Here is a 72,089-nt window from a genome sequence, read left to right as displayed (position 1 = left end):
TTCAGTTCACAATCCATTGGCTCAGTAGTGGTCTGTGATTGAAACACATAAAGGAATATCGCTCCCACCGCCATTAGTCTGGAAGCAGTTCCAGAGGTGGAAGGCGTAGACATTTGGGTGAGGTACCGATATTTAGTACTGTAAGGCGTCCCTGAGTGAAGGAGTGGAATGTCTGCCAGTTGAACTGAGGTAACAGAATGTGAGGCAACTGGCTGTTGGAACAGAGTTCTTTTCAGGTAGGGAGGATGAGTAGAACTCCTTAGCATCAGAGCGTGTTAATTACTGTATAAGAAATACTAATGATCTGATAGTCATTTCTAAAAATCCTTTCTTAGCGAGCACCTAGAAGCCAAGAGGAACATATATGCCAAATTTCAAGTTTGTAGGCTGTACCGTTCTGGCAATTTCGTGATGATGCCTGAGTGGTACTTGGCTTTTATATGTATGTAGATTAGATAAATTACATTCATAACTTCAGAAGTTTATTGTGGAAACTTTTTTGTTGGCAGATCTGATTCCTCATGACAATAATTAAGCAGTCTTTTTCATCCTTTACAGTCTCTTCATTCACAAAGAAAACTGCATTTGCTAGCTTTCCTAGATATTTGTCAGCACCTCTCCATTAGATAATTAGGAAAGAAAGACCACGAGACTCCATGTGTGGAAATCAAGTGTACTTTTACTAATTATAAATGATTAAAGGCATAGCAAAGCGAAATCTGAATATTTAGGTGCGAAAGCGATTGATATATAGAATAGCCCATTCCCCTCCCCTTGGCATCACAGTTACAGTCCAATCATAATTCTCCCAAGTGTCAGGTGCGAGATAACTTCAAAAGGCATCACGAAGATGGAATGTCAGTGCTGTTAGTCCTGGCGGGAAACTCCCACGCATGCGTAGTCCGATCAGCAGCTGAACTCCAGAACCTTCCTCCAGCACAATGAGTAACCCCTCCCAAATACCATGCCCTCCCTCCCCGTTTCATGGCAGCCGAAGCAACAGCAAAGCAGAGGCTGACAATATTAAGCTAAGCAATAATTTGGGTAAATTTTGTGATATTTAGAGGTTCTATTGGAGCTTTAACTAAACATAAGAACCTAACTAAGATCAACATAATATTTCATGATTACTAATGTTGCTATATATTAAGATCTTAGAGACAAGCACATGAAATTGCACCAGAAGGATTGAAGTACCCAGATATTATGGTACAATTATATTTCCATCTTCTGGCAGGTGATTCAACTGTAAATACAAATTATAAGGCATACATGATCTTTCAAACTCTGCCTGTTATTCCCACATTCAGAATAGTGTGCACCAGTGGTGGGTTCCAATACGGTTGGAACGGCCCCGGCGTCACCCACATGCATGCATGTGGCGTGCCCGCACATGCATGCAATGCGCGCATGCATCGTACCTGTCAGCAAGGCTTCCACAAGGCTTCCAAAAGCCTCCACGATGCCCCGGCTGCTCAGTGGAGCATCGCGCAGGCATTGTACATGCCGTGCGCGGAAGCCCGGAAGCCTTAAAAGACAGGTAAGGAGCTTAGGCGGGCAGGTGAACCCTCCAGAGCACCGTACCGGAAAAGTATCCAGTGCTCCGGGCTGGCTCCTGTACGCCCGTACCAGGGCGTACCCTCTGCAACCCACCACTGGTGTGCACTGTTCTGTGACACATGACAGTAGAGACCAGAATAGGATCTGCACTATTGTGCAACCACAAAACAATAAATGGATATGAGAAAAGGAATACAAGTCACATCTGACGTACAACTGCACGTAAGACAAAAATTTCCATAGCTAAACAAGGCAGTGGTTAAATGAGTTATGCCAAATTTTATAACCTTTTCCCTCCACATGGTTCTTATGCAAATCACTGCAGTTGTGTATTGATTCAAATGGATGTTAAACAAAACTACTTCCCCCGTTGACTTTTTTGTTGGACAACTATTATAAATATATGCTGGTTGTTAAGCACTCAAATTCTGATCATGTGACTGCATAATAGAGCCGAGGTGGTGCAGTGAGTAGAGTGCAGTACTGCAGGCCACTTCAGCTGACTGTTATCTGCAGTTCAGCGGTTCTAATCTCACTGGCTCAAGGTTGACTCAGCCTTCCATCCTTCCGAGGTGGGTGAAATGAGGACCCAGACTGTGGGGGCGATATGCTGACTCTGTTAGAGAGGGCTGAAAGCCCTATGAAGCGGTATATAAGTCTAACTGCTATTGCTATTGCTATTGCATAAGTGTGGGGAATGGTCATTTGTCACTTTTTTCAGTGCTGTTGTAATTTCGGTTACTAAACGAATGGCCGTAAGTGAAGGACTACCTGCATGCATATGCACATGCACTGCACCACCTTTTAAACACATAAAGGCTCCAATGCAGATTCTCCCTTGGTTTCAATGACGGACTACATTGAGAAAATGTATTCAATGGCTAACTCAATGTAAGCAGTGATAGGGCAGGTTTAAGGGCTCTTGAAGGAAATTCCACAGCTGGGATGGAACACCAAGGGCCTGATACAATTTTGCAATGTGGTCATCTGAGTCATCTTTTTGTTCCAGCCAGAGACTTGAGCCTCAGCAGGACAGTTGGCAAATGCTGCGGAATAATTCCACAAGAACTTCAAAGAGCTCTCTGGAATCCATCCATCTATTGAATCAAGTCCTCTGTCCCCAGAGAAGAGAGAAATCTCAGCAGATAATGAGCTATCTCTCACTCAGTCCTATACAAAATATCAGATACAGCTTCTAATATGATATAGTCTAGTAGGAATGTTGCTTCAAGTATCATATTTATAATATGGAAGAGCAGTTGACCCTGAGCGTTATTTACATTTGGATGCACTGGACTAGTATCTATTTGTTCATTCCAGGTGGTTATGTGTCTGCCTTTCATTCTTGCAACCAATAGCAATAGCAATAGCAGTTAGACTTATATACCGCTTCATAGGGCTTTCAGCCCCCTCTAAGCGGTTTACAGAGTCAGCATATTGCCCCCAACAACAATCCGGGTCCTCATTTTACCCACCTCGGAAGGATGGAAGGCTGAGTCAACCTTGAGCCGGTGAGATTAGAACCACTGAACTGCAGATAACAGTCAGCTGTAGTGGCCTTCAGTACTGCACCATAACCACTGTGCCACCTCAGCTCCAGACTAGACAGATGTATCTCAAAGTATTTTTTGAACTCCTTTTTCTCCAAAACAATGATGACGCTAACTCAAAAGGACCTGCCAATTTTTTTCCAATCATTTCGTTATAACTCTAAGGAAATGTCGGAATATATTCTGAAATGTTATCTAAGAAGTCATTCACATCCCTGTTTCCAATAACCATTGTCCTGGAATTTCAGATTTTGTCCGTGAAGTAAATTTGACATCTGTAAGTGACTTCCTAGTGGGTACCCACCAATGAGCAATCACAGTAGTAGCAGTAGCTGTCATCCCAATGAATTAGTAATTTCAAGGCCATGGCATTAATAAGAAAATAGAATTTGCGCCTATGTATCTCAAAATCAAGCTCCCTTAAAAATATGGTGGATTATGCAAAATGTTCTTTAAAAAAGGATAAGGTTTACCCCTCAGTTATTCTTGTTAGGTATAATTACTGATTGTACAGTTATAGAGATTAACTTGATTTTGCACTTAATAACGGCAGCAAGACTGTTGGTGGCGCAATACTGGAAGAAGGAAGATTTGCCTACTATTCAAGAATGGACATTAAAAGTAACAAACCTAGCAGAGATGGCTAAAATATCAGCATATCTCAAGGATCACTCAAATGAGAGATATAAACTGGAGTGGAGAAGATGGATTGACTATACTCAAAATAAATATGGGACTAAGAAATTCCAGATAGTATATGACTAGAAACACGGAATGATATAATCTGTTTAGACTTAGCTTAGCAAAGAGGAGTTAAAGCTCAAATTAAAGATGATACCAACTTTTTTAAAGCTTATTTTAAAACTTTGTTAAAGATTTATACCCTGTATTGGTTCTGGGAAGTCGGGGGGGGGGGGGGTGTGTGGAAGGTTGGGGGGGAGGGCAGCGGGGGAGGTAAACATTTGTAAAAGTTTTTTTTCTAAAATTTTCAGTTAAAAAAATAGTCAAGCTTCCTTTTTGCCAGTTATTTTTGCATACCCACTGAATATTGACCTCAGCCCAAAGTAAATTATAGACACGAATCCGGTTGAACTGCAATTTGCTAAATGCTCATCAATTAAATTGGCATTTTAGGATATGTGAGTTTAATAGACCTAAACTGTGCATTGAAGCAAATACACAGCTTCCATAATTTCAATAACAGATGACGCTATAATGGTAGAACATAGTACCAGATGAATACAAACTAGATAAACAGCATTTTATCTTCATCTCACTTCCGTGGACATTCGCTGACACTCCTAAGTAAATCAATAGAGGCAAAGCTGAAAGTTTATCCCCTATAAATGCTGGCTCCATAAGTGTTTTTCAGCACTATATCAAACTCTCAATTACTTATCTTACTATTTCTGCAAGGAATCCTCTTTGCAGCACAGTCTACGCAAAAGTGGAGCCGCCAAGGGCATCGCATTCTCTATTAAAACCGTTCTAATCTGGCATTTTCACACATTACTAGTCAGTCACAGCTCATACTGACTTCAGCCAACAAGCTCATAATCTTCACGGTATGTTACCATCCCATTCTCCCACTCATCCATTTCTATTCTATCTTATCCTCAACATGTGCAAATATTACCTCATCCACTCCAGTGCAGCTCAAGAGATTAACCCCAAAGTGATATGATTAATGTCTCATTAAAAAGAATCCCCTGATATTTATTTCTACATTTTTCTTTTAAGCCTTCTGGAACAGTATGACATTGCTACTAGATATTGATTTACAGATTTCCCAGGCTTAAGACCAAACAGAACATTAAGTTTATATGCATTTTAGAAACTCAATCTTTGCTTAAGATGGACAACCCGGGATTGACAATTTATTCTAAATTTTCTTCTTACAGTGGGCTATGAAAGTAAATATATCATCATAGACCTCTATCATTGCCCTACATGAAGAGGGGGGAGGGCGCATATATGTGTTTCTTCAATCTTATCTCAGTGGAATGTCCCAAGACTCAGTCTTAAATTGGGCCATTGTTCCTTTAACGTAAAGCATTAGCATGCTAGCATTTTACAATCTGGATGAATGCTATGTTGATATGATACAGCGTCACATGTAAGTGACAAGACAAAACTTTAACCAGACCTTGGCCATGGAGTACCACACAATGGTCATGTTTAAAAAAGGAGAAGTATTTCCTTTTGGAAACCAGTAGCATTTCTTTTTTTCTTTACCTTTTGATATAAAAATAGCTGTTAATAATCATCAATGCGCAGATGGGCCGATAGTCCGTTTCTTTTAATAGAAGAAATTACTTGCATAGCCAACAGCTGGAATTAATTTTTGTTTGTGGCAAATTATTATAAAGATCAAGAACATCTGTTTGACTGTCTGCCACTATCTGAAGAGAGGCCTTTTCCACTTACACCTTTCTAGTGAGTTCCAGTGAGTTCCCTCTAGCTATTTTGTTACTCAATGCAGAAAACACAAGGATGACCTAAATAGATCTTTAGTCTGATCTACTATAGCCGTTCACTGTTTTTTTTTTTAAATAACCAGAATCGTGTATTCTCCAAAATTGCATAGCGAAGTTACAAAATCCAATATAAACCCTCCTGCTCCATACCTGTTTTGTAGAAGTGGAAAGTCCAACTTACACCACCATTTTCAACCTGTTAAAAGAAAGATGATAAGTCCTTGGTATTCTCTGAGTTTGGTTGTCTTCTTGCAGAAGTTTCATTACTCAGACTAAATAACATCACATGTTCTGCACATAAATAAACAAAATAAAGGTGTCCTAATATAACGGAAGGGACATGGTGGCTCAGTGGCTAAGACGCTGAGCTTGTCAATCAGAAAGGTCAGCAGCTCGGTGGTTCAAATCCTTAGTGCCACATAACGGAATGAGGTCCCGTTACTTGTCCCAGCTTCTGCCAACCTAGCAGTTCAAAAGCATGCAAAAATGCAAGTAGAAAAATAGGAACCACCTTTGGTGGTAAAGTAACAGCGTTCCGTGCGCCTTCAGTGTTTAGTCATGCCAGTCACATGATCACGGAGATGTCTTCAGACAGCTTTGAAACGGAGATGAGTACCGCCCCCTAGAGTTGGGAGTGACTAACATATATGTGCGAGGGGAACCTTTACCTTTTTAACATGATGGAGATATCCTACAGATTTTGTGAAAACTGCTTAGAGCTCTTTGGACCGCACAGTGGAATATAAAATGTAATAGAAATTACATGTTATTCACTGAAAAATGAATTGTAAACTATAGTGTCGGATGAAATTGGATTCATATTTTCAATATTCATATTCATATTTTTAAGCAATTGGAATTTTTTTTAACCCCTCTAGTTCTCTTGCCCTATTCAAATCAGTAATCACAGGTCCAAGTTGCTTCAAGCCCTTTTTTAAAAACTCAAATCATTAGGCAAGTAAGAATGAAAAAATGAACAACGATCAGCATCTGTGGAGACTTGAGGTCCCTAGGAGAACACCCACATAGGGCATTTGTCATAAGAATGATGCAGCTGCTGTAGCTTCAGAAAACAGGACTTTTCTGCTGGTCAAAAGGAGCAAGCGGCAAATGGGTTTGGTTTACGTACAACTATTTTTGTTTGTTTTTGTTAAACACCCTTACTGATTTTAGCCATCTGTATTTGTGAACTTGTTTCGTTCTTTCGTACTTCGGAGTACAAACAGTACCATATGTGCATTCGTACTGCTGGCTCAACAAAGTGGCATATTCCTGTAGGTCCACATTTCCATTCAGCCTAGAGGTAGATGAGCTTGGCAGTGAAACTGGAAATATTCAAACTGATGGGAGGGGCTGAGAAAACAGAACAACATTGATAGCATTATTTGCTGATAAAACATTTAAATATGTGTCAGTTTTCAGTTAAGGTACGTATATGAGCTTTCAAAGGAAGAGATAGTTTTCAGTTTTCTAACCCGTTGTTTTTTTTTCACGTCATAAAACTGAGAGAAAATTTGTGTTAGGATAATCCTCAGCAGCCCAGATTTTCTGCCCAAGGACAGTGTGAGACAAGAACAATAACCTCTGGAATTATAAGATACATGGATCAATATGAATAATACTAAAACTGGGAAATGGTTATCATATTTTTCGGAGTATAAGATGCACCAAAATTTTGAAGAGGTAAATTTAAAAAAAAAGATCTCCCAAACCCTCTGCACACCACATTTCTTTATGAAAAACAGGGCATGCAGAGAGTTTGAGAGGCCTTTAAAGGGCTGCTGGGGGCTGCAAAAAATTAGCAAAAACCAGCCAATTTTTCATGAAAACAGGCCTGATTTTTGCTTTAAAAAGGGCATGCATAGCCTTTAGGAGGCTTATAAAGTTTTCCTGCGGATTGGGGGGCAAAATGCGCAAAAAATGGCCCATTTTTCACTAATTTTTGCCTTCCCCAGCGCCCAGGAGCACTTTGCAGGCTTCCCAAAGCCTCTGCATGTCCATTTTTGTGAAGTGGGCGGGGTTTCAGAAGGTCAAAAATGATGTATGTATAATCTTTATTGTCATTGTACTTAAATACAATGAAATTGGTTTTTGTATGTATTCAGTGTATAAGACGCACCCAGATTTTCAGCCTCTTTTGTAGGGGAAAGGTGCGTCTTATACTCCAAAAAATACTGAATGTCAGCTAAATGGGCAGGAACCATTCAAAAGCGATTTCATGTCTTCCAATGTTAATGCTGTAGAGCTGCATATTTTAGAACTATATATTTGTATTATTAGCTGGTTTGATGTTATAGTTAAGGCATATATATATATATATACCAGGAGATAGTGAATTCTAGTCCCACCTTAGGGATGAAGCCATCTGTGCCAGTTATTCTCTCAGCCCTAGGAAGGAGCCAATGGCAGACCACTTATGAAATCTTTCCCAAGAAAACTGCAGAGACTATCCAGGCAATCTTCAGAAATCAACACAAACTCAAACACACACACACACACACAAATGTACTGTTGTTCCTAAGCACTACAGAAATATCATCAAGAATTTATCAGAATAAGAGTTGGAAGGGATTATATACATCATGGAGTCCAACCTTTCTTCAATGCAGGAATCCAGATTAAGAAATTCTCAACAGATTGCTGCAATAGCTTCCACTTGAACTAATCTGGCAATATAGCATCAGTTGTGTCCCTCTGCTGTCAAACTGTTCTAACTATTAGATCTTTTTCCTCAAAGTCACTTAACAACCATTTGCCTGTAACTTAAGCCATAACTCTGTGTCTTGTTTCTGGGATGATGAAGAATGCAACTAGACCCCTTCAGACAATTAAAAAGTACCATAATATCTTCTCTGTCATCTTTTCCCATACCTAAACATGTATATGCAATACTTAACTTCTACTCGTATACTGGAGGAATTAAACTTAAGCAGTTCAATTAAAGGACTGTCTATGCAACTTGAACGATCAAAGTTTTTGTTTAGGACTGCAGGAAATGTTAAGCAAAGTCACTGATTAAACTCTCTGCCTTTCCTGCCCTCTCTTTTTTCCTAAAATTAACAGCTGCCAGGAAACCATCCGCCAATCACAATTAGCAGGCAGCTTTGATAGATGGGTGATCCCATGATTTTAACCATTTGTCAAAAAACTATTATCTCCCCCCACCACCACCAACTGCTGAAAGGCTGAGCTTTGGGATAGGGATGCTGCATGAAAAAGCACCCTCTCCTGCTTTATTGCCCCCCAAAAATGGACCAGATATTCCATCTCTTAGCCAGGGGGGAGAAACTCTTCACCCCTCAGAGAGGGTCCGCAACTTGGGTGTCCTCCTGGATTCTCAGCTGACATTAAAATACCACCTGTCGGCTGTGACCAGGGGGGCTTTTGCCCAGGTTCGCCTGGTGCACCAGTTGCGGCCCTACCTGGACCGGGAGGCACTTCAAATGGTCACTCATGCTCTCGTCACCTCTAGGCTTGATTACTGCAATGCGCTTTACTTGGGGCTGCCCCTGAAGAGGGTTCAGAGATTACAGTTGGTCCAGAATGCGGCCGCGCGAGCGATATCGGGTGTACCTAGGTACACCCATGTTACACCTATCCTCCGCGAGCTGCACTGGCTTCCCATCGGTCTCCGAACGCGCTTCAAGGTGCTGGTCGTTACCTTTAAAGCCCTACATGGCTTGGGACCTGGATATCTGCGGGACCGCTTCCTGTCACATACCTCCCAACGACCCATAAGATCCCACAGGCTGGGCCTCCTCCAGGTACCGTCGACCGAGCAATGCCGGTTGGCGACTACTCAGGGGAGGTCTTTCTCTGTAGCTGCCCCGGCCCTGTGGAATGATCTACCCGCAGAGATCCGGACCCTTCCCACTCTCTCGGCCTTCCGGAAAGCCATTAAAACCTGGCTATTCCAGCAGGCTTGGGGCTGTTGACCCCAAAATATGGTCCAGCCCGATTCAGAATGGAGTGCATGATTTGTTGTATTTTATATCTATCTTTCCTCTCTGTATCTTACTTTTTTATTTTGATTATTTTTGTTGTAAGCCGCTCGGAGTCCCACGGGATTGGGCGGCATATAAATGTTATTAAACTTATAAATTAAACTAAACTTATTGGGAAGCCTCCAGAGCTTAGAACTACTCAAAGTACTGAAAGATCCTTAAAAGTGGAAAAAACCACCAAGACTTAGACATGGCTGGATGGATATCATCATCATCATCACCCAGCCCCCAGATCAAGCACTGAACTTGCAGATAATCTATGTATGAGATACGGGAGGCTATCCAGTAAAACAGAGAAGGTTCAGTGCAAGTCCCAAAGGTGCTTTGAGCTGAAAAAGCTTCTTGGATGAGAAGCAAAAAGTTCTATAATTGCCAGAAAATGGATCCCTTTCTTCTCATGTACATCAAAGGCCTTCTGGTGCAGTTTTCCTATATTAATTTCCCACCATCCCCTCTCCCCACCACTGTCTTTTACTCTCTTTCACTCTCTTCCTTTTAAACAAATTGTGTCCTTCCGCAGTTGCTTTTAACTCATAACGATCAATACAATACAATACAATACAATACAATACAATACAATACAATACAATACAATACAATACAATACAATAGCAGAGTTGGAAGGGACCTTGAAGGTCTTTTAGTCCAACCCTCTGCCTAGGCAGGAAACACTATACCGTTTCAGACTGATGGCTATCCAACATCTTCTTAAAGACTTCCAGTGTTGGAGCATTCACAACTTCTGGAGGCAAGCCGTTCCACTGATTAATTGTTCTAACTGTCAGGAAATTTCTCATCAGTTCTAAGTTGCTTCCCTCCTTGATTAGTTTCCACCCATTGCTTCTTGTTCTACCCTTAGGTACCTTGGAGAATAGTTTGACCCCCTCTTCTTTGTGGCAATCCCTGAGATATTGGAACACTACTATCATGTCTCCCCCAGGTCCTTCTTTCTCTTAAACTAAATATACCAGTTCCTGCAACCGTTCTTCATATGTTTTAGTCTCCAGTCGCCTAATCATCTTTATTGCTCTTCTCTTCACTCTTTTCAGAGTCTCCACATCTTTTCTACATCATGGTGACTCGAACTGAATGCAGTATTCCAAGTGTGACTTTACCAAAGCATTATAAAGTAGTATTAACACTTCATGTGATCTTGATTCTATCCCTCTGTTTATGCAGCCTAGAACTGTGTTCGCTTTTTTGGCAGCTGCTGCACACTGCTGGCTCATATTTAAATGGCTGTCCACTAGGACTCCAAGATCCCTTTCACAGTTACTACTACTGAGCAAAGTACCACCTATACTGTACCTGTGCATTTTGTTTTTGTTGCCTAAATGTAGAACCTAACTCTTTTCACCATTTAATTTCATTTTATTAGATAGTGCCCAATGTTCAAGTTTGTCAAGATCCTTCTGTATCTTGAGCCTATCTTCTGGAGTGTTGGCTATTCCTGCCAGCTTGGTGTCATCTGCAAATTTGATGAGTTCCCCATTTATTCCCTCATCCAAATCATTGATGAAGATGTTGAAGAGTACTGGGCCTAAAACAGAGCCTTGGGGTAATCCACTGCATACTTCCCTCCCTATAGATGCAGTTCCATTGAGGACTACAAGTTGAGTGTGGTTGGTCAGCCAGTTACAAATCCATCTGGTGATGATGCTGTCTAACCCACATTCTTCTACTTTATCTAGTAGTAGGTTATGGTCTACCTTATCAAATGCCTTACTGAAGTCCAAGTAAACTATATTGACGGCATTCCTCTGGTTCACTAATTTTGTCACATTATCAAAGAATGCAATAAGATTAGTCTGGCATGATCTGTTTTTGACAAACCCATGTTGGCTTTTGGCTATTACTTTGTTTGCTTCTAGGTGATCGCTATTTCGTTGATTATATTTTCCAGAATCTTTCCTGGTATTGAGGTCAGGCTGATAGGTCTGTAGTTTCCTGGATCTATTTTTTTTCCTTTTTTGAAGATGGGAACCACATCAGCTCTTTTCCAGTCCTCTGGTAGTTCCCAGGTGTTCCAGGATCTCTGAAAGATATAATTCAGTGGTTCTGGGATCTTGTCTGTCAGTTCCTTCAGAACCCTGGGTATAATCCATCCGGTCCTGATGATTTGAACTCGTCTAGGGTAGACAGGTGCTCACTTACCATTTTCTTCCCTATTTCAATTTGTGTTCCTAATCTGATTTTTGTGGTGCTGTTTTTGATAGGTTGGACTGTTTTATCCCTTTGTATAAAGACAGATGCAAAACATGACTTAAATAGTTCTGCTTTCTCCCTGTTGCTTGTCACCTTCTTGCCACTTTCTCCTAGCAATGGACCAATTGTTTCCTTAACTTTTTTCTTGTTTTTAACATGTTGGAAGAAGCTTTTTTTTGTTAATTTTTACTTTTGTGGCAAGCCTTTCTTCATTGTGAGCCTTAGCTTTCCTCACTTCATCTTTACAGGCTTGGGTTTATTTGCTGATATTCTGCCTTAGTTATGTCCATTTCTTTCCACTTTTTATACTTATCTTTTTCTTTCAATTTGTCAGAGAGTTCTTTATGCAGCCATGCTGGTTTCTTTTGGGAGCTGTTATTTTTCTTCTTCATTGGTATTGTGCTAGACTGGGCTTTTGTAATCTCATTTTTTGAAATTTCCCAAGCTTCTTGAGTTGTTTTCCCCTTGAGGATTCTCATCCATGGAATTTTTCCCAAGCTCTCTCTAAGTTTATTGAAATTAGCTCTCTTAAAGTCCAAGATTCTAGTTTGACTTTGTTCTACTACTTGTATCATACTATTAGGTCCCAGATATTCTATTAAAACCAAGTTGCCTTCCTGCTCTGTAGTAAACAATGAAGCTGGGGGTTTGCAGGGATTCAGGAGAAACTCTAGCTAAGATTCTGTGCAGGTCAGAGAACCTCTAAATCTCACTCCTGGCTGGCCACGCCTGCCCCTCCCCTCCCAGGAGTCCCCATGTGGCTCATTTTGGATGCAGGTAAGTGCAGGATGCATATGGAGGCTTGGGGGGGGGGGCAAAAAAACAGACTAAAAGTTTGGGAAGGCCAGAAATGGTCCGGCCTTCCCGAAGGCCGTTTTCACCCTCCTGGAGTCTCAAGGAAAGCCTCCAGAACATGGGGAAGGCAAAAACGCTCCCCCTGTCATGGTGCAGGAGACTAGGCCACACCCACCATGGCCACATCCACCCAGCAACCAGGCAGAGAACCCCTGGCTAAAATTTTTGAAGCCCACCCCTGCTTCCTATGGACGTAAGCATTATTATATTAGCCACAAAGTCCCTGCACTTTATGCATTAATGTCCTTCCTGATTTTTCATTTAGCAGTTTAATTGGTCCCATTAACTTACTCTTTCACTTATTCCCAAAAAAACCTAAATTCTTATCCATTTTTTTTCATCCCCAGCAAAGGATTCAGTTTGAATCCCTTCTGATGATACAAGGTGTGCTTTGCATTATGCGTGGCTTATGAACTTGTAATGTATATTCCCGGATGTAATTTAGAAGGGGGAAAAATGGATTAGACGTTTGGTCAAAAAACTTAAGTTTTTAAGATTTAGGATTAGGTGTTTGGCCAAACTGTCAGGAGAAATGTCCTGCTAGTTAGAACAATTAATCCAGACGTTGTGGCCGCTCCAACACTGGAAGTTTTAAGAAGAGACTGCCAATATGCTGATCATATTGTCTGAAATAGTATAGGGCCGTGATGGCAAACCTATGGCATGTGTGCCAGAGGTGGCATGCAGAGCCCTCTCTGTGGGCATGCGTGCCGTCACCCCAACTCAGCCAGCTGGTTGTTGGGTTTCTGAGGTGTGCATGCATGCCAGCCAGCTGATTGTCGGGTTTTCAAGGTGCGCATGCGTGCCGACCAACTGGTCGGCGCCAGGTTTCCAATGATTTGGCATACACACGCACCTTCCAGTTTGGGCATTCTGGGCCTAAAAGGTTCGCTATCACTGCTTGAGCAGGGGGTTGGACTAGAAGACCTCCAAGGTCCCTTCCCACTCTGTTATTCTGGTGATCCCACTCTATATAGTATACTAAGACATATACATATACACATATACATGTATATAGACTTTGTGACGTTGTCCCTGATCAAACATTGTCTATATAACCTTACAAACAAATAAAATGGTAATGTAAATATGTGAACATATGTGAAAATGTCTTATGCTAAAACAGGATGAAACCCAGCTGAGATCTTTTGTAGCTCTGCTACATGGGGTCCTTTATCTGAAGATATTTGGAATTAAATCAGGGATATTCAGCACATCCTGGTACCACAGTGATACTGCAACATACATTGGCATTTATGCAATATAGTTGTCCTTTGGGTCAGCAAGTGCTTCAGCAGTGACTTTTAACAAAATTCTAACCATTGATCCATGTGGCCCTGCCAGTACAAGAAGGTGTTCAAAGCTGCTTGTAAAACACCATAGTTAATTGACTAGTCATGCCAATACCATAATGAAACATTACTAAGCTCCATGGTAACCAATGTTGTTTCACAGGATAATTATAGGAAGGAAAATGTGACTCCACTTTGTTGTGTGTCTTATCAGGATAGTTGGATTATGCTTTAAACTGAATTATAATTCATTCACTCTGGGGAACATAGGTATTTCTTTAAGAGTTCTGAGAGTTTGCCTACTGAGAGTAGAGTTTTTCCAGAAATATGATGCTACATTTCCTTTCGAGAAAGATGCAGCCACTAAAATTTTGGAAGTCTGAAATGATAATCTTCTTCTTACTTTATACATTTTCTTTTTTCTTTTAGTAGTTTAGGATGGGAAGATTAAAAGTTGTTTTATTATAATTGTCGTTGGTTACGTCCCCAGGCATTGACCCCTACCATTCCGCCTCCGCTGAAAGGACCGTAGCTGTTCGCCCTGGGCAATGGGACCCAGCCTCTTTAGTCCCAGAACCTTTGTCACGGGTCGTTCAGAGAAATACTGCTTACCCGGCCTTTTGGGCTCAAGAGACAGTTGGCCGCCAGCTAATCGGAGGAAGGGAAGAGAAAATGAGAGAGACAGGGAGGGAGAAAGTGTTCCATGTTGAGTTTCCTCTCTGGGGTTTGTTTCTCCACCCAGTCGCCCCGGTCCAAGCTAGAAAACCATTTGCACACCATCACACACACACACACACACACCCGAAATGTGACAGGGCAACACAAGGGCCACAGGAAAGTTAAACACAACTGGGTTGGGAAAGCCTTTGGATTTCCCCAACAGCTCTGCACCTCCACACCTCAACCCAGTTGGTGACTGGGTAGAGAAACAAACCCCAGACAGGAAACTCGACATGGAACACTTTCTCCCTCCCCCTCTCTCTCATTCTCCCTTCCCTTCCTCCTTGGCTGGCGGCCAACTGTCTCTTGAGTCCAAAAGGCTGGGGTAAGTAGTATTTCTCTGAATGGCCCATGACGAAGATTCTGGGACTAAAGAGGTTGGGTCCCATTGCCCAGGGCAAACAGCTACGGTCCTTTCAGCGGAGGCGGAATGGTAGGGGTCAATGCCTGGGGGTGGAACTCTGGGGGTGAACAAGGGGTGTTGAAGGGTACAAGAAGAACAGTCCCATTCTGCTTCCCAAGGACTGCGATAGGCAGATGTTGTTCTTTGGTAGTGTTAAAGGCATCATCACAGGATGTAAGCTGTGCCCAGTAGAGCTGCCTTTTACAATTGACAAATACTGATCTTGTCAATGTCGATGCTGTTCAAATGGGCTCCATATGTTTTGGGATTGCACCCAAGGTGCCTATTACTATTGGTATTGTCTTTGCTTTCTTTCGCCAGTCGTTCTATTTGCAGGTCTTTATATTTTATTATTTTTTCCAGTTCTTTCTCATCTGTTCCGCAATCCCCAGGTATTGCAATGTCTACTGTTCAGACTTTTTTGTCTTTCTTAAGTCTGTTAAGTCTGGAGTGATATGTGCCAGGTACTTATCTGTTTGAATTCTAGAGCCTTTTAGCTTCTTAATTTTCTACTACTTTGTCTATTTATGGTCCCACCAGTTCTTGCTTGCAGACAAAAGACATTTCTAGCAGATATTCCAATGCACCACTGTTGCTCATTTGTCATGCCATTGCTTGTAGTCAGTCTGGGAAGCTAGGTAGGAGGTACTGTATATTCCTTCTTCCATTTCTTTGCAAAGGTGGCATTGCTTTTGGTTGCTATCTTCTCATTTCTGGCTTTGTTTGCCTTTGTTCTTCAATTATTATTATTTTGTTTGTAACACACACGCATATACGCACACACACCTTATGGTATATTGCAATGTATAAATGAAAGCCAGTGCAAAGTGTTAGAAAGTTAGAGTTAAACTGAAGCTACCAAATTCAAACTTTCAATCAGGTATGTATGTCTATGGAGATTTTCAGTCATCCAAGTCATAGTTGTCCCAAGGAGCTTTTTCTGGAGAGGCAACTGGACTTTCTGGTTTTTCTCTGAATACGTTTTGCTTCTCATCCAAGAAGTTGCAGAACTGAAGCATCTTCTTGGATGAGAAGCAAAACGTCTTCAAAGAAAGATCAGATGTGATAGGATGAAACTGGGATACCTTGTGTATCCCTGTGAAAAAAGGTAGTAATTTAAAAAGTGAAACATTTCCACCCTTTCCTATTTGAGTAGTATTGTGCAGAGAGACCAAACTGTGTTAATAAAACTCAGGTCTAAAACTCTGAACCACATCATACATTAGAACAAGAAGCAACATTAACTTTTCACTGTAAATTGTGCCTGCTATTATAATTTATCTATTCAGATCAAACATCCTCTAGTGTTATTTCCACAAGATCTGGTTGCAGTGATTTGGTTGGCATCAAATAAAATCAAACATGATTTAGCAATGAATAAATCATCCCAGGAAGCTGGGGAGAGAAACAAATCCTCACACATGCCAACGTAATGGCTGCTGCCTTTCCTCCCGCACTTGGTCTGCAGGTTAACATATGTTTTCTCTTATGCAACCATTTGCAATACAGGTGGGCTGCTGCATTTTATTTTATTTTTTGATGGAGTGTTACTATTCTGAAGTGCTCTGTCCAAAACACAATTCCACACATGCCATCCAAACCACCAAAGATGAGTCAGACAATCAATCAGGGCCACAATAATTACTGTGCACATTTTCATACAAAAGTGCAGAATATTTATCATTATCCACCAACTCAGCAAAAGCGGTGCTCCAGAAATCTTCAAAGCTGAAGGGTCTTTAATGGTGAGGAATGAATAATTTTTCAAAGACTTGTCCTAGGAAATCTATATCTGAATGAGATCAAATATCAAAGACCAGAGAACCCAACTTTTAAAAGCATGTGGGTGTTTTTTTTTATGCTTTGGGGTAAATTGCAGAGCCATTTGGGGATATATCTGAAGGAATTTCAATAAAGCAACATATAATCAATGAAGCCTGACATATGTTCTAAGCAATCTGAATTAATGTTGATCATATGTATTGGGACAGATCTTTGAAAAGCATGAAAAAATGAAAGGGAGGAAGCAAGGAAGGAAATTAAATAGCCCAAATAATTCACCATGTTTTATGCTTTTTTCTAGGACTATTGAAAACTACCTCCCATTTCCAGTGATTTATAATACTTACAAATATGTAAGCTCCATAATACTCTACTTTGGGACATATGGAATCTCCACCCATTCCAGAAATAAATTAGATTAGAGTGCTCAATCCTTTATTCAATTCAACGCTGCAAGTTAAACTTACCTGCTGCAATAAAAGCAGGAAATGAATCATCTTAGTGTAAAATGCTTGAATGGCATTATACCGGCATAATGGGCTGCAAAAACATGGACATAAATGATAATGAAAATGATCTTTCCTGCCAACACAGAGTTTTGTACCCCAGTTTTGCTATATGCCTACTATTGCATGTTGATTGTTAATTTTGATTTCTCCCTAAAAATATGACATTTGGTTCCTATTTCAAAAAATAAAAATAATGGCAATCAAGAGTAGTTCAGATAAAACCAGTTAAGAGAGAGAATTAGAATCAACTAGGTCATTTGTTCATAAGCCCCTCAATCAACGCTTGCTTTTTTTTTCTTAAAATACCAAAGCGTATTAATAGAAAATAACTGTAGTACTATTTAAAATAAACCAGATTAGGAAAACTATAAGCAAGTTCCCAAGCATACACTTTCCTGACAAATACATTACTCTTTTGCACTGAAGATGTGTGGAGATAATCAAATAGAACATGGAAAAAAGTATTATATACTCTTCCATTTTGAAGAGCAGATAACACAATGTTTAGGTACACATTTTGTGCAGTGGTGGAATTCAAATTTTTTTACTACCGGTTCTGCAGGCATGGCTTTGTGGGCATGGCAGGGGAAGGTTATTGCAAAATCCCCATTCCCTCCCCACCCCACTAACCTGCTTTCCAGCTCAATTCTCCTGTTCAAGGCAACAAAAGAAGATCAGCTGGGAGGCAGTGAGGGTACGGCCAGCCTATTTGCGGGTTTTCCGAACTACTCAAAATTTCCGCTACGGGTTCTCCAGAACCTGTCACAACTGGCTGAATACCACCTCTGACTTTATGCAACTGTAAACGTGATAGGGGGAGAAGTGTACTTTCAGGTTCGAAAAACTGAATTCAACTACGTATCAACCAGTGGGAAAGAAAAATGTCTACAATTTTGTCTTCTAGATGTTAATGAACTTCACAGCATTCTTCACCATTCCACATGCTGACTGAGGCTTCTGGAACTGGTAATTCAGTGTCACCAGTACCTTCCTCACCATTAATCAACTTCCCCAATATTAAGGAACTATTTATATAGGACTCTAAACTTGTTCTCGGATTAATCAGTTGGCATTAGAGTAAGATTGCCAACCCGGCACTGAAGTGTACAAGATAGGTCTAAGAACTCCGCTATGGCCATGGTGCTCTGTTATTCTGAAAAGGATACAATCTTCTCTTAAAATTTTCATTGACCAAAATGTCTTCAGTTATGATGGTCCTGAAAACCAGATATTTGTCCTATATATTTAAGCAAATATTATACTTTGAATAGTTGGTTCAGTTTACATCAGATGACAACTTGTACATAATCCTGATTCTGGAACTTCAGTTCCAAAAGAGTTCTTGTAAAGGATTTCTTAATTTCCGAAAACATGGATTTCAGGAGACTGGTGAGAAGCTCTTCCTAAAGGTCCTCAGAAGAAACTTCCATTCATCTGCTGTTTATTATACTTTAAAGGTACCAAAACAAAAGTGAGTGAATGAGTGAGAGGAAAGGATTTTTTTTTAGTCTGAAGAGAGAACTCAAGATGTGGGAAAGTTGCCTGTTGCTTATGTTATTTTTACACCCACTTTTGAATGCTTTGAGGCTACATTTCCCTTGAGTTATTACAGATATTGCCACCCACCTCAGTTCTTCCTGCCTCTGCCCTAACAGAACCTCTTTGTTTTTTTTATCTAATCAAATTCAGAGCCTGTGCTATAGTTGACTCTTTTTTCTGTTCAAAGTAGCTATATTTCTGATTTCCCAGGCTTCAGAAGGACTAAAAATAACCAAGCAAGGCTCTGCAAGGGATGGCTGAATCCTCTGCCAGCATTTTGAAGCAAGTTTAGTAGAAGAAATAAAAGATGGGAGCAGACAAGCTTTGATGCTGGCACGGTGAGGAAACAGGCCTGAAAAGATGGCAAGAATGGAGATGATTCTTTTTTTCAGGCAAGCAGTTTTCTATTGAGTGACATTAAACAATTTTCTTTAAAGCACTATGGGAACTCCTTCTCAGTCATAGCTAGTCATCCCTCAAAAAAAAATTGTGTGTAATGGATCATGAATTTCACTTTTTGAGCATTGACCCTTGTTCCCGATGGGCTGGTTTAACATGGGATTTACTCGGCAGTGTAACACAAAGAAACTTTAAAGAACCTCACCATGCTTTGATGAACTAGAGCAAAGAGCTAATATCTCCAGAATGTACAAGTTGGGGATCCAAGAAAATATCATGCTCCACATGTGCTTTCATCCAGGAGTGATGTGGATTAAACCCCCACTGAAGTCTTCAGAGATTTAACTTCTTTCCACTTGTTGTATCTGAGGAGGGTACAAGGAAAGTAGTAAAGAGAATTGTGCACCCTATTTGAATCCCAACAGTATCCTTCCTACTTTGCTGACATCTCCATACCAAATGGTCAGACCTCCCTGAAGTTGAGGAACGATTGCCAGAAAAAATGTTACCTGCTTGTACTAGAAACTGCAGAATTGCTTTCTTTTTGGATAATGGGAGGAATGTATCTCAGCCTATTAGAGAAGGGATCCCCAACCTCTGGGCCATGGAGCAGCAGTGGCCACAGACCACCAGGAATTGGGCTGCACAAGCAAGCAAAGCTTCATCCGTGCATGCACAGGATTCAGGCAGTCTATGGAAAAACTGCCCTCCACGAAGCCAGTCGCAAAGCTGGTGCCCAAAAGGTTGGGGGAGGGGGTGTTGCTGCAGTAGAGGATTACTAGGTTGAAATGCTATAACAATTATCATTTAAATACCCCTTGAAAATTAATAAACAATCTTTGTTCCTTGTAGTGCCTTTCTCTTTTTTAGGTAACTGCAGTTTAAAAAAAATAACTGGTATTCTTCATCTTTTAATTTTGGAATGTTCTGAATATGCCAATAATACTGCTTGGACATAGAGATCTATGTTTAGAAATATTAATAATGCTTTTCTCTGTATATATTTAAAAAGCATATATAAAAGTCTGAAATTTTGACTAAATCCAGAAAGCAATCTTTATACCAGGCTAATCTCAGTACAGGTGGGTCAATGATTGAATAGCCAGCTCTCCTGGAATAGGTGAGAACTTATTATCTTCTTATATAGTAGGGAAGAGATGTGATGTTAGTTTGTTCTAACAGGTCTTACACGGTGTGTTTCAATTTGGGATAAAAGCTCCTTTGACCCTATGTTATTACCTTCAACTATGAAAGTCAGAGTTAAGCTGCATCAATAAAATTGATTGAATTTCCATATTCTTCACTCTGTTTATATTTAAAAAAATGTCTTCCAGAAAACTAATGAAAATTCTGAGCTCTGAACAACTTGACCATGTGTGCTAAGCAATTCTTCTCTTTTTTGCTATGTGTGTGTATATGTGTTGTGTGTGTGTGACCGTGTATGTGTGTGTGTGCATGCAGCTGCTGTGTGTTATTTTTACTGCACAGTCATGTAAGGAAGTTCTAGCATTGGCTATGAATAGAGATTGTCATTTAAGGGAAAATCTCCATTTACTGCTGTTTGTTTGCTTTTAGCTTTGTATAAAGTTTCTAATGTTAAAAAAAAGCCACTTTGAAAATGGCCAACAATTTATTATCATAATCTCTTGTTTCCCATATTGGCAAGTCCAGTCCTGAAATACTGAAATCTAATCAGAAGCCTTAATCTAACACATACTGCTCCTAATCTCCCACAGTTATAAAGTATCCTCATTTAGGCTGAATGCAATTCTGATGATAATTTTTTTAAAAAAAAATAAGGTGTTTTTTATGAAGTACCATGGCATTGCTACCATCTTCAAAAATAAAATGCATTGCTTAATAAATATAAAAGAAAATATGCAAGAATATGAATATTTAAAACATCAGTTCAGAGTATTTCTTTGTCACATTAGCAGCCACATTAGATCATCAGTTTAACAGTTGCTTTTAATTTATTATAGCTATCTTAAACCTATGGAATATGGAAGACTAAATATTTTATTATGACGTACTTTATTATATTTTGTTGGTAGCCTTCTTGTGGTTGATGCTTATGGTTTCTCTACTAACCCAGCCAGTTCGGATAAGCTTCCTACTCTACAACAGACAGAGACTTAGCAATAGCAATAGCAGTTAGACTTATATATCGCTTCATACGGCTTTCAGCCCTCTCTAAGCGGTTTACAGAGTCAGCATATCGCCCCCACAGTCTGGGTCCTCATTTCACCCACCTCGGAAGGATGGAAGGCTGAGTCAACCTTGAGCCGGTGAGATTTGAACCACTGAACTGCAGATAACAGTCAGCTGAAGTGGCCTGCAGTACTGCACCCTAACCACTGTGCCACCTCGGCTCGACTTCCAGGGAGGGCTGGGCAAACTGAAGACATCTCAATGAAGATGGAACCAACAACAGAGGCGAAGACCAAAGAACCAGTGAGTAGATCACTTCTTCAGAACTTCTCTGGATAAGAAGAGGACAGAAGATGCTTCAGATGGCTGCTTTTCACAAGGAGTCATGACAGCAGTCTTCTGCAGGTTTGAGCATCAGGAGACAAAATAATTAGCCACCTTGCTGAAAATTGTAGCCAAGCCTTTTAAAAGACACTAAGTTTGCAAGCTTCACTTTCTAATCACTTTTTGAAATTACCTGTTAACCATCTTAAAGCTATAAGAGATTTTCGGAATCACAAATTTGGAAAATCACTAGGTGAGTTCAGCTTCCACACTAATAAAAAGGAAAACTAATTACAAGCTTAATAACTTAAAGAATTTCAAATAAATAGCAGAAAGCTAAATAAAATTTTGATTTAAGGAAGTTACAAACAAATTAAGGGAGTAGTTAAATTAGGAATATTGACTTTTACTATAAAATTTTGGAATGAACTATAAAATAGAAATAGCTTCTCATGGGAACCAGAGTTACTCTGGCTGTCTTGGCTCATAACAAACATAAGCAGCTTTGGGATTTTAGAAACTGACACTAGAACTAACAATTCTAAATAGTAAGAAAAACAACAACATTGGAACTATTAAAGAGGATCTTTGAAAAGCTGAGCCATAAATTAATAGCTACAATATCAACAGTGTCAATAATGTGTCTGATTCCATGGATAGATTACATAAAAAGATGTCAATGAAGGAATGATGGGAGCAAATTTTGCTGACAAGACAGAAAAAGTGAAACTATAAAGGCTAGACCAGGAGAATGATCTGGAAAAAGATGCTTTATTGGGTATATGAAAGAAACTGGACGAAGTTTTATCAATTAAAGGGAAAATACAAATGACAAACCAAGAGAACAGCCTGAAAAATGTTTTACTGGGTTTACAAAAAGTTGATGTTTTATGGATTTTCTTATAGAGAAATGAAGGTTTGTAATCTCATAGGAGATGAAGAAGTACTAAATTTGGCTACAGTATATACTCGAGTATAGGCCGACCCGAATATAAGCCGAGGCACCTAATTTTACCACAAAAAACTGGAAAAGTTATTGACTCGAGTATAAGCCTAGGGTGGGAAATGCAGCAGCTACCGGTAAATTTCAAAAATAAAAATAGATACCAATAATGTTTTTGAATATTTATTTCAAAGAAAAACAGTAAACTAGCGGTGTATTCAATGAAATACTTCACTCACCTCATGATGCTGATGTCCCGCTGTGATGATGATGTCCCGTGCAGCCGCGGGAGCGATGTCCCGCCTCCTATGACACACGGCACAGTGATTCCTATCATTGGATCACTGTACCAGAGGAGGTGGGACATCGCTATGTGGCTGCTTGCCATAACAAGGAGGAGGTGGGACATTGTTGCAGAGCGGCAGGAGGGGGAGGAAGGGGAATCGTAAGACAGCCCTGCATTACATTAGAACGTGAGGAGGGGGGATGGTGCGGTGCGCGCTGCGCGGCAAACTGACACAGAGGGAGGGGAAACTCACAGGGGCACTGGGCCATTCACGAGTGTCACCCAGCGGCATGGCCCCGCCCCTTTTTCTCCTCCATTTCGGGCAAATTTTTCACTGACTCGAGTATAAGCCGAGGCGGCTTTTTTCAGCCCAAAAAGTGGGCTGAAAAACTAGGCTTATACTCGAGTATATACAGTATTCTTGTAAGGATAGTTTGAAACCACTTCTTTATCTAGGTATTTTCTTTTTATTATATTCGTTTCTTTCTTTTTTCTTGCAATTTTTATTATTTCTTACTACACTTTTTGCTTTAAGTTTAGATTTAGTTTTTATATTGTATGCTGCCCAGTTATTTATCACGAGATGGGAGGTTATTTAAATTTAATTAATCTATCACTCAATCTATCAAAATTGTTTTTTTTTAAATATCCAAATATGTTGATCAGTTAAAAGAATGAGAGACATTTGTATAGCATTCTGGAAAAGGATGATAAGAATTGTTGTCTGAATGAAACAATTTATAATGAGCTCTTGCATTCAAAATCTTTACTATTTAAAAAAAAACAATTTGATAGTTGCTCCATATTTCTTGTATTGAGTATGAATGAATAATATAATAGGCTGCTCCTGAACTTTCTACTCTTTATTTATTCAGCACACTATATAGGCAGAGGACAATAAGGTTGTATAGGCAGATCCCTTGTCACTTTTATGTTATTTATTTGCCCTGGATCAATCATTTTTAATATAGTCAATATGTAGCATATATTAAAAGTATATGAGTTTCTTTCAGTGTAATTTAATTAATGCAAAGACTCATGGAAGTACAGATTCACATCTGGCAATTTGGCTAATGCCTCTTTGAATATGGCTCAAACTTGGACCGTATTATATAAAAATCATATTTTGCCCTTTGATTTTACATATGTTCCTCTTATTTTAAAAAAAAACCTACTAATCTGTATACTTTAATAAGTAAAACTGGGAACTAATGTAAACCTTAATTAGACAAAGAAAATGAAAAAAAAATCTTCAAGACAAAAGTGTAGTTTGATTAGCTTATAAATGTCTTGATATTTTCATACGAGAAAAACCAAGGACTCAGAAACATAAATAAGGACTTGTTTTCTTCAGCAAAATTATTTTACTTAACAGTGAGTAGTGCAGAATTCCTAAAAAAATGATCCTCATATAACGAGTACTTTGCCAGGTAACATGCATACCCTGCTTTTGTTCTGAACATAGTTGAAAGCTGATGTGACCAAGGAAGCTAGGATCTTTATTTTCTTTGCACTGAAATTCTGCAAAAGTGTTAAACATATTCATTAAAAAGTGGAGACCCCTTAAACTTAACTCCTAATGAATATATGGGCATATTGGTATTGGCAACAATATGGAAATGGTTTTTCATTCTCTTCTTGCGGGATGTTTTGTTGACTTCCCAAAGTAGCCTTCAACCTTGAGAGTGTCTGTTGATCTTCCATCCAAATATTAGCCAAATATAATCCTTCTTAATTTTTTTTTAATTACTGTAGTCATATTTGACCAGGTGCTTTCACCACCTGTTCTGCTCAGTAATAAAACATCAAAAGATCAAGAGATTTAGTTAAAAGATTGGAAGTGTACTGGCAATAGATAGTTATTCTCCTTGGGACTCCCCCCACCCCTCTCTCTCACACACACACTTTCATTTTATTATCCACCATAAGTCAGGACAGTACAGGGTAGCCATGAACAAGAAGATTCGGTTATTTTCCATATATCTACGGTAGTTCCCGTAACCTGTTCAGAATATTTTTGATTTTGGCACACCTAATAGTTCAGGTGCTAGAGTCCAACAGGCAAAATATTTATAAGAAGTCCATTTTAAAAGGCATTTCTGAAGCTCCAGAATATAACCAAAGGGGGAAATGTCTACAAAGAAATGGCAAATGCATTAATAGGAATTTTTTTGTAGTAGCCCACATGCGGAGTTCTACATTCTCCTTTACTGAAAAACCCACACCATCTGCATCAGGCTTGGAAACAAATAAGATATCCATACATTAGCTTTAATCTTTTCTTCTCTCTTGCTGCTTAAGTGTATGCTCCCGTTTGTTGCAAGAAACAAATCCCTAATGTACATACTAAGAGCCTTTGCCTGTGGCGAAGCTAGTTTTAACCATCCATCAGCAGAAAATGATAGCAGTATGAAAAATGCTTCTCCGCCGCTGATCCCTATCTTGCCTTTATGGTCTTCTACTTTGAGTGACTGCCAGTCGTGCTGTCCCGATTTTGCTTGTGCAGTGAATGATAAACAGCAGCTAGTTGATTCCTCCAGTATTGCTGACCTTGTTCTGAATATCAAACATGGCACTGCAGGAGGAATGGTTGCAGATCTGGCTATAAGACTTTGCCTATCTTCTCTAGCTTCCTTCCTGTCCTTTTCTTACTGTATCCCATTTTATAGGTGCCCAAATGGAGTACAGTAAGTAAAACAAAAACAAAAGCTCAACAGATTGGAGTTGCAAAGGGAGCTGAATCACAAGAACAATTCTGATTACGACGTCCTTCCCTTTTCTTTATCTTCCTTTATGGAGGCGTGACCACTTCCAGATGCACATGTTCTTTTCATGAAGTAAGGCGAGAGAGTTCTATTATTCAGGCCTGTTCTACTATTTCACACTTTGGCAAGTAAGCCAGCTCTTTAAGGAAACAATAGGAAAATTGCCATAGGTAAGAACATTCAGGAATCAGTCAGAAGAGAGCCTGAAACATTAGCCTGAAACAGTCCATAAGTACCGGTAGCTTTCTGATTTTACCTACCACTAACCACTCCATATGTTGTATGAAATAATACTTTTAACATTGGTAAAACTAAGGATGATTCAATCCTTATTCATGGACTAGATTAAGATAAAAGCAATGTCATAGGAATATGGGAAGGAAAAAATGTTTCCAGAGTAAATTTATACTGTGATTTAAGTGTTTAAGTAGAGAAAGATGGCAAGTTGAGCCTTTCTCTGAGGTCTTTGCCATATCCTCCCATTTTGTTCTGCTCTCCTGAGTCATTTAGGATGCAACAATGTTGATAATTTTAGCAAAGATAGCCAGGTAAATAGCCTAACCTATAAACAGTACTGTCCTGGAAAGTTTTAAGAGATTAAGTCCCAGCAACTTTCTACCTCCAAATGCTTGAGATCAGAATGGCACAATTAAGACAAATGTTTGTGTTACGCTAAGGATAGAGAGAAATATTATGCAGCTCCATTGCTTTTATGTCATGTTTCTATTGATACAGTTTCGGGGCTAAACTACATGTTGTTAAACATTTAGAAAACAGTTTTCCTTATTTCCATATATCATTTCAGGATCTGTAGGGAGAGTTTTATTTTATATTACTTTTTTTAAAGAAGAAAAATCAACCCACTGATTATAAGTTGGTAATTATCAGTTTATCTCTTTTTCCCCTGCTCTTTAAGAGATTAGGGACGGGAAACTGTTCTCTGAATCCACTGTGCTATAGGTAGAGCATTGATACAGCTGCCTCTATCTGCTTAAAATGCAATACAGCAAAAAGTATCTCATTCCTGCATTTACTCATCTATGCCTCTGAATGGTGTAACAGTGGGAAATAGTAAAGACATTTAATAATTATCCACATATCAGTTTCTGGAACACCCAGTGTTTTAAAGAACATGTCTCTTTTATTCACTTCCAATTCATACTCTCTTGCTCTCTCTGACTATACGCTAAAGTCAAAATTCTCTTTTCATGACCAACTGTAGGTTACATCATCTAGCAGACAGCAAGCAAGGAGATACAGGCAACTTCCTTCACTTTACTCGGGAAGTAACCAATACAAATCTTGCAGACAATCTTGAACCACTTTATTCTAGGGTCCAAGACTCGTCTGCCAAAATTGCAAAACATCAGTAGCACAATATGCCTCTGGATTTGGCATTTTGGGAAAAGGGCATCCTTAGCTTTGAAACTAATAGTACATCGAACCATAAATTAGTTACAACGGCAGGATTCATACAATGCACCAAATCGGTAGTTTCCAAACTTTCCTCTTATACAGATCATTTGCATTATTAAAAGCTCCTGTGAAAGGAATGTTTAACTCCATATATGGATAACACTAGTTGTAACACTTCTTCCCAAAACATCAGTCAGGGATGCTTTAGACTGGATTCTGGCCCCGAGAGGGAATCATTTAGAGGTCTACATGATGCCTCTCCAGCTTCGATATCGCCATCTTTTCCACACAAACAAAATACTATACAGAGACGACATATTCAGGACAAGGCACAACTTCACAGGTAGTTAAAAGTCTGTGGAGATTCTCAGTCATCCAGGCCATGGTTGTCCCAAAGGTGCTTTTTCAGGAAGCAACTGGATTTTGTTTTTCTTTTAAGACATTTCGCTTCTCATCCAAGAAGCTTCTTCGGTATCAGAAGCCAGTTTCTTGGATGAGAAGCAAAATGTCTTCAAAGAAAAACAAGAAAATCCAGCTGCCTCCTGAAAAAACACCTTTCGGATTCACAGGTAGCTCTTTTTTTATCACCAAGCAATCTCAGAAGCTTAAAATAAATTCAGTAATCTGAACGGCATCAAGTGGCTGGCCCTAAAGATGGAGAAAGCTGCCCTATCTGGGTCTTGGGCTAGTCCCCAAAATCGGGCTGCCAAAATCCGGATGATCCTAAAAGAAGAGGGGAAATTTCGTCTTGGCCATCCACGCCTTTTAAGATCATATAGATTTTTGCAGTCCAGTTTTGGTAACTAGCCCAGGATCCAGATAGGGAGGCTTTCTCCGTCCTTAGGGGCAGCTTCTCGATAACGAGCTTCCCAGAGGACTAGCAACTTGCCCTGCTTTTTGCAGGATGTATCGCGACTTTTTCTGGGACGCACTGCTGTTGTGCGTCCGAGAGAAGGTAATAAAGGGCCTGCCGCCGAAAAGTCGCCGAAGCTCGGAGCCATTTTTCCCCTTCAATGGAAAACTATCAAGGCGCGAAATCCGCAGACTGAAGCAAAACCCACTTCAATGCCTTCCTTCGCCGCCGCCCAATCAAATCCCTTCCCGCCTTTTTAGATTACGCGTTCTGTTTGCGTCACGTGACCACGGGGAGACGGAAAAGTAGACCTTTTTTTTCCATAAGCCTTCTCCGTATCTACATCACCGTCACGTAACCTATGACGGCACTGAGCGCCGGCTTTTGCGCTACGGCGGCCGCACGGGTTCAGTTGGTTGCCTAGGTAACACTCCCCCCTCCGCCGATGCCCGGAACTTTCTTCAGTCTAACGGATTGTCCTTTCGCCGATTCTTCCTCCTCCGCAGGTGAACTTAGTCGGCGCCCCTGACCTCCTTCCCCTCACTGCCTCCTGAAGGGGGCGGCTGGCGCAGCAACTGCGCGGGGCCGGAGCGGCGTGGCTCTACGTCCCCTCAGCCCTCGGTAGGAAGGCCTGCAGAAGGGTTGATCGAGGGGTAATTAATTCCCTGCTAGTTGCGATTCCCGCTTTCGCGATACTATATTCGGCTTGGCTTCCAGATTCCTCTCCCCCCCCCCCATTGATACTCGCCTAGATGCTCCAAGAAGAAATGGGCGCGCAGGAGGCGTATGCATAGCATAAGCGGGGGGGGGGGGTAGCAGAGAGAGAGGAGACCCTCCAGTTCTTTTTTGTTGTTAGTTGCGAAGTCGTGTCCAACCAATCGCGACCCCATGGACAACGTTCCTCCAGGCCTTCCTGCCCTCTACCACCCCCCGGAGTCCGTTTAAGCTCAGGCGGACTGTTTCAGTGACTCCATCCAGCCACCTCATTCCCTGTCGTCCTCTTCTTCTTTTGCCCTCAGTCTTTCCCAGCATGAGGCTCTTCTCCAGTGAGTCCTTCCTTCTCATTAGGTGGCCAAAGTATTTGAGTTTCATCTTCAGGATCTGGCCTTCTAAAGAGCAGTCAGGATTGATCTCCTCTAGGACTGACCGGTTTGATGGCCTTGCAGTCCAAGGGACTCGCAGGAGTCTTCTCCAGCAACATAGTTCAAAGGCCTCAATTCTTTGGCACTAAGCCTTTCTTATGGTCCAACTTTCACAGCCATACATTGCAACTGGGAAAACCATAGCCTTGACTGTATGCACTTTAGTTTGCAGGGTGAGGTCTCTGATTTTTTAGTATGCTGTCTAGATTTGCCATAGCTTTCCTCCCCAGGAGCAAGCGTCTTTTAATTTCTTGGCTGTTGTCCCCATCTGCGTTGATCTTGGAGCCCAGGAAAATAAAATCTGTCACTACCTCCATTTCTTCGCCATCTACTTGCCAGGAATTCTTTGCTATTCCTTAAAGATCGCCCGTATTTTGCCATCCTGTCTGATCAGAGAGAGCCTTTTATCAGGCTTACCATAAAGTCAACCAAAAAGTGACCTGAAATTGTCTGCTCATCCTTATCTTGCATGTCTTGCCTTGGGTTTTAAGCATTCCCTGTTGAATGGTGATGCTTGGATTTTCTGTGTGGAGGAAACAAAAGGGTTAATTAAAGGGTTAATTAAAGTCTTTTGAAAGGCTTTCTTAAAAGCCTTTGAGGTTTATAGGCTGAAAGACAGTGAATGTTTCAGTACAGGTAGTCTTCGACTCACAATAGTTCATTTAGTGACCGTTCAAAGTGTACAACGGCATTGAAAAGAGTGGCTTGAGACCATTTTTCACACTTAACAAGCATTGTAGCGTCCCATCGTCACGCAATGGATATTCGGAAGCTTGACAACCAAGTCATATTTATGACAGTTTGCAGCGTCCCTTGGTCAGGTTATCTCCTTTTGCAACCTTCTGACAAGCAAAGTCAATGGGGGAGCCCAATTCTCTTAACAGCCGTGTGACTAATTTAACTGCTGTGATTCACTTAACAAATGTGGCAAGGAAAGTCATAAAATCGGAGCAAAACCCACTTAACAAATTTCTCACTTAGCAACATAAATTTTGGGCTGAATTGTGATCATAAGTTGAGGACTACCTATATTACCTATTGAGTTTGGTGACTAGCAGAGTATTTTCATAATGGACCAACAGTCTAATCTCATGGTAGTGGTTTTCACTGAAAATGCTAAAATGCAAGAAAGACACATTGACGAGTTCTGAAAGAATCTGTCTAAACTGGTAGAAAATAGGAAAGACAGATAATGTCATCCAAACTGTGCTTATTTAATACTGCTGGGTTCTATGAGTCTTGCTCCTTGCTGTATTTAAATTGCAATCAGACATAGATAAATTTGAAGTTTGTAAATGTAATGAAGCTGATAGATGTAGTGATTGAAGTATTGGAGACCTTGGGAGATCCAGGCTGTATATCACAGCCATAAGCATACTGGGTGACTTTGAGCCAATTATTCCCTCTTAAATCCAATCTATCTCATAAGGGGATGATAAGTGGGGCAAAATACTAGGAGGAAGCACTGTATATGCTGCCTTGAGCTCCCTTACAGTATAAAAGACAAGAGCTAATGAAATTGATTGAAATGTAGTCTTACTCCATTTGAGTTTGACTCCTGGCATTCAGTCATGTTTTCTTTCCAACAATATGAAACTGTACCATTTTCCTAGTATAGCCTAGTGTTTCCTGATCCAAGTGCTGTACTAATCAGGCCTGATCTTGCTTAACTGTTCCATGCAGAAGATTAAATTAGGTACAGTTGTTGGATACATTATGACATAAAGATCACAGAATTAGTAGATCAGAATATGGGTTAGTTGGGTGTTAGGGATTACTAAGAAAATAATGGAATATAAATAATTTTGAAGTTGGTTGCTATACCTAAAGAGCTTAAAACATTTATTTATATTAGAAATTATTCTGCAAACACTTTCTTTTTCATTAACAATACACATTGATGGATTTTGAATTATTTCAACAAAGTCTTTTGTAATGTGGCTGTCCACTTGTGTTGAATCAAGAATATCGAATTGGATCATTGTCTGGTTAGCATGAGTCAATAATATTTTTATTTAAATTTGGTGTAAAAATATTATTGATGTCTGTATGAACATTGCATATTTAAAAATAAAGAGAGACAAACAGCTTAATATTTTGAAATAATGGTATTTGGAAATCAGCATAACAAATGTTTTTAAAATATGTATTGAATTAATAGTTTTCTGGTTATAATTAGTTTTGAAAGTTTATTTGAGTCCATTAGTATGCTTTAGTGAGTAATATTAATAAAACACATGTCATCATCGCAAGGACTGTATAGTCCATCTCAAAACTAAAGCCTTTGTGAACTGGTATTAATTTAATGGTTGTGTCTCTTGCATAAATGCTTATAAGTAAACAGATGGAATCCAGTGCTTTCTTCATCAGGTGGTGATAGAAAGGATACAGATATCACTTCACCCTACAGCCATATTCCCACCACCATTTTGAAGGTGTCTCAAAATACAGAACAGCTTTGGATGAGAAATGGGGAGGGGCTGCTGCAGAAGGTCTATTCTGTTACTTCAGAATTAGAATGTAGGAATCATTCTATTCATAACTCCCCAAAAACTGATTTGAAGGCTCTTTTCAATTAATACTGAATATATAACGTATTATAAAAAATGGCTATCTACATCTATAGGGCAGTATATGGCTTAGCGGTTAAGATGCTGGGTTTATCAGCTGGAAAACCAACAGCCTTACAAGATAGTCCTTGACTTAACAACAGTTCATTGAGTGACCCTTCAAAGTTACATCAGCCCTGAAAAAAATGATTTATGTTAATTTTTCACACAATCTTTGAAGCATCCCCATGATCATGTGATCAAAATTCAGATGCTTAGTGACTGGTTCATACTTATAACTATTATAACTTATAACCCAGGGTCATATGATCACCTTTTGCAACCTTCTGAAAGGCCTGATTCACTTAACAACCATGTTACTAACTTATCAACTGCAGTGATTCACTTAACAACTGGGGCAAGAAAGGTCGTAAAATGGGGCAAAACTCATTTAACAAACATCGCACTTAAGGACAAAAAATTTGGGCTCAATTGTGATAGTAAGTCAAGGTCTATCTGTATATTGTTGCATAACAATATACAAAATTGCTATCTACAACTACACAGAATACAAAAACAATTGCTAACTATCTACCTACATATGTGGTTATGTGGAAGAAGAAGAAGAGTAAGCAAAGATGAATAGTAAGTATTATTAATAGATGAATTGAGAACTATAGTGGAAGCACCACAGTGCAAAATACCATATCATGCATGTGAACAAAGTACCAATTTAAATTAGGATGTTTCTTTGGAGGTTGTTGAAACAGTTATAGTTTAATCTAAGAGTGTTTTAAACTTATATGGATTTTGCATTCCTTACTGCAGCGTAACAAGAACTTAAATTTGGTGATGCATTTGGAAAAATGTATAGTCCACCCTCATTATAGGCCAAGTGAAGTGTTATAATGTAAGTATAGAAAGTAACAAATTTAAAATCTGCCCACAATAATTATATGCTCCTTTTTCATTTCAGGATCAGTTGATCACTCCAGTGACTTGGGAAGTTGAACTCTATTGCTAACTATGGCTCACCGGTTTTCAATTAAAGATCTAGATGAAAAGTTTGAGCAGTTTTTAAAAGAGGTACAGATATATTTTTATTTGTCTGTTTTCAATGTAACAGTAGAATATTGTGCCCTTTTCTATAATATTGTTAAATGTCTTATCCTGACATCAATTCATATTTATATTAATTTATATTAAAGCAAGGCTATCTGGAACTGGGCTGCACAAGCAAGGAAAGCTTCATCTGCACAAGTGCAAGATATAGGTAGCATGTAAAACCATGCCCCCCCCGCCCCCCGGGTCCCTGGTGCCCAAAAGGTTGGTGCCACTGCTCTAGAGAACCCCAAGCAGTGCTGTATTAGGCATTTGTCAATTTCTAGTATGCCTTTGATTCTCTCTTCAGACAAATCTTGCAGGATAAGCTGAAGGCCTCCATTACATATACCCTTGCTCCTATATATTCATACAGTACATGTGAACAAAAAGTTATTATAAAAGTTCAACCATTGTGCCATATAATCTCCAGTGCTTTTTTATAATCTATTATATAATAGCGTGTGTGTGTGTGTGTGTGTGTGTGTAATATACTGTTATATACTCTATTCTGTTATGTTATTATATTTTATAATATAAATTATCAATTATCAGGATTTATGCAAGCTTTGAAATGGCTTGTTTTGATTAGTAATTGTTTTCATTAGTAAGTGAAAAAATTCACTTACATTAAGGATTAATTTGACCTGGCCATTTGTGTCTTCACTTTGAAAAAAATCTCCCAGGTTCTGCTACAAGCGCTAAACAAAACAGATCAGAGTACAACTTTTAATATCAAAGTGTGTTTCAAATTAGATTGGCTGCTACTTTGGTTCTTCCAGTATTGGCAAAGAAGAACATAATAATTAAACTGCATGGTTTATCAGAAGAATTATTTTCATAATTCGTATGAGTGAATTCACTTTCACTAAAGTAAAAGAATCTACAAATACATTTGTGTTGTTCTGTGGACATTAATCTTCATGACGTAAACATAGAGATCTTTAAGGATTCTATAAGGATATTATGTGCTCTTTAGGAACTCTAGTGATTGGAAAGTCTGAAAATTGGCTTACATAACTCTAAAAGGACAGTGTTAATTTGATGAACATGACAAAATCTAAGCAGAAATTAAAATATGTTGCCCCAAAATGTTGAATTTCCACAGATATAATCCAATAATTTTCAGTTATAATACCCTTTCTACCCTGCAAATTTTATCTCCTGTGCTCCCAGACTGTTATACATGAACTGTATTCTAGAAAATCTGTACAGATGTTTTCTTGCATCTTTTTTTCCAATTTAAAAAAAAAGGCTTGAAGAAGAACCACACATTGCTGGAATTGAAAATGATTGAAAATAGAATCTGGAAAATAATCAGAGATGAATCTGTAGTCTAGTTACTGTTGGACAAATAGCTAGTAGCATCGTATAAATACTACACTTCATCATAAAAATGTGACCTGCTCGTCCAACAATTTATTACAGACATGTTCAGTGCAAAATTTTATTTTAAGAACTGCTATATTTTAAGCACAGAGTTAACCTTCTTTGAAATCAGTAACAGTTTAAACATGCTTAAACATGGCTGGCTCATAAAAATGAAGCAGTAAATAAATAGTAAGTAGCCTCTCTTTTTATTCAGTCTCTTTCAGATGATTCACTTGGAAATGAACAAAATCAAAATGTTATTTCTGAATCGGTTGAGCAGTCTAAAAATAAAAAGCCTCCTGTGCCATGGTGGATAATAGAAGATGATTCAGATGATGGTATGGTACTGAAATTTAGTCTGTGTAACAACTCTGCCACAAGGTGTCAGTGAATCACTTTTGTACTGTTATTTGTGTCTATATATACATGACTGTGTGTAAATTTTGGGCGAGTACTTGTCTCTCTCGCCTAGCCTGGGAATTAGGATACATAACAACTCATACTAAACCTGCATGTAAATTACCTCCAATGAGCATGATTTCAATCTGAAGTGGATTGATTCAAGCTGAATTTTATTCATATGTATAGAGATGGGTTTTTTTATGTGTGTATATGAGAAGGAGACAGAGAAGGAGAGAAAATGAAATAGAAATTGTAGGACTATTTTTTTTTTAAAGAGGTGCTTAACAGTGGTAAGCATAATGTCTTTTTCTGAGTTTGGGTAGCTGTTTCAGGAATTGCTTGAAGCTGTATTGTGCTATATTCTACCTATATTTTTTGCTAATCATTTAATAAACTGATTATATGAGCAACTATAAATAAGTTCATTCTTTTTATAACATTTCAAAGCACTGTGGTATTGTCTCCATATTTACATAAACAAATAAGATTCAGAAGTAGATATTGGAAGTCAAACTTGCATTCTTAATAGAGATCAAGTACCATTCCAAATAAATATTCAAGGGATTGTATTGTTAAGGTTTTTCATATGTTCAGTGAGAAATTAATTATTAAACTGTAACACACATTGTACAGGAACAGAACATTATTTCCAACTAAATACCCAAATATTTGGATCTGGCAAATTTCCTCATCTGTTCATATGACACTGTCGTATAAATAATGTAGTTTGGGATTTTTATATAACATTGTACTTTAATCATAAATCATTTATTCTGTTGCCTGTCCTCTAATGAAACTTAGTTGAAAGAAGCAACGTGAAGATCAATATACTTTCTGAAATGGGTGATAATAAAATAATATGATTACTATTGGATAAAATTTTGTAGATAGTAGTAAAGCTTAATGAACTGTAAAGTATTTCAGTTTTGTGAAGAGTTAAGTTTGCAATGAAAATTCCTAATTCAGTGCCCTGTTTTTAATATAAAACATTTGTAAAGAAAAAAAACTATTATAATATTTATAGCTCTTAAGCTACCATTTCAAAACAGATACTTTGAAGTATTCTTTCTGATGAAAAGTACAAGAAAATTTTTTTAGCAATGAGATGATAAAAGCAAATTCAGTTATTTAGCCTTATTTTTAGTAAGCGGGATCTAGATTTGCAATTCTGCAAATGGAAGGATTCTCCAATCACAATAAGCAGAGAGATTATTTTTTACCAAATGTCCTTTCCCGTATAAGTCCAGACATTTTAGGAGAGCAGGGGGCTAGAGTGGAAAAGATAAATCATTACACTTATGCCAGTGGGAGCAGGAGTTACCTCATCAGTTTTTGGAATCCCATTATGTAAGTTTATACAAGTTTAGATTGTTAATGAGTATGTGATTTGCAAATTTGAGGTTTTCAATGTTACGTTAATTCAATTATAGCTATTAAGGTTTTGGGACTACATAGTCTAAGAATCAGAATGCTTGTTTAATGTTAATGCTTCTGGGATATTTTTGCAGAAGAAATTATTATTATTATTATTATTATTATTATTATTATTATTATTATTATTGAAACATGATTCTTTTCTTGCAATAATTTCAAAAATAGAAAGGCTATATATAAGCTGTGTATAATTCAAAATAGATTGTTTATCTTGAAATGTCTGTTAAGGCATTACCTCAGTTATAAGAAAGAGAAAGTAAACCATCCAGAAATGCAGTCAAATGAAATAATGCTTAGAAGTAGAAATTATTATTTTTGTTATTTTATTGTTACTTGAGAAAAGTTAGATTTCCGACATTTAACTTTAAATGCAACTCTAAATAAAACAAACAAAATCATCTACATACATGCTTGCTAGTGCGTTGCAATTTCTCTCCTTCGATTTAGTAGTGTTTTCTATAGTTTGAGGAAATTATCTCATATATTATTTATTAGAGCAAATGATTAGAGCCCTTGGGTGCTATTATTTTTAAATGAAAATCTTTTCTGTTTCCAAACTTTCATACCTGGCATGTCTAGAAATCAACACTATCTGTACTATGCTTTTTTTATTCTTGGTGGTTTGATTTTACTTTTCACTCACTGTTGCAATCTTTTCTGTTATTTTCTTGAATTTCCAAAGTTCCAAAAAAGAGCAAGTTTATCAAAAGTTTATCAAAAGGGAATGAGAAGAAACTTATGCAAAGAACAGATGCAGTGGCTGAAGATTGTGAAAAGAGGGTATCATTTTCAGATAATGAGCCTGGTACTGGATTTCCTGTTTATAAATGCCAATGTTTGATGTTAGCTATGATGTGTTGTGACTCAAAATTAATTTATTTTTAGTAACTATGCTTTTACTTTGTTACTAATTTTTCTGATCAAGTAAGTGTGAGTTGTTGCCAATTATAATCTCAAGTGGAGTGAACTTGCTAAAATGAGGGTGCAAATTTGCATATATATAAGATTAATTAATATGTCATCTAGAAGCAGAATTGAAAATATTTTTTAATCTGAAACTCTATTGAATTGCTACGAATCAGGGTATTTAATTCTATTTACTCCTGTACTGCCTTTTAGGTGAGTCTCTTCTAAAACTTAAGAACCAGTCAGTAAAGAGCTAGGTGGAAAGTTCCTGTGTTTTTATGAAATATTTAATTCTGTAAATTGGTTTTGAATCAAGCCATGTAATAAGCCATTGTTAAAAGACTTTCCAATATGAATTAAGTTAATGTTTAAATGCACCATTTTGAAAAATTACAAAAATCCTGCTGTGATTCAAATTAAGCTAATGACAAGCATATGAGATATTTGATTTCTTCATGGGCAGTCAGTCAAATAAGAGCTCATATTGTGAAGGCTACATTTGTAAAACTAGTGCTATAAAGTAGCTGTGTGCATTGTATGAAGGTGATGTTGGTTCTTCATCTAAATGATTGACCTTCTGTTGCAAAATGTGTTGAGTTCTGTTGAAATATTTTGGTAAATATTCTGTGTAATTTTTAGCAAAATTATATTCCAATTACATTTATAAAAGTGATTTATTCACTTGTATATTTAGGATTCATGGAGCAGCTAAAGAATTATTCCCTCTGTACTGCAGTTGAATTTGCATTCAGTTCAAAACAATATATATAATGCAACCTTTAAAAATTTTATGTTTTGTAGTAAATCTGTTGTATGGAACTATTTAAATATGAAATATTTTTCAGTAACATAATTTATCTTAAATACATTACATTTATAAGATAAGTAGATCCTAGGTTCTGTAGTGTGAATCTAGTTTTTTGTTTTTTAAATTATCAATGAAACAAATGAGAACTGGATATTTGTTTGTTAACAATAATCTAGAAAATAGGGTCGTCATTTTGTTGTGCTAACAAATTTAATTGCATTAAAATCCAATGTCTTCTGTGGGAAGCATACATTGGTAATATGACTTTTTAGACCAAATGCAATATGCAAACTGTTTTGAAAATGGAGATTTTAAGTAGGCAAAGCACTTGAACCCATCATTCAATGTATTTCTGTGTTTGAGTATAGATTTATCAATATTCATTCCATGCTTCTCCTCTCCCCCTCCTCCCCCCGGCTATGTTTTAAGGTATACGCGAGACCTGCAATAGCTTTCTGAAATCACGGAAGCTTGCTCCTTCTATTGAGGAAGTAGATGAAGATTTTGGAGAAGACCTCCAGCTCCCGCAGCTTCATGGTGTTTCTGTCTCTTTAAGCAAAGATAGTTTGGAATCAAATGGTAAAAGTGCTTCTGACATTAAAAGTCTCTTTTGTTATACTATATTTTAAGAATTTGCTAACAAATACATTGGACGTATAGACTGCTTATTTTTTTTAAGTGGTTTTTATGTTGCATAGTTCTGAAGAAATGAAATGGTCACTTCAAAACAATGTTATATATTTATTTTTACCCTGGTGCCACAATTTAAAACGCACTGTGATTGATTCAAGGAGTGTTTTACAACTCAGCTCTAGAAAATACACGGGCTTTATGTTTCTGTACTAGTTGTATAATTGCCCCAGTCCAATGGTTCATTCAAACCATATGAGCTCACAAATCTATCCTGCTATACAGAGACAAAAGCATGTCTCTTTTTTTCTCTTTTTTTCCCCACTGGGAACCAGTCTGCCCACACATTCCTTTGTAGTCTTGAATTTACTTCCTATGTTTAAACAAATGGGAATTTAGAACCATATGCTAATATTCTTGTTTTCTTATTTAAAATGTCTGAATGTCATTTGGCAATTACAGTACTAAGGTATAAACTCATATGGTTATCTATATTCTGATTCTTTTATCATTTAGATTCAGTTGTTGCTTTGGGACCCAGTGAGAATATTTTGGGAGATGGATTGGATACTTTGGAAGAAGAAGAAGAAAAGGAGAAGTTTTTTGCTGACCTTGAGAAAGGCGCATGCTCTACCATCGACTACTCAAAATTGAATAAGGAACTAGATTCTAATAATTCTGAAATCCTGCCAACATTTTTATGGTAAAGTAAACAAATTTAACAATGGTAGTTATATGTTGAATTGCAGTAGTTTGGAAATATAACAAACGTGAAAACAAATTGTGCTAAATAAATATTCATACTATATGGTAGCATTGAAAAGTAGGGTGGAAGCTATAGAGTAGAAAGTGACACCTTATGCATAACAAAGTGAAAGTGAGATTGGAAATGGGAAACAAGCAGCTATTTATGGATAGACTAGAAAAATGCCTTACTATTTGTGATTCTGTTCATTTATGAAAATGTTCCCCTCACAATGTTAACATAAATAAGACATAAATATATTGAAAAAAATCCAACCCTCCTGACCTTTTGTAAGAGCCTAAAGACCTTGCTCTGCCAGCTACTTTTTATGATTAGAGTTACCCTGTGGTAAGATGGGGGCCAATAAAAGAAATAAATAAATAAATGTTCAGTGGCCATCTGTATTTTTACAGTATTTTTCTTAGGTCCAAACTAGGATTAATGCAGATACAATCTAGGAGTAATTGTAATTGAATACTAGACTAGACTGAGATTTATTAGTAAAGGAATTTTCACTATTAAATACTTCAGGGGCTAAAATATTTTTCAATTGTATATCTATAAATATAATTAAAGCAAAATTGGTGGTTATAGCTTCTTTTTTTTCTTTTAAATACAGATTCTGTATCTTAAAATCTTTTTTTGACATGGATATTCACAGACTACTTCTGCCCATTCTGCTTGCCTTTAGCTGCTTAGGAAAAATTTGGGGGTGGTTGAAAGGAATATTTTTGCTGTTAGAACAGCATAGCATTAGAATGAATAGCCTCAATCAAGTGTGAAGAGAAAAATATTTTGTCATTCCTAATATTTTGCAGCAACCAGCTTCAAGTGAAAGAGACAAAAGAAGAAAATGACAGTGAATGTATGAGTCATGAAAAATTTGGTAATTTCAAACAATTTGCTTAGTAACCTACGTTTAATGACTATTTACTTACATGGTATTAATTTCCAAAGGATGTTGTCAATTTATTATTTCATCGTACAGATCTATGAAAGGCAGTCATGAGATATTACATTAATTTAAAGGGCAGGTTCTTATAAGTCAAAAGTTACTTAAGACAAATAAGAAAATCTTATTGCCATTAGGCCATTGAGTCTGATCCAGAAAATCTGTTACATTGCAACAGAATGTGAAGACTTTATGCAACGAGTGATTGTAGAATAGGTTTGTGTTGGTTTTTTTTCAGTATCTGCATATATACTTTAAGTCAGAACTGGACACAATTTGAATAGAAAGAATGTCTTAATGCTTGCTTGCACCATTACAATTCAGTGAGAAACAGCACATTTCTGTTACTTCTGTAACATTATTCAATTTCTAAGCACAATTACATAGCTGGCTATTCTGCTGGAACAGGGGTGTCAAGCTCACGTCATTATGGCAGTGACATGTGACACTTTTTCAGGACTTTCCCCCACTTCGCTAAACTGGGCGTGGCCAGCATTTGGTGTATCCGGCCCACAGGGAGAGACTTTAACAACCCTGTGCTGGAAGAAGAACATAACTGTTCCAATAAAAGGATGAAATAGATCCGTGATGGCGAATCTATGGCACATAGACCATTCTTCCAGGCATAGCCCATTGCTCTTCTGGGTTCTGGTGTGCACATGCGCCAGACAGCTGGTCTTCATACACACGGGAACGCCAGAAACCGTGGAAGCTCAGCTTCCCAGTGCGCACATGTGCATCAGGGAACTGTTCTTCCGGTTTCCGGCACGTTCACACTGGGGAGCTGTTCTTCCGGTTTCCAGTGGTCTCCCGCACGCACGCTCTCATTTGTTTAAAGTTCGCCAACACTGAAATAGATCCTTGGGAAGGAAAATAGCAGTGTTTCTCTTATTTCTTTTGAAGAACTAAACACAGTCTTTCCTCCGAACATTCAGGTGATTATAGTGAGGATTTTGAGGAAAATTCAGAGTGTAATGAAGACAACAAAGCTGAACAGGTGATCACGTCTGAAGCTACTGTGAGCATTTGTGATAAGTACAATCACTTCCTATTTTAAGGGTTTTAAATTTTGTGGTTTCAATGTTTTATCTGACTCTGGGCTTACCTAGTTATTTACAGTGCTGTCTAAAACTTGCTTTTTGAGATGTAGGGACCACTGAGCTCAGTGGACTATGCATCCAGGTGAGCAGTCATGAGATGTTATGCCCTGAAACCCCAAAGTTCAAAGATAGAAATGTGCCCTATAGTTGATTTTTAGTGCATTTACTGGCTTTCCTCCTGATGATACATATAGCTTGTAACATTTCATAGCTGGCATCTAATTATGTTCAGAGCTCTTCAGGCAATTTATACTTCTGGAGTCGTCAAAAAGATAGATTACCACTACAAAGCAAAACTATCGGAAGGATAAAAGAACAATAAGGGCTCAGCATCAATGCCAAAATCACATGATATGATTAAAGATCTTGATGCCAAACACAACTCTCTTGAGACATACATACTGTTTTTAATATATTTTTAAAACAGATTTGGAAATCACAGGATCCTATAATGGTAGAGCAAGGAATATTATTTCCAAGGGCATATGTTCCTGATTTAATAAAAGCTGAATCAGGATTCTAATATTTAAATTATATAATAATGATATTATCAATCTGTACAACATTAAAAATTATGTATGAAACATCTAAAAAATGAACAAATGGGTGTGTATAGGATTGCAAATAAATAATATATTCCAATTCAATAGTATAAAATAGTACCATCTTAAGTTTTCTTGTATTCCTAGCTATTATCTTCTCTGATTTGTATTTTCATGTGTACTCTGATGTATATCCAGTGTAGATGAAGCATTCTGTTCAGTAAAAGGGCTGGTTTAAAAGTACTGAACGTATTAATCAGTTTTCTTCACCAAAATCATTCAAGGGATAGCAATAGCACTTAAACCTATATACCACTCAATTGTGCTTTGCAGCATTCTCTGATTGGTTTGCAAGTGTCAGCACACTGCCCCCAAACAATCTGGCTCCTCATTTTACCAACCTTGGAAGGATGGAAGACTGAGTCAACCTTGAAACAATACTGCATTCTAACCATTGCACCAACATGACTCTTAATCTTTTGGCTATTGGAAATCAGTACATATTAGAATTCTTATGCCCAGAACAGAATTTTGAGGAGAAAGGCACAATGATTGGAATGATTTGCACATGCATTAAATGTGAATAATACTTAAAAGTATTATTAAGATTTTGAATTATTTTTAACTAGTAGTGTGTATCTTTTGACTTGATGCTACTTAAATTTTATGTAAGTGAAATATTTTATGTAAGTGAAAAACATCAAAACATCAAAATTTTAAGTTGTAAAATGGTAAATTATTTCAAGAAAGTTTCCTATTTCATATTCAAAATATTTTTTTACAAGAGTGAGATTTATATATAAATGTATATTATTTTATTTTCTAGGAGGAAGGGACAGGCATGCTGGCCAAAGGTATCAGATTCATATAATGTGAAATTATATAGTATAAAATGAGTTGGATCTTTCTGAATTTGAGAGATAAATAATCAAACGGGCCCATTACCTTTAATTCTACTTATCATAGTGCTGGCTTTCCCATGAAATAAAACCAATCATTAGTAGTAGTAGTAGTAGTAGTAGTAGTAGTAGTAGTAGTAGTAGTAGTATTCCTGAATTTTATTAGAAAAGATTACAGGAATACTTTGATGTCAACAGTACTCATATCAGTCACCGTAACTAGAAAACGAAAGATTTACAGATTTGTATTATACAACTAACTTTGTCTTCAAAGACTGGTCAAAAATAAAAATGGCAACGAACAATTGACATCAACGTTTATTTTTTTAAATTTTGGAAATAATATAAAGTTTAAAATAATAAAAATGTATGAATATATATTGGAATTGTATACTTTAAAATTAGAGGCAAGATTCAGTACAGCACCCATTAGTCTCACTACAAAAGAAAAACATACTACATACTGGGAAAAAGTGCTTTCCCTTTGTATGTATGCTTACTTAAGAAGTCCCATTGAGTGACACAGCTTTCTACCTAATTAGAATACTTGATATTGCAGTCTTTTCCCCAACCATCTCCTGCAAGCATGAGGAATGATTAGATCCTATTGTTGCATAAGCAAGAACTGTTGTTTGTATTTTAACATTTTGTTGCATATAATTTATGATTGTGAATGATTTATCATTTTATACATAATTTTACATCTTTTTCATTTTCTTATTTAAAGCGTGTTATCTTAAAGTTTCTTATCTAAACGATTTTTAGAATGTCTACACATTTAACTTTACTGCAGGTTGCCCATTCCAGTGTTACAGATTGAGTGTAAGGTTGGCATTACCTTTTCTTCATCTACACTAATGTAGAGAAGATACAATTCTTCTTTCTTTGTAGTTCTTCTGGATTCCCAAGAGTCAGTTTTAGAAACTCCAAAAGCCAATGAACAGCAAGATGCAGCTGTGGTAGAACAACATACAGCTCGAGAAATTACTGCAGAAGAAATGACTGGAACAGGTAAGGCTACTTTTTGTTTGTTAATTATTCCTTCTATTGATCATGCTCTAAACCAGGGGTGTCAAACTCAAAGCCTGCAGGCTGGATCCAGCCCACAGGGTGCTTAAATCTGGCCCGTGGGGCTGGCATGGAAATAATAAAGGACTGGCCCGCGGTGCCTCTGGCAGCCAAAATGGAGTACGGGGACCCATGTGGCCCTCCCACACCCCGTTTTCGACCTGGACATCCTGCTTGCCAAAATGGGACATGGGGGCATGGGCACGTTCCCCCACCCCATTTTGGTTGGCAGGAGGCATCCATTCCATCTCACCACCCCCAGCCAGCCTGCAAAGAACTACAATGCTGATACAGTCTTCGAAGAAATCCAGTTTGACACCCCTGCTCTGAACTGATGTGAGGCAGGAGCAGTCTGTCTCATTCCATTTGGACTTATTAAAATTACTTTACTGTAATTACTGTAAGTATCCATCTAAGCAAAACAAAACTTCCCACTGACTTTCCATTGATTTTAGTGGCAGAAAATCCAGTATTTAAAATCAAAGGGCCTTAAAGTATGCAACCGTAGCTTAAATACTGTGGGGTTTTTTTTCCACATGATCGAACAGACTACCTCTAGCCCTATATTCTGAATCTAGTTTTGAGAAGAAGGAAAATTCAAGAAAAAGCACGGGATGCTATTTTTCTGTTCTTTGTCTTACTAGCTAATGAATTTAAGTTATAGTACTGTCTGTAAAATATAATTTACATTTTTTACATTAGTGCTTACTGGTTGGTTAGAATCTGCTGCCACAATCTGACCTAATTACATTTCAATCCTAAATGTATTTATTGGAAATAATCCTATTGAACGTGATGAAACTCATTACTAAATACGTTTGGATTTGAATCTCAGCAGAAGATGCTTTATAATAAAAATATATATGGGATTGCAGTGAAAGGGTCCAACAGCCTGTTGCCACGGACAAAACTACCTTTGTCAGGAGTTCCTAACAATGGAAAGAATCAGGGATTTCCCTTTCCCTTTGCTCACTCATAAAATCTGCTCTGAGCCTGAAAAATCCTGAGCTGAATTGGGTGCCTGCAATGGGTTAAAAGTCCTGTTGTTGCCTGATCAAGCTTTGGCCCTGTGTGACATTGGAATTTTGCTAGTGTCACACTAGGTTACTAGTGCTGTTATTTTACTGATTTCTTCCTCATAACTACTTTATTTTCATCTGGAAACATTTCATTTTTCTCCTTACAGGTATTTCCAGTGGGAGAACCAACAGTGACCTTGAAGCCTTGCAGCAAGCTTACCGTCATGTTGAACAGTCTTTAGGAGCTACAGATGAGCAGAATGATGAGAAAATGGAAGTGGAAGAGAGTTTAGTCAATGACACTTCACAAAATAAAGAAAGCTGCCCCCAAAATACTTCCATTACTAATTCTGGTAAATTCTGGTACTTCCCAAGATTGTTTGCACTTAAATAAAACATGTTCCGATCGCTGGACTGTGTTCTCAATCATGGTCCCCTCCAAAGAAGATATAAATAGCTCCTTCCATGATAATACTAAAATTTCCATTGCTATTGCTGCTTCTGCTTTATCTCTGATGCCATCACTGTTTGCGTCAGAGAAAGTGCCGAACCCACTTCTGTGAATTGCAATCCCACGTGACTGCATCATGTCGCTGATTTCCAAAATTGTGCTAATGAAGCTAATTACATGACTTTCTTATCAGACTATCATTTTTCTAGGAGGGCAGTCAATTATTTCACGGGAAAGAGATTTGTGTCATTGAGTCTGACTCCTACAATTGTAGTTTTATTATTCATGCCCAAAGCCAATATTGTAGGGTTTCCCCACCCTTTTAAGGTCTCTGTGAATAGGATGACAATTCATGTTCTTATATTGTAGCCATTGTGCAGATTGTTTCTTTCATAGATAATAGACATTTCATGAAATGTCTTTCATGAAGCTTCTCAAAAGAAGAAACATGTTCTATTTGTAGAATGCAAAAGGTTTTACAAATTTGACTATGAAACTGAAAGAGGGAAATGTTTTCCTTTAGTGTTTTTTTTAAATATATCAAAGGAAGTATAACATACTCTGTTGGTAAGAAAATTAAATTTCTGTATAAAGTTCAAGACATTGAAAAAACAGAACTAAACAGTGGCAGTTCATTCATGCCTTCCATCTTTAGTAAGTCACCTTTTGAATTTTGTGATTGTATTAGCACCAATCTAGAAGTCACTTAAAGATAGATGTAATACTGTAATGCAGACCAGCATAATTGTTGATGTAGTTTTCTAGCATATGGAAACGCTTTAGAAGCCCAGTCTAGACATCCGAGGAAATCTATTATATTGAAAGCTACACTTTGTATCTTGATTGCTTATCCTGGTTGACTATCTGATTATTGTAAGTTCTTTCCTCAGTTTTCAGGATATTTATTTGACATCCAAACAAAATGAGTAATTCCTTAGTTAGCCAGCGGATTTATAATCTTAATGGCTGCTCAGTTATTCAGTGTGATCTGATGTTGGCCTAGCATTCCAATAAATTATACATTTGGTTGATCTCTTAAATAGAGCTAACGATATAAAACTAATATGCTATAGTGGTTAAAATATTGAAACCTGCAATGCACAGAAACTCACTATGTGATTTGTGACCAGTCATTGTTTCTCAACTCAACTTATCATGCAAGGTTGTTACTGTAGGAAAAATAGGCTATACCACTTTAAGAGCTGTGTTGGTGCAGTGGTTAGAATGCAGTTTTTCAGACTAAATCATTGCTCACTCCAGGAGTTCGATCCTGACCTGCTCAAGGTTGACTCAGCCTTCCATCCTTCCGAGGTGGGTAAAATGAGGACCCAGGTTGTTGGGGGCAATATGCTAACTCTGTAAACCACTTAGAGAGAGCTGTAAAGCACTGTGAAGCAGTATATAAGTCTAAGTGCTATTGCTATAAGACCCTGAATAAAAGATATTATGATATGATTGTTAACATATGGCATATTATTGTTAATTAAATATATAATTTCAGTCTAATACCATTCAGTAGCATTCTTCACTAACCAAATCAACAATCACTAAAAAGTCATAATTTAGAGAATTACCTCAAATTTGTTATTATTTATTAAGTTTCTATCCTCCCTTTCCTCCAGGAGCACAAAATGACACTTTTGAAAGCTATAATTGTATTCTCACAATTATGAGGAAGCTTGAACGCAGAAGTAACAATTTCCCTAAATCACCCAATATACTGTGTGGCTGAAAATTGATCTCACTGTTTCATGCCTAGTATTTGGGCTTTGCAAAATGGTAAAGAATAGGAAGGCTGCTGTAGAAAATAAATATATGAAAGATTGAAGTAAACTATGGTTATAAAAAAAATTAAGCTTCAGTAGGTTGTAATTGGGAGGTCACAAATTATCTCAAAGAAGAAAAGCTGAAAGTAATGCTTGTTTTTAGTTTAGTTTAGTTTAGTTTAGTATTCCTACTGTGTAGATAGCCAATGTCTCCTAGAAATGTACAATAAAATGTAAAACCAAAGCTATTCAAAACAGTTTAAAATCAATGGCTAATACACTGCATTAATCACTGTAGAATGTAATTAGATGGACAAAACAACCCAATCCCAATATAACCAGATATAGTTTATGCCAATCTTTTAGTAATTTCTGACCAAAAAATGAAATTTCATTCAGATTTTATTTGAAAATACTTTTGCTGCAGAAGTAATAACAAGTGTCTTGTTTTCCTTCTATCTAGATTTGCCCACTATAGAAGAACTGATGAAACCTATCAGAGCAGATTCATCTTTTGTCAGGGGATTTGAACTAGAGCCTATTAGGTATTCATTCTGGAAAATGTGTGACATAGCCAATGACATTTTTCATATATTTTTTCTTTAACCCTTTTTAAAATGAATATATTACTACTGTAGTGTTAGTAGGGTATCATTTGCTCCTTGAGTATATTATTCATAAGATTTAAATATATCTTTGCTGCTAACATCTGTTTAATCAATAATTGGAACGAAGAATTGAAGCTGAAAGCTTTCAACCTTAAAATGGTATCTGTTTGCTCAGTCCTATTGCTGGCAGAATTAAGTTCAAGTAGTCCTTGATTTACGACCACAATTGAGCTCTAAATTTCCATTGCTAAGCAAGATGGTTAATTGAGTTGTGCTCCATTTGCCACAACCTTTCTTGAAACAATTGGGAGATGAATCATTGCTGTTTAGTAGCATGGTTGTTATGTGAATTTGACTTTCCATTGATTTTGCTTATCCAAAGTTGCAAAAGGTGATCACATGATCCTAGAGCACTGCAACCATAAATACAGGCCAGTAGGGTCCTGTGCTGTCCTGCACACACACACACACACACACACACACACACACACACACACACACCACAGGTGTAAGGAATCTCTATTAACGCTTCCGAGCCTGAATTGGTATTCCCCAGTAATTCCCTGTGCTGGCACCAGCTCAAACAAGCTACTCAAATGAAGCCAACACTAGTCCTCGAGATAAAGGTAAATCCAGTGCACTAGGCAAAAGCAAGTGCCCAAGGCAAGTTTCAAGACAAAGGCAAGTCCGCTAGAAAAAGCAAGTCCGCAAGACAAAGGCAAATCCACAAGAGGGATTTCCCCATAGGGAAAGGAAAGGCCACAAAGCAAGTCAGGGCAAGGCCACAGCTGAAGAGGCACGAACCAAAGTTCAGGGCAAGAATACACAGCAAAAAAAGGAAAACGTTGTTCCCAGTATCATTTCACTCCCCTTGCTGAGCTAAAAGCTTCCTGGTGCAGCTCATCAACAGGGGCGAGGCTACCTCCTGGCGAGTAGCCTGGCACCTCCTTTATGCCTGCCTCCTCTCAGCCCTACATGCTCTCAGATCTGGAGGAGGAGGTAGTTCTTTATTTTCACTGACCAGCTACAGCTGTATGCCCTCTCCACCCAAGGCCTCTGGGCTTTCCAGCTGCAGCTTAGCCTCCTGTCCCTAGCTCAGCCAGCTGCTCATCTGGTCGCTCTCCTGTGCTTAACCCCTACATTCCTGCCTCATAGCCCTCAGCTGCCAACTCATCTTCCTCTGAACTAGCATATGGGGATGCATCCAGGGGAGTCATAACAGGTCCAAATTTTGTGACCATGAGATTCTGCAATGGTCATAAGTGTAAAAAACAGTCCTAAATCATTTCTTTCAGTGCCGTTAGAACTACAGATGGACATTAAACAAATGGTTGTAAGTTGAGGACTACCTACAAAATAGAAGAGTTAAGATATATATGGGAAAGAATCCCCCCAAGCAAGATCCCCATATTCAGAAGACAAACCTTGACTGAGTTTCAAAGGGGTGCTTATGGACCCTACAATAACTCTATAACCCTATTATCTAAAACATAACCTATCTTAATAGTGCGTGCCAACAAAATCATAAATCTTGAAATCATAAAGCCACATCTGATTACACTTTATCCCTTCCGCCTTCTAATTTTTTGTGTCCGCTGCAGGAGACAGAGTATTTTTATGAGTGTTGTTTATTTTTCTAGTTTGTTGTATGCTAATATATAAAACTAAAATAAATAAATAGGGTTCATTTTTACTGTATTGGGTATAGTTTTTTTTATAGTCAAGGAGTTTTTGAGTATATGGGAAATAACGTTTCTCCTTTACTCGACCAAATATGAGATACTTCTTTATAACTGCTACAAAGCGATCTGTTGTTAGTGCTGTTATTGCTTAATCCTGTCCCGCAGGATCAGGTAATTGTTTTACTGCAGTTTGTGAACAATTATATAAAACTAGTGTGCAATTCAGTATCAAATGTCCATATATTTTTTACTAAGCTATTATTAACAACAAACCTTTTCATATATGGCTTTCTTTCCCTTCCATCTCATAGTCCTGTGAAAGTCACACAAGATCACGCAGATGCATTAATGAAGCCGTCTAATGAAGCTGTGGAATCCCAAAACATTGGCTGTCTTTTAAACCATCCTGGTGAACAAGAAAATACTTCAGTTTTAGAAGTTGCAAATGAAAGTAGCAAAGATAGTCCTCATCTGGAAGTTATCAAAGAGAAATTAGCTAATAAAATTAAACATAATGTTATAAAATTAACCAGTCTCTCAAATTGTCCAACACTTTATCAGGAGAGGAAATCTGGACAGGTGAGCAGCTTTTCCTTGTCATACTTAAGGCAGAAAGAAGCAGGAAAGTAATAAAAGAGTTTTATTCTTCTACAGCTATTTTGGACTTCTATAGTCCAAAATAAGCCATTAAACAAAAGGTAACCTTTCAAAATAAAGGAACCAATCATCAGCAGGACAAATCTATTTCATAATCCTAAAATTTAAAAACCAAGTCATTGCCTGTCAATAAGAAGCCATCAGTGAAGACTCAAAAACATCTGGCTTAGTAACAGAGTTTAATACTTGGGTGCATATTTTGCTGGTTGAAATCTGATCCTATTCTTCCAACCTATACTCCCTATTTCCTACTTATCTTCCACTTTCCTCATATTTCTTGAAACAGATGATTTCTAGGATTGTGAAATATCTTTCAAGGTACACCTGTTGACCACTATGATTATGTTACTGCTTAGGCAGCTGACTATCAACTGTTTCCATGAGGAGAGGAATGGAATAGAATAGAATCCCTGCTCTGGCAGGAAACCCTAAACTGTTTCAGACAAATAGTTGTCCAATGTCTTCTTAAAAACTTCCAGTGTTGGAGAATTCACAACTTCTGGAAGCAAGTTGTTCCACTGGTTAATATTATATATGATGTTTGAGTTGTTTATTTATGATATAATCAAACTAATATAATTTTGGTAGAATTTATTTGGTAGAATTAGAGTTAAAAATTTATTTTGCTATTCTATAAAATATAGAATATTGCTATTCTATAAAATTTAGTGATTACATAACCTTATTTTAAATATTGAGCCTTTATTTTACATTCTGAAACCAAACTAGTCAATAACATACATGTATGTTTTGTTTACAGGTGCATCAACCCAACACTTGGAATAAAGAAAATCCAAACTTAGTACCAAATAAACAAGTAATGTATAAGAGCAGTAAAAACACAATGACTATTCATAGAAAGAAACATTTGGCTGGATCACATAGTTCTGTTAGAAGCTCTGGATATGGAAAACCCAATTCTTCATTAAAGCACTTTCCTACAGTTAACGAGAAGACATTGAAGGAAAGCAACAAAAATCCACTTCTGAAAGTCAAATCTCCTCCAAAGCAAAAAGGTATATTTATAAAACATTTAATATTGATACGATATGATATGATATAGTATGTTAATATATGTATAAAGAAACTATTAAAAGTCACAATAACTGATCTTTTTGGCAAATAATAATTATTCCAAGAAATATATTTATATAAAAAATTATATGGTCCTTATTGCAATTTTTTTTAAAAAAAGACATACAGGCAGTCTTCAACTTACGACCACAATTTAACCCACATTTTCTGTTCTTAAATGAAACATTTGTTAAATGAGTTTTGGCCCATTTTAAGATTTTTCCTGCCACAGTTGTTAAGTGAATCATTGAAGTTGATAAGTTAGTAACACGGTTGTTAAGTGAACCTGGCTTCCCCATGAACTTTGCTTGTCACCAAAAGAGATCACATGACCCCAGGACACTGCAACAGTCATAAGTATGAACCAGTTGCCAACTATCTGAATTTTGATCTATAAAGGCAGTAAGTGAAAAATGATCATAAGTCACTAGCTGTTGTAACTTTGTACAGTCACTAATGAACTGTTGTAAGTTGAGAACTACCTGTAATTGATTGTTTTCCTTTCAAAGACACATCAATGACTAAAGTAACTCACACAAAACCCCATTCACTCTCACACAAAAGAAATGATTCTGCTGATGTTGGACAACTATCTCCAGGTGGATTTCTACCGGAGCCTAAAGAAAATGACAGTCAGGGTTACAAGGTTAGTGATACAGCCACTGTTCTTTGACAGGTTTTTTTTTTTAAAGGAGAATGTTCAAGAAATGAAAATGCAGAATAAGAGGAAGGTTTTTCATTTGAAGTATTCTTAATGTCACTCACATACAGCATGTCCTCATTGAGCAACTGTTTGCAGTTACCACGGTGATGAAGAAGTAACTTTATTACCAAGCTTCATTTTTACAACCTTCGCTGTAAAGCAGGAGTTTACTTTTTTGTAAAGCAAAAGAAAGCTGAAGTAAGATAATAAGCACCTTTGCCATTTCACTCAGCGACCACTTGACTTATTGACTGAGTTGCTGGTTCCAATTGTAGTTGCTAAATGAGGACTACCTGTATACGCTCCTCAGATGTGTGAAAGGAAAATCAACACCCAGTTTAGCATTATGCTTATATACAGTGAGCCCAAGCCATAGCACAAAAAGTACATTTTTTTGTTTTAAATAATTCTTGTGATACCACAGACAACTACTTCTCATTGGATTTATAATATGTGAATTGGATTCCATTAATGGAACTCATAACTTCAAGGAAAGGCAAAAGGGTAATTTTGACTTTCCTCAATCTGCAGTCCCTCAGTTTACTCAATATCTGTTCTGACCCCCTCCTCCGTCCAGTAATGAAAGCCGAGACAAGCGTAAAATGGAATGTCCTAATAATAACAAGACCAGAATCTCGGTGGCTGAAAGCCAAATAAACAAACAGATAAGGACCTTGGCAGCAAGGCCGACAAACTTTGGCAGCAATTCAGACAAACTCTGGCAGCAATCCAGCCTGCCAAGTTTGTTTCTCTTTAGTCAAAGCGTTGACTTCTGCAAGAAGGGCGTAGCACAAGCAGTCTCTTTTATAGTCTGGAGAGGAGCCTAATGACCATCAGCTGAGCGTAATTACCTCCTGTAATTACGTAGTTTCTCTTGATGCCGAGTAGCCCTTCAACGGCGTGCATCCCGGATCAAATCACAGTTGGTTTCTGGATCACTATCCCTTGTCTCCTCCCCACTGATCCAAGGCTCAGGCGCCACCTGGTGGCCAGGTCTCTCTCCGCCCTGCTCGGAGTCGGAACCCTGTCCAGGGTCTTCCACATCCTCCAGGGCCGACTCATAGGGCCCCTCGCTCTCGGAGTCTGGTGGCAGCTCCAACGGCTCCTGCCGGGCCACAACAATACCTTATTTTTGATGCAGAGACAGGATGTGAGGTGATACAGGAGGAGGAGGGGGACTCTCATTTTGTACATGGTCCTTCTTGCAAACAGGATAGATTGGAATTCCAATATGGGAAGCTTGTCTGAAAAAGATATATAGTATAGTAATATTGCTTGTCTTATTTATAGCCTTATTTTTTATAAAACAACTTTTGGGAAATGTTGAATTACAATTCCCAGCAGCCTAAACCATTATGACTATTACTAAAAATTCTGAGGGTTGTGCAGATAGCTGGAGGAATAATAGATTCCCAATATTTGCTTCGGGGAGCTTAGGCCAGCTCTTGTGTTTTCCCATCTTTCTACTTATTCATTTGAATTAAAATTAATGTCGATGCATTCAAATGTTTCCTTGAGCATAGCACTTATTTGTCTCTATTTTAGGTACTTGAATTAATTTGGATAAAACGATGCATTTTCCTAATGAACAGCAGTGTTTTCATTTCTCTCTACAGTATTGAAATATTTTGCAAACTAGAACAGGCTTGGAAAACGTTAAACATTTCATTTTTACATGTAAAAAAAATGAAAAGAAAATTAGCAATTGAATTTGATTCTGTACTCCATATTGTATGTATTTGTCGTCAGGTAGCCCCAATTTCCTCGTTTCATAGTGAAAGAGAGCTTTATTTACTAAAAAGAGCGCAGGAAGCAGAGGAAAAATTGGCTGTAGCCAATACTGTCATTGAACGTCTGAAAACCTCCTCCCTTCAAAGAGAAAAGGAAATGGAAGCAAAGATTCTGGAAATGAAAGTGCAGCAAGATAAGGAACTGTCTCAATTAAGCCAAGAAAATTATGTCCTTCAAACACAGGTAGCATCTTATGTTTTTTTTAATATTCTTTATATTCTGTTTAATAAATAGCATCTCTTTTGGTATATTCCATTAAAACAACATTTATCTTACATTTGATAAAAATGTCCATGAAACTACCCAGCTTGCTCATATTTTTGGAGGTGCAACTCAACCATGCAAGATTGTCTTCTTATCCAGTTTTATGTATTGAAATGTATATTACTAAACAAGAAAAAAAACTAGTATTCAATTCCTAATAGTGACAGAAATATGGGACATTTTTATAAAAGCAGATAAAGCCATATCCAACACATCAGCTACTTGGTGGAAAAGCAGAATATAGATATGATTCTTCGTGTTAATAACATTTCAATAAATGAATGTTATTTACTTGACTAATGATACCTACATTCCGTTTCTCAATTATATACGTATTCAGCTTAGATGTAAAATTACTTTTTTCTCAGCATTTTTATAAGATGCGCTTAATGCTTAGGCATTTTCTTCATAGCTAAATAATATGAAGGACCTAAAAAAAGGAACAATGTGGTCAAATATTCAGGAGAAAAATCCTAACGATGAAGAAACGTTGAAAGAAATCCAAAAAGAAATGCAAAATCAAGAGATTCTTCTCCAAGGATACCACCAGGTAAAGATCATATTGTGACTCTGAGCAATATTGTGATACTGGGCTTTTTGTCCTGCCTACCAAATGTGTTAGAGGTTCCGATTGTAGCAGTAGTTGTCTTGGCAGAACAAGAAGGTGAAGAAATCTGAAGCAAAATAACTTATTTTTGGAAAATTCAGTTTGAAGCCTTACCAGTATTTATTTGTTTGTCATTTATTAGATTTATTTCCATGCATTTATTTGAACTGAGAAATCACTTTGTCAAAGTATCTGGTATTTTAATATTAAAAATAGATTTCAACCCAGCCGCCTCAATTCTAGTTCAATATCTTAATATCTTACTGCCTTTTTAATGTCTTGTTCCTGAGGGAAAAAAGGACACCTTTTGATGTTTCAAATTAATAACTGATTGCAAATGAACTCAATTCTTAAGAAGTAAATAAATTTGCATACAGAAATCTACATTATTTTTTGTGCGTACTTAGTATGGCAAGTCCAGTACAAATTTCAAATTTCTAAATTTGAAAATTCTTAGTAATTTTTTTCATTTCGTAATATCATATGTGAAGACAATATTTGCATAATTTGTATCAGGAAATAAGTATATCCTCCTGCCAATTTTTTACTGTAACTGGTTCTAGTCATCCTATTCTGTTGATGATCCTCTTGTTGAGCAGAAATGAAACTTCCAGCTGTTTCTCCGGCAATCAGCATATGTTCTTTCATTGAAGCAACTTTTGAAATGAGACTTAAGGACTAGTTTTGCCCCATCCTCCTCCCAAATTTTATCATCTTATGTAATATAATTTAACATACAGACACTTTAAAACTACAAATGATGCACACACCAAAATGTCAATGCAATGTAACACTTTAATCTATCTGTATTTAATTATATGCAGAAGTCCATAGTTTCTGTGCTGCTATCCATGCAACATTATTCATTTAATAGATTCCCATTCAAATTCTGAAACATTTCACTTTTGTCCTATAAAGTAACAAGGAATTGTTAGATTTGAATTGCTTTAAACACAGGGTTTTTTTATTTGCACATTTATTCAGAGATAAGGTTCCTGGGGTTTGATTATTGATTCAGAAAATGAAACCCTGGGAAGCAACCTAATCTGTTTGTTGTGATATAAATGTTCTGAGCCATGGAGAATGTTGGATGAGATCTGTCAACAATACTTTGATTTTATGTAACAAACTACTGTTGATCTGGGAATTAGAAACTACAGATACCGATGCACATTTTTTCACATGAACCCATAGTAACTAATTGTTCTTTTTTTAATTAAGGAGAATGAAAGATTATATAAGCAAGTTAAGGAGCTTCAGCTAAATAACAAAACAAATGAGGAAATTATGTTTAAAGAGAATCAGCGTTTGATGACTCAATTAGCAGCTTTACAGTGAGTTTATTCAAATGTATGGCAAAATCTATAAGGTTGCATAAATTATTATTTCTGAGCTAAAGTAAATAAAGAAATGTGTCGTTTATCTCGATGTAATTCCTTTTGAACATGTAGGACTTCTAAATAAACATGATTATAATTGTGCTGTGTCTAATTGAGTTTTAGCTTACAAATCAGTTGTAACCATTCCCACCAAAATCAATGGTTTTAAGTGGCATTCTAATATTGGGTGGTAGTTAGATAAGAGTTGCCTTCCAAGTATTGCCTCATTTCTAAACTGTACAAAGTGGGTAGAATTCTATTGATAAATGTGCCCTTTTTTAACTTAATACTTTTGAAAAGATTTTGTAGGGGAAAAAAAGATTTTAGAGAAGTACTGTATTTTTGGAGTATAAGACGCACCAAGGTTTTGAAGAGGCAAATTGGTAGGTAGATAGAGGGATTGAGAAGGGGAGAGAGAGAGAGAAATACAGTAGGGAAGGAGGGAGGGAGAGAGAGAGTAGTTAGGTAGATAAAATGATAGAGAGAGAGAAATACAATAGATAGGTAGGGAGAGATAGAGAGTAGGTAGGTTGGTAGGTAGAGGGATAGAGAGAGAGAAATAGAGAGAGAGAGAAGTACAGTAGATAGGTAGGGGGGAGAGAGAGAGAGTAGGTAGGTACGTAGGTAGATAGAGGGGGGAGAGAGAAATACAGTAGATAGGTAGGGAGAGAAAGAGAGTAGGTAGGCAGGTAAGTAGAGGGAGAGAGAGAAAGAGAAAAAAAAAGAGGAGGGAGGAAGGGAGATAGAGTAGGTGGGTAGGTAGGTAGATATTTCCAGGTGTATTTATCCATGTAGTAGAGAAGGAAATCGCTGACAATCTGCAGCACCTAAGACTTTGTTTCTGCTGGCACAGCACTTGATCAATGTAAGTCTCATCAATCAGTTAAAGAGCTTTCCAAAAGGGAAAAAAAAAGGTTTTGCACTCTGCAAACCTCCCCAAAACGTTTGCAAAAATGGGCCCATTTTTTCCAAAAAAGGCATGAATTGCCTTGGAGGGGCTTGCAGAGTGTTCTGTGGGGGTGGGCAAAAACGAGCAAAAAATGGCCCATTTTTCGTGGAAATGGGCCTGTTTTTTGTCAGAAAAATTGCATAGCCTTATGGAGGCTTATAGAGTGCTGCGGGGGGGGGGGGGGGAACGGCCCATTTTTTGCTCATTTCTGTACTTTCCAGCCCCCAGGAGCTCTCTGAAAGCCTCTATAAGGGTATGCACGGCCATTTTGTGAAGGGGTTGGCGCTTCGGGAGGCAAAAAATGCTGTATTCAGTGTATAAGATGCACCCAGATTTTCAGCCTCTTTTTTTTTTTGAGGAAAAAGGGTGCGTCTTATACTCTGAAAATACGGTAGCTTGAGTCAGGACAGATTTCTTATTAAGTTTGTAAATAAGCCACCTAATCTAAAGTTCTGAATCTCATCATCTTGCTAGTCAAATTGAATAGCTTCAAAAAGGAAGTTATTCAAGAAATCACAATATAAAAATAAAAAAACCTTATTCTGCTCAGAAGGAGTACCATCTAAATTATTCTTCAGATATTCTTGTCATTTGCAATAAACAAAGAAGTCAGCAATAGAGTATGCATATACATATAAAAGTTAGATTCATTTGCAGGACATATCCAAAATAGAGATACTTTCTATCTTAAATATAAAGTTGTACAAAAGTGAATTTTTTTAAAATTTATAATAGGCAGAAGCTGGAAAAAAATAATGTTTTATCACTTGGAGTGCAGAATGATAAACCATCTGAGAATCAGAATTTCACAGACTTGATTTCAGAACTTCGAGCAGCCAAGGTAGGCCTTTTTGCAATTTTTGCTTTAATATTTAAAATATTGCCAACAGGTTCATACCATCAATATATAGGCATGTGAATAATGTTGTAATATCTCTATTTTACCTTCTAAATAAACACTATATTGGGCTGATTAAATATACTACTCTGATTTAACAGATCAACACAGAAAAATTTCTGTTCAATACTTTTCTGTTTCTTTGTGACCAGATGATCACCCTTTTCCATTCCAAGTCCGCAATCTAACAATCCACCAAATTTCAGGAGCCTTCTTTATCCAAAGAAAACTTTAGTTTATGGCTAGGGATCAGTTTTTTTCTTGCTGATGGCCTTAACAGCTGGGCAATTTTTGACAGATTTTATTGTTGAGATTCACTTTATTTTCCATGTAACACTTACAAAATAGAGCCACTATGACTTGCCCAATCATGAACTGAAATTGCAAATTAATTTTTTGTTTGCTTTCCTACCATAAGACTAAACTGTGATCTACATTACCTTGAATTGGTGGGAATGGCAGCTGTAAATAAATGGTTAAATGGTAATTCCACCTGGGCACTTGGACAGACTCGGTTTCTTGATAAAGAGAATATGGCGTATGTCGGTGGCATAGATCTTTGGATAGATCTATCATTATTCTACACTGTACAGAAGGCTCAGTTCAATGGTTAATAACGTGTTTTGTCTGTCTCTTTTCTCTGATATCCCTGCGCTGGGATGGGTGGGGAACGAAGGCTGCAGAAGCCAATTTGCTTGAAGAGAGAAAGCAATTAAAGCAAGATAAACAAGCCCTTGAAGTTGATTTGGCACAAATGAAGAAAGAGCGAGATTTGGCAAGAGCCCAGATTGTTTCGGCCTCAGGTAACATCCTGTTTTAAGAAGACTATTTTCCAGTGAATACGATTGCTGTTTTGTTGTGTTCTTAAAAATGGAAAATATTACCTCTGTTTTAATATTCAGTGTGTTTCTGCAAGGGATGCCTTTGAGAAATAGTGCAGCTCCAGCTTAAGTGTCCTCCAGGCATATATATATACACATATATAGACAACAGTCACACTGAGTCTTCAAGAGGAGGCAATGACTTTGGCATTTTAATATGAGGCATTTTGCTAGCCAGAATGCTCCATTTAAAAGCACTAGGGATGAGGTGCTAGCAGTGTTCCAATATATCAGTTGCTGCCACAAAGAAGTGAGGCTCAACCTATTCCCCAAAGCACCTGAAGCCAGGACAAGAAGCAATGGATGGAAATTAATCAGTGGAGTGACTTGCCTCCAGAAATCGTGGGTGCTCCCACATTGGAGGTTTTTAAGAAGAGATTGGACAACCACTTAACTGAAATGGCGTAAGGTTACCTGCCTGAGCAGGGGGTTGGACCTTGGAAGACATCCAAGGTTCCTTCCAACTCTATTATTCTGTTCCTGGGCACGATACTGGTTGTGAACAAAAGATTAAAGCAGCCACTTCTTTAGTAAGGCTTACATGACACCTCAGAAACAGTTTTGCAAGAAATGCAGCTGCTTTAAAGATTAGAGGAAAATGTGCTCTTTTAAGGTCCCATGCATTGCAAAACACCTTTATTGCTTTCTTTTCATTATAAAAAAAGAAACCCAAATAATATCACTATTGCATTTGGAAGTCCTGTCTTAACCATGAAAGCCAGTGGGATGATTTTGAGATAGTCACTTACTCTCAGTCCAGCCCACCTCACAAATTTGTTGTAAGGAAAATAGGGGGAAGAAGGTTGTTGGATATGTTTGCCACCTTGAGCTATTTGTAAAAATAATTAAGGTGGGAAATAAGTAAGTAAGTAAGTTTTTATATACAAAATTAGCTCACAGTTTAAATAACAATGATGCTTCTAAAAGGATTAAGCATGAATCATTTTATCTCCTAGGTGAGAAATCGTATGAAATGAAAATTATGGAAGAGTCCTACAAAGGTGAAATTAATCGCTTACAAAAAAGACTCCAGTGGTATGCAGAAAATCAGGAACTTTTGGATAAGGATGCAGCTCGCCTCAGGGGAGCAAAAGAAGAAATCGATAAGCTGAAAGTAGAGGTGATTGTAGTATCAAGCATCACTAGAACTAAACCAATGCAAAGCAAAGGCATCAAGTGCCAGATCTCCTAATTACCCCCTTAGATAGAGTATCATGTAGCCTGAAGTTCATGTATTTAGTGGGGAGGGGGAAATCTATTGCCTGACTTCTTGGTGGGCTGCAGTAATGGTGACATCTTGCTTCTCATTGTAAGTATATAATCTGCCAAAACAAATGGGGTGGGGGGGAGGAGAGAGATGGGCCCTAGATAAGCAATTGGAGTTTTAGTGGCACTGTTCCAGCCTGTTAGCATATAAACACAGGTGGCTACTTTTGCTGCAGTTTCTCTTCTAACCAGATCTAGGTGATGGAATCAGCCTGGATTTCTGCTTGACATCCTGAGATCTTAAGTTTAAGAGACAGTGTGATTTATACCCTGGCATAAAACTGTTCTATATTTTAGAGTTTTAGATTTCTCTTTTGAGAAGTAGCCCAGAAAATGCATGGTTGGAGGCTTGGAATGCAAATTGACTCCATCTAGAATGCTCTCTTTTACTGGTTGGCTGGCCAGTAATATGGCCATTGCATAATCAGTGTGCCCTAAATATTTTGAAATTTTTATAGTTCGAGAATGTCAGGTTACAACATTCATTCACACAGAAGTGTGAATGAGTGAGATCAACTTCTATAAATAAATTGTTCTTTCATCTATCATTTTTGTGATGATTTCTCTCGCATGTGAAACATTTCCGCAAGTTCAATAAAAAGGAAGGTAGAATTTCAGGTTCATTGTTCATATCAACTTCTCCCTCCCTCCCTCCCTCCCTTCCTCTCCCCCTCCCTTCTTTCCTTCCTTCCTATTCCTCCAATTGTAATTTGCAATATGCAAAATTAAATATAAATTAAATAATGCAGTATGCAATATTAAATATTTTGTATGTATAAAACAAGAGAGACACAAGACAAGTATATCATCTCCTTTATTTTTATTAGCATTATTAGCTAATAGAGCTAGTTGGTAACCCAAATATATAAAAAAATAGAATTTTAGAAGTCAAATTAGTTGCACAAGTACATACATTGAAATTATTTATTAGTGATATTGTACTTAGAATCCAACCTATAGTCTCAGTCAAATTGATAAAAGAGTCCCACGTTGATATGGAATTGACAGAATGAAAAGCAACTTGTATGTTGACTATCAGGCTTTAAAATTATTGCTGTAAAGGTCAAATACTAAGAGTTTTTTAAAACAAAAAACAGTAAAGATCTATTGAAGACAGAGAAATTATTCGTTAATGTCAATGCTATCATAGAGAGGATGACTTGCTATTTCCTGATACATCATCAGAGCAAGGCACACCTAACATCAAGCTATTCCAGCTATTACTGAGAAAATTCAATGTCAAGGTTCCAGTCCTCCTGTTTTTGTTAAGAAAAGTCTTCCATTGAAAAAAAATGAAAATGCTTTGTATTACGGGAATGTTGAATGGATTGTTTAGTGCACTTTTTATTTGTATTGCACAGGTTGAAAAACTTAGAAGTGAAGCTGGACATCATTCTGCCCAGCAAAGGACACGACTAAAAAATAGGACAGCAGATGCTAAACGGATTCAAGATCTTGAACGGCAGGTATGCAGTGCAGTCCTTTTTCCTGTATTATATTAGTATCTACTTTCATTAATAATTAGAATGGTGGTTTAACCGTGTTTGCTTTAAATCTCTTTTCCGGGGAGAAAATTGTTAAATAAGTTTCCAGAGTGGGAATAGGGAATTAAAGCCAAATAATCTTCATACTAAAATAATGTCCAAGGAAGGATGTTTAGTTCATGTACATCAGGGATGTCAAACTCCCAGCCCACAGGCTGGTTGCGTCATGCACTGACCACGACCACCCTTGTTTTAGCAAAAGTGGGGGAGTCGAAATACATCACATGACGACATCGTGACACCACAAGTTTGACAGCCCTGATGTACAGTAATTCAGATATTTCAGTCCCTTTCTGAGGCAGAGAATCTATAAAAAATTATATATCTATGTCTTTTCATTGCTCTTTCCCTAGATGCCTGAAATGTATGTTTTTTAACATACATGTTTTGGGAAACGATCTGTGGGCATGCATGTCTGTCTATCCCAAATTTAGATGGAACTATTAAAAGGATTATTCTGATATTTTTAGCATGCAAAATATTTTTTTTTTGCCCCCGAGTTCTTTTTTTCTCTTTCTTCTCATTTAAGTAAGTCATTTTCACAACTGAGGCTTGTGAGAAAGCATGTGTCAAATATTGATTATAGTTAAATTGTTACTTCTAAATTATAACTTAAACTGTCAATTATAAATCCCACTAGTTCTATTCAGTATACTCCTAGGATTCTACCTTTAGCTTATTAATGGCATCGTCTGCATCATTTGTACTGTTCAACTATGAAACAAACATCCTTAGGTGTGTTTAATATTTCAGTGTAAATATTGTCAGATACATTTTTCTATCACTGAAAATGTAAAATTAAAATGCCTTTCCTCTAAACCTTTTTATCTCCTAAGTCAGTGGTTCTCAACCTGTGGGTCAGGACCCCTTTGGGGGTTGAATGACCCTTTCACAGGGGTCGCTAAGACCATTGGAAAACATATTTTTGAAAAAATACGGAAAACATAAAATAATCTTATGGTTGGGGGTCACCTCAACATGAGGAACTGTATTAAAGGGTCGCGGCATTAGGAAGGTTGAGACCCACTGTCCTAAGTGGTTTTTTATTTTAATTGAATTTAATGTGTCTTTTAAAAGGTTAAGGAAATGGAAGGGATTCTGAAGAGAAGATATCCTAATTCTTTGCCAGCTTTGATATACGCTGCTGCTGCAGCAGCTTCTGAGGGAGACGGTGATGCTTCACCAAAAAATAATACAGTGGAATTTCTTGAAAGAAGAGTGAAAAAGTTAGAAACTGAACTGGAGGGTAAAGATGACGAAGCCAAAAAAAGTCTCCGTGCCATGGAACAGCAGTTTCAAAAAATAAAGGTGACCTACTTCGCTAATGTTTTAAATGCTTCTTTTAAAATCTACTAGCTGACAGCTGAGAAGAATGAAACTGGCCAATTTGACTGCAAGTGAAAGGCCTCTTAGTATGGATGAAACCATTGCAAATTGCAATCTACTCTGTACTAGTAGAAATAATTAGGAATGCATTACTTGCTTCCGTTTTATCTGAACAGAACAGAGTGATTATTGCTTTTCTATAAAAACACTGGTGAAGATGAGCCAGGGCTTCAGCAGAAACCTTTGATGCAGAAGATCTTGGCAATTATAAACCTTTCTCAAACATTATATTCTGAGAAAGTTGATTAAGAACTCTGAGCACTAATTATCTAGGCCCATTTCAATTGGTCTTTCTGGCAAGATGTACTAAAATTGTTTGATCACTTTGGTAACCATGAGTTACGCTGAAAACTGGCTTGCAGGGCCATGGTTCTGGTTGCTTTTCTGGGTATATCTAATACTCTGATGCATCTTGGATAGACTTTTAAATCTGGCTCTTCTCCTAGGCTTTGGACATAGCTGGTTGGAACTCCTTCTTGCATGCATTGTTGCTGATAGGATTCAAGATGTGGTTTTGTTTTTACGTTGCTTTTTTTTTACTTTGTTGTTTTATGCTGTGAGCCAGAATCAATTAAAGATGGACAGCATTACAGTAAACAAATAAATCATAGTATGCTTTTGAATCTTCTGGCAGGATTGGGCCTTGTTTTCCAATGATTCCAATTCTCTTAATCAGGCCATGTCCAGAAGATAATGCTGGGAAATTACTGGTTGATACCTAGGTTATTCCTTTCCAAAATCCCTACAAAATTTCTTCTCCATCACACTGATCCACATTATCACATTTTCCTTAAAGTTCCCCGGTACAATTTCACAAAATCCAATACTTGTATTTCATTTTACATTTATGTAAGCTAAATCATGCATGTAAGTGGCCCTACTTTGTCACTTTAGCATCACAAGTTGACTTTTAACTTTCCTAGAAAGATGTGTACAAACACTTGCACGTAATTGTTATTTGGGTTATTTATGCTACTCAACAAACTGTATTTTTAAAATATTTTCACTCTTAGTTATTGGTGTTAGAGTCTTTTTTAAAATGAGTGTTGTCAAAGCAGTAGGAAAATAATGTGTTCTGCCATACTTCATTGAACCTCTGTTCATAGCACTGGTACTCCTATAGGAATATGGCTTGGTGGCTTACATCTAGGAAAGATGGCAGATAATACACTTATTAGGTTGGTATGCAAAGTGCCATAGTTGGATATTTCAGTCTGGATCCACCCTGGTGATTATTTAGGAAACACAGTCATGGGTGGTTACGGAACCATGAATTCACCCTCCTTTGAAATTCAGAGCAAGTAAAACCAAATATAGGTGAATCTTTACTTCCTGCAATCTGTCTTTACAGCTTCAATATGAGAAAAGAATTGAGGAACTTGAACAACTGCTGGCATATAAACTGCTCAATGAGCCTCAGAAGCTTCAAGACAAGTCATCCAGCTTTGATCGGGAGCTGTGTCAGGTCAATGAAGCCCACCAGGAGACTGTGCAGAATCTTCAGGCTGAAATCGATTCCCTCCGAAGCCAGGTAGCTCAGCTAGAAAGACAGAAGAACCCACGAGATGACGACACAGATCTGCAGTCACTAGAATATCAGGTGGAGCAGGCTCGTGCAAAGGCCCAGTTGGTTCGGCTCAATCAGGAGATGATTGCCAAAAACCGGGAGATAAAAGACCTCACCAAAACTGTGGAAAGGCTTCAAAAAGAGAGGAGGAGGATGCTCTCCGGTACAAATTCTGGAAGAAGACTCGATAAAAAAGGAATGCTGGAAAAAGACACCATGAGCCCTGAGAAAAAGGTCTCCAGGAATCCCGTTTTTTTTCCTGATAATCTCAAAGATAAGATATACCAGCCCAATGTCTTTGCTGATGCTCACATTTCAGAAGTCCAACAAGAAAACGCCCACCTGAAAGAAGAATTGGAAAAGTTGAAACTAGAACTAAGCGGGGAAAGGATATCATCTCAAGCAGCTTTGGCAAATGCTGAAGAACTTATGAGAAGGTAGTATTTTTATTATCTACAATTTTTAACACACTATTACACTATTATTTAGGGCCACTCATTCCTTGGAGTAATAATGACTGCTAACCCTAATAACCCTAACCCTAACCCCAAGAAAAAATGGCAGTCTCTGTCCATTAGAAGGAACACTCCTCATCAGGGCGAGACTAAATCAAAGCTTTCCCTTGCAGTTTAAGTCAAGTTTCCAATGACATCAGTTGAATTTTCATGCAGTGATGTGAATTACAAATGCAATCTAAATTACAATTCTAGTCTTAAATAAATTATGGAGGTTAAGACGTGGCACTTGCAGTCATTTGGACCACTAGGTCAAACACACAGGGTTTTTTAAAATGTTTTTTTTTTAATTAGACAAGTATTGGTCACCTAGTATTAGAGTGAATCTTTTAAAGGGGTCTATTTAATGAGAATAGAAATCATACGTACATTGTTTTTTCATACTATGCATAATTTCCTAAGAACTTTGTTTAGTGCACAAATTATTTCATTTTGTAAAATATGCTTGTTTATTTAAATTGTGATTGATAGAAATGGTATGGTTCATTTCTTTTTCTTTTTCTTTTTCTTTTTGGCTCTGTCTTGGTCCTTTTTCCAATGACATTGATGATGAATCTTTTGCTTGCTTTATTAGAACTAAAGATTTAAACTGCCCTCTTAAGATTGGTCCTAAAACGGACGTCTTTTTCTCATTTCTGTCCCCTATTCCTCATGTATAAGAGTGGTGTAAAAAAAAGAACAATGTGAAAAACAATTATGGTTGAGTTTACAGCTGCAGAAACTACTAGTACAACAGGGAGTGTTATTTTTTCACTGTGCTTATAGGGCAAAAGAAGAGTTACAAGGTCATATTGCTACTCTTAAAGTATCGCACCAGAAGGAGCTGGAGAGGATTCTATGCCAGCAAGCAATAGAATATTCTACTTCCAAAGCAGCAGAACTGAACAGCAAGATTTCATCTCAAGAGGTAAAATTGGCTGAAGAGAGATAGACACACACACATGCCACATCACAACCCTACAGATACAAACAGGCACACATAGGCATCAACATTAGCAGAAAGCTCACGGCGTATTGTATCTTTCATACATACTTGCCATTACAGCAAGTAATTTTTTCATTCCATGATCTGGCATAGAAACCTCTGTACTATATTATTCTGAATGCTATGTTTGTGTAAATTTTGTGCTTACCCAATTTGCAAAGGTAAGAAATATACCAAGAGATATTCTTTGCACTTTGTCAGAAAGAACAGCATACCTCATGTTTTATAGCAGCATTTCACCAATAGACTTAAACACCCACAATGGGAGAATGGTTTGTGAGGTTAACAGAACTAGCAGAGATGGCAAAAGTAATTTGTTTGATTACAGAAATATCAATAACATTTATCAGTGACTGGAAATCCCTTATGGATTTTTTGTTGAGAAAGGAGAAAAATGAACCTATGATTTGTGTATTGATTCTATAGATTTTATCAATTTCTGTCTCTATATCATCTTCATCCCATTTCAAAAAAAATGATATGAGATTGAGCATTGTCTGGGGTTTGAGGATTAGAAAGGATAATTTATGGGGAAAAAAAGAAATTATGATGTAGCCTTAGAGGAAGTAAAATATATAAACGTATTTATAACTATTATCAAAAAGATTAGTAGTCATTTCTTTATAATCTTTTCTTTCTTTTCCTTTTCTATTTCCTTTTCTGTTTTCTTTTTTATTCAGTATTCTTATTTTGTTTATTTTCTAATATTTGTTTCATTTTAATCTTGTTAAACATTTCTTCAATAAAAATTATATTAAAAATATGGAATTGAAATAATTCTTTGCATGTTACCTGCTTTTTAAGTGGAACAGCTAAGGTAACACAATACTCTTTCCAGTCCTAATCAATGCAGTTTCTTACTACTAATGTGGAAGTGGCTACACACCACCATATTTTTATGATAAAATTAAAATATGTCATGTTGAAAACTTAGAATAATCTGATCATTGAGATTATTTATGCCTTTCTGTAGAGCCTTATTAAGTATCTTCAGCAGCAGGTTCATGAGCTGCAAAAGGAGGAAGGAGCCCTTGTGGTTTCACAAAGGAGGGAGGCCATTCTTCAGAAAGAGGTAAATTGAAATCTAACGTGTTCTAAAATTACTACAGCAATTTGTGAATTGGTGCGTGATCACAGGATCATGATTCAGGCACTTGGCAGTCAGGTCTCAGTTACAACGCTGCAGTGTGCCACAGTCACGTATTCAGCATTTGTGACTTCTGTTGCCAGTTTCCAATAAGCAAAGTCAATGGGGAAGCCAGCAGGAAGTCACAAATAGCAATCGTGACTGCAAGTTGCTACAATCATGCAAGATATGCCTAACAGTGGCAACTGTGATTAGTGCAACTGCCATTTTAGAATGTCACAGTTATATTGTCTCACTGTATGACCACAATGCTTAACAATTGAGTTGCTGGTTCCAAATGGCCATCCTTAAATGAGATCTACCTGTGTATATCTAGGATAGGTTTAGTAACATCCAATTATGCTGATAACATAGAGGAACACCAAAAAAAAAAAAAACCCTCTATAAATGTTGCATCCTTTATTCTCCCACAAATAAAATCATGCTTTTATGTGGTTGATGTATGTTTGTATAGGTTAAATAATTGAATTAATACTGGTTAATCAGCTTAATTAAATGCTGTATCATTACATAAATTGCCTTCCAGGTGGCAAAGTTATTGGAAGAGCTCAAAGTAGCTAGAGAGACTCAGACTCCGGAGTTGAAACGCTTTTCATATCTGGAACGAAAAATAAAACAATTAGAAACCAGTTATGAACAGAGAGAGCAAGAACTTCAGCAGGTAAGAAAACAAGGAATTATTAATCTTAAAACGTAAATAGTTTATAAGCCTTTCAGAATCACAGTAAATATTTTCTGGCTTTGGGATTCTAATCTGTTGTGAAAGCATGCAGATGCCATTAATTTGTATGTTGAAAAATCATTATAAACATTATGGGTTTACAGCGATATGCAGTAAACTGTTCTTACTAGTTAGAATTCCTTCTATCAATGTAGTGGGAAAGTGTTGCTCCCTCTTCCATTCTTCATCTCCCAAGATGAAGCCTGTAAATTTGCTTTAGACAGTTTGGAAAACTCTCAGGGTAGCTGTGGGAGAAAAGTCAAGGAAAAATGGGAGGTTATCAGTATCACACTTGAGTACTCCCATGCAGCAAAAGAAGACTGGTTTCATTACAGACTTCTTCAGTGTCTATGTAATCTACTTCCAGACAGTAAGAAGTAGTCAAATTGTTATTTAAAAACGCAGCTTGGATGAAGGATGCTGCAAGTCCCTTCTGGTTCTTTGATTTACTGTATTTTTCAGAGTATAAAATGCACCTTTTTCCCTCAAAAAAAGGGTGAAAATCTGGGTGCATCTTATACACTGAATACAGCATTTTTGCCTCCCAAAACCCCGCCCCCTTTGCAAAAATGGCCGTATATAGCCTTTAGGAAGCTTCCAGATGCTCCTGGGGTCTGGGGAGGGCAAAAATGAGTGGAAAACGGGTGTTTTTTTGCTCGTCCCCCCCCCAAGGCTATTCATACCCTTTTTTTGACCAAAAAACAGGCCGTTTTTGGGAGGTCTGCAGAGTGCAAAAACTTTTCTTTTAATTTGCCTCTTCAAAATCTTGGTGCGTCTTATACTCCGAAAAATACAGTAATACAAAGGTAAAAATATTCAGTTATAGATAGCCTGCAGCACTGGATTCTGAAAAAGGATTAAATGACTAAAAAAGTGTTGCCAAGCTCCTGTGAATCAGCATCTGCCCTTGCAGTAGGGTGAATTCAAAAAGGTGTTTTCTTAATCCTCCCCTACCTCCTCCAAGGACACTAGAGTAAGGATTTGGACACAAGGGAATTAAGGCCTTTCCAGGTGAGAGAGAGGTCAGAAGCCAGGAAAGAAAGCCTCCCTTCCCTCTCCTTGCTAGTGTAGTCTTTTCTCAGTTCTGAAGCTATCATTTTTTTAAAAGGCAAGAAAACAAGTCATTTGTGGCAACTGTTTTAAATTTGCCAATACACTTTTTCCCCTGTCAAATTTTTGTAGGTTCTCTTCATAATGAAGAGTCTAGAATTAAGGGCTTTTAATCAATTCAAAGACTGTTTCATAGAATTTTTACATGAAGAATTAGGTCTCGGAATTACTTTTCAAGGCCATTTCACGTTGCCAAGTCGCCATTCTTCTAGAATCAGTGGGCCATCCCATCTTTTTAATTTTGCAAAGATACTTGTGGGCAATATTGGTACTCATGAACTGAATTTATTACAAGCCATGGGAGGTTTTTTTTCAGAGAAACATCTGAATAACAAACACTTAAAAAGAGTTTACCTTAAACCCCGTGGACTGGTACCGTGAAGCATATCCCTTAGTGCAATAATTTTTTTCTATTACATTTTGCCGTAATTGTTGCTGTAAATGTTCTAAGAATAAAACAGACTTGGAGATATTGATGGGCATGTGTTTTGCAATAACTGTTCTCATGCTGTACAGGTAATACAACAAACACGATACAGTGCAGAAGTCGAACAGTTTCGGGAAACCGAGAAATGGAAGAAACTTGCTCTGTTGAAGAATCAAGAACTGGAAAAATTCCGCATTGAACTAGATTCAATGTTAGATGTCCTACGGCAGTTGCAGAAGCAAGGCGTTGTTATAACACCAAGTAGCTCAAATATGCCAGAAAATTATTGGAAAATTTGAACATCTGAGCTAATCAGAGACTGAGAGCTCTAATAAAAATAGAAATAAGCTGAAATTCTGTAAAGCTTACTGGTTAGTGTTTGTGACTCGATCCAAATTTCTTCTGTAAAAATGGAGTTAAATCTGGAATTTAAATCTGATTTTTTTAATCCTTTAAATTTTTTCACATTTTAAAATAAATGTATTTTACTAAACATTTTAGTAGATTTGATTAGATTTTTGTAAACATTACCAGTTTTTTTTTTACCTCACAAGAGTTCTGGGAAACTTGGATGACACAGCAGTTGGAGATGATGAGGCACTGGTAACCATAGGGACAGAACATAATGGTTGTTTTTCACCAGTCCTGCTTTTTTTATTTTAGTCAGCAAAAAATGATAGTTATTTCCAACAATTGCAGTAAAATCTCTGAGGCATCATTTTTATTTGTGAAAATATTTAGTAAAAAAAAAACCTACTCAGTTTTATAATCTCTAATTGGATTCTTGTCCCATGAAATATTGCTAAATACCCAATATCTTAGCTGATTGTGGCCTAATCTACTGTCCAATTAGAGCACTTGATGTGGTATTCTGAGTGGATTTGGAGGAAGAATAGAATATCTTCCCTTATTAATTGCATGACCGTAGACCTTTATAGTCAAAGACCAACTATGTAAAATTATGTAACATAAAACAGCTCATTCAAGATAGAAACAATTATTACAGTCAAAGTCTACTGAGTAGGGCTAAGCCATTTTAAGATTGTTACTATCAAAATGTCATATAAATAAACTGTGTATTTCATTCTGAGCAAATAGACAGCTTAAGAGTAATTCATAGAATATTCTAGAATCTTATTTGGCTTTTATAAAATATTTGAAAACTGTTGTGTTGGCTATGTTCTTCAACAACAAAACATCAGCTTTCTTTATACCTGCTCTCCTGAGACACAATTTTCCATTTACCGTTCATTCCCATGTTGATTATGCTGATGTTTCATAGCTCTCTCTTTACTTTTAATAACAGCATTGTCAGTCTCTTACTTCCAGGTGGTTTTTCTTCAAGTGTGAAAGCAGAGCTGAGCCTGGCGTTTCTTCATGTTCTTTTAGAAGGAAGCCCTTTCCCTGCCCCATCTCGCAATCTGGGATCTCCCGCTTAGAGAAAAGCAACCCATTGCCTCCAATGGTAGACGAGGAGAGAGAGAACCCTTCAGGGAGGACATGGCCACTGTCTCTTTAGAAAAGAAGAATTCAGTTCCTGCCCCCTTGGTCCATTGGCGGGAGAGATGGAGTAACACAAGGGAAGGGAAGAGATTCATGGAAAGATTCTGAGTATGGCTAACCGCAAGCAGCATTCTCATCAAATGAGAAAGAAATTATATTAGGACTGAAATATGGCCAGACGGTGTTGATCAACGAAACTCATCCAGTTGTTGCATAGAAGCGGCAACAGCCAACACAACCTTAAGAGAAATAGGTAGGTGTTTTAGGATTTAGAAACTGTCTCAGTGACAAGGGGTTCAGTTCAGCAAGCGCTTCCAATGTCTGAAAGAAATTCTGTCAGTTGGCTCAGTTACAGTGGTGCAGTGGTGGGTTTCAAAAATTGTTTGAACCTACTCTGTGGGTGTGGCCTCCTTTGTGGGAGTGGTTTGCCGCCCATGTGACTGGATGGGAGTGGCTTGCCGCCCATGTGACCGGATATGAAGATGCCAACAACACTTGTCAGAACCACCTTAAATTACCTCACACACAGCACTGGCATGCATAAGAATATGATGTCAACTTGTTTTTTAAAAGGCATCTTTGGTTTGCGTTAAAACAACTTCAACACACGCAATGTTCTGATTGCACCACAAACGCAGTAGTCATCCTTACCTTTCACAGAGGCACTGAGTTTTATAAATATGAGCATGATAGTGTAGAATAATCATATCCAAGGACCAGTGGTGGGTTTCAAAAATTTTTGGAACCTCTTCTAACTGGTTCGGTAGATTTGACGAACCGGTTCTACCAAATAGGTGCGAACTGGTAGGAACCCACCTCTGCAGTGGTGATACCATTAACGGACCTGAAAGAATGGATTAGGGACAGATTGTCTTTGAGAAAATCTATGCAGTGACTAGGGATCAAAAATGACTTGATGACACATCATCAAAGAGCACATGTGAAGCAATCTGCAATGAAGCGCTTGTCCTTCTAATGTGTGTTGAATTACAATCTCCCAACAAGTTCTGGCATTCAGACCTGTTTGATGTTGAGAGCCAAGTGCGACCACCATCTTTCTGGTCTAGCTACATTCCTTTTTTGTAATGACTATGTTAGGTAAGCTCCCCATTGGGAGAGCGAGTACGTTCAGCGAAGCGTTGTGAGAGTTGTGTTGGAGAACACACAAACCAGCATACAGAGACATTGCAGTTTAAATAGGCTTTTACTTTCGTGGAAATAGAGGTATCGGAGTCCATCAAACAGTCCAAGTCATACACGGATAAGACAGTCAGTCATCAACGTCTTTCAGTTAAGGGATAATCCAAATAACATAGTCCAGTATCATATAATCCGGTCAGTTCTCAAAAGTTTGCTAGCAGTTGCAAAACTTACAATAGCTCATGGCACTTTCTAACAGCCAGCTTCCAAAACACTCAGATCAGATCAGCCCAGCATCTAACGAAACAGAGAGCTAACAATCATTCTGGCTCCCTCTTATGGCCAATTGAGGAAAACAGCAACCAAT

The 72,089-nt window shown here is 37.6% G+C and overlaps 1 protein-coding gene across 5 annotated transcripts; it reads left to right on the top strand.

The window, feature by feature from the left end:
• Positions 1-28,435: 28,435 nt before the first annotated feature.
• On the top strand, positions 28,436-69,572 carry CEP162 (centrosomal protein 162). Of its 5 annotated transcripts, none has more exons than XM_032215898.1 (28): positions 28,436-28,539; positions 32,701-32,810; positions 34,411-34,534; positions 36,715-36,837; positions 38,176-38,325; positions 38,893-39,079; positions 39,940-40,007; positions 41,009-41,070; positions 42,542-42,569; positions 43,506-43,625; positions 44,869-45,054; positions 47,382-47,463; positions 49,520-49,787; positions 50,626-50,881; positions 51,449-51,585; positions 53,392-53,616; positions 54,110-54,247; positions 55,526-55,638; positions 57,368-57,473; positions 58,207-58,333; positions 59,368-59,531; positions 61,039-61,143; positions 62,299-62,529; positions 63,959-64,611; positions 65,455-65,596; positions 66,648-66,746; positions 67,348-67,482; positions 69,169-69,572. In XM_032215898.1, the coding sequence occupies exons 2-28, from the start codon at positions 32,751-32,753 to the stop codon at positions 69,376-69,378; spliced, it is 4,299 nt and encodes a 1,432-aa protein (XP_032071789.1). In that variant the 5' UTR covers positions 28,436-28,539; positions 32,701-32,750; the 3' UTR covers positions 69,379-69,572. The 5 variants fall into 5 exon arrangements, with proteins under 5 accessions (XP_032071789.1, XP_032071786.1, XP_032071790.1 ...); XM_032215895.1 differs by having other exon boundaries at positions 41,009-41,091; XM_032215896.1 differs by having other exon boundaries at positions 28,448-28,654; positions 41,009-41,091.
• Positions 69,573-72,089: the final 2,517 nt, after the last annotated feature.

Source organism: Thamnophis elegans, chromosome 4 (genome assembly GCF_009769535.1).
Source record: "Thamnophis elegans isolate rThaEle1 chromosome 4, rThaEle1.pri, whole genome shotgun sequence".
NCBI classification, from domain to species: domain Eukaryota; kingdom Metazoa; phylum Chordata; class Lepidosauria; order Squamata; family Colubridae; genus Thamnophis; species Thamnophis elegans.
Note: the sequence above shows the minus strand (reverse complement) of the source record. Positions and strands in the feature narration are given on the sequence as shown.

Coding starts and splice junctions, on each gene's coding strand:
- CEP162 (XM_032215895.1), top strand. CDS start 32,751: ATGGCTCACCGGTTTTCAATTAAAGATCTAGATGAAAAGTTTGAGCAG. Junction 55,639..57,367: donor ACTCAATTAGCAGCTTTACA/GTGAGTTTATTC, acceptor AATTTATAATAG/GCAGAAGCTGGAAAAAAATA. Junction 62,530..63,958: donor AGCAGTTTCAAAAAATAAAG/GTGACCTACTTC, acceptor CTGTCTTTACAG/CTTCAATATGAGAAAAGAAT.